Below are 72,089 nucleotides of genomic sequence, written 5' to 3'. Positions count from 1 at the left end.
GCATGAACTGCGGCGATTGCGTCGGTGAGAGGGTTAGGTTGGGGAAATCCCCGGCAAGAGCTTGTTCTAACGAAACGAGTTTGCGGTGCAGGACATCGCACATATTATGATCAATTTGCCACAGAAGCAAGCGCGTACAAGTTGTCAAGCATGCCCAGCAGGGGAACTGCACCATGCGCCCAATAGGCGGTTATAGTTGAAGCGAGTAATATACTTGAAGTCAATTTAAACTCTTGCTCAGAGAATTCGTGAAAAGTGAAAAACTGGGCAGTGCCGCGCATGCGCACATCTTCTGAGATAGATATCAAACTTGATACTTAGTAATCCTTAGGTCGGCCATAATGTGGTAAAATCGATTGTTTCACGGCTGACGCACCAACCAAGTAGCTGGGAATGACCAGAAACCATATTACTACTGCTAGTATGACGATTTCGTTGAGCATTGAAAGCTTCGAAGCGTACGTAACAGTCGTAGATGAAAGGAAGCAGGGCACACACACCATGTACGTACTTTTCGTCCACTTTAATTAAGAACGTTTAATAAGCTTACAACGCATCGCTCCCAAGTAACATTTGGTGTCCTGACAAAGTACCGTCTAAAGTGGGGCTTTCCACTGACCAGTGCGTCAGTATAAGGAAATAACTTGCCCCACCGAGTATCTCCATCTTTAATGCAATTTCTATAGCATCTTTGGTTGCTGTAGCGAGTTTAATGTTAAGAATTGCAAATCGGTGAGAAAAACAGAAAAGGCCAATCGGTCCAATGTGTACAATTAGCTCTTTATTAGTTCAACACTAAGCTAGGTTAACACATCATATGGGCAGATTGATGAAAAGACAGTGTGATTAAATATTCCTCTCCTGCCTGATATTAAGACGTTCATTCGTGACGGGGTGGTCCGCCAGCTGTTCCTGCTTACCCAAAAATCCGCACAACTTTTGTCCTAGACCATGCAGCAGTCATTCGTCAGAAGCTTGGCGAGCTACCAGCATACTCAGGTTGCCACACCAATGACGCAGGCACAAGTCAGGCGGCTACCTAGGCTGATGACTCCCCTCAGCAGAATTCCACGGCTCAAGGTGGTCATCAGTGATTCCAAAAATGCGATAAAAAATTACGAATCAGGACGGATTACGGCAGCCGCCGCCCAAGTAATAAATGGAGCCAGGGGGCCCACGGAGCGACTACTGCTCGTGTGGGCGCCCGCGCTCCAGGGTCTCAGGGGAAACGAAGAAGCCCACAAGGTCGCCCAAGGTCTCACATTCCGGTTGGCTCCTGGTGCGTTTAACCCGCTGAGGACGTAGACAGAAATGAGGAACTGAGAACCTATCAGGAAACAACTACGCCTTACAGACGGAGTAGACAGGCTTTTCCGGCGGTGGACCGAAGGCTCAGTAAGAAAGAAGAAGTAGCACGGCGGAAGCTGCAGACAGGGGTCTTCCCAAACGCCGCGCTATACAATAAATTCTATCCAGAAATCTTCAAACGACAGTGCAGATTCTGCAATGAAGTAGCCAATAAGGTACATATGGTATGGACGAGCGAAGCAATATATGATAGCTTAAATACGATAGAATCCTGGGAGGCCTTACTAGGCAATCCTAACAGCAAGACTCAACGCGAAATCATCAGCCAGGCTCTAGCTGCCGCTGAGTCCTTCGGGATCCCGGCCGACGGATAGAGGCGCTGCGGAGGAAGACCATCTTCTGCGGTGTTAATTGACTGGTGGAATTAAATGTTATTTCTCTCTCTCTCTCCCCGGCCCAGCTCTACTCCCTGTATTTTAGACGCCCACCACAACGGTATTTCGGGCCACAATGTCCCTGGCGCAAGCAGCGGGCCCGGGTTCAATCCCAGCGGGAAACCGGTACTTTATTTTCGCAGTCCCAGCGTTAGCGGTTACGGATACCGGAGATCGCCGGTGGAGGCGGCGGCGGACCCCATCGTGAACCGAAACGGCTATTGGAATGAGCCCGTAACAGCTTACGCGGTAAAAGAAGTCACACCCTCACCAGAACAGGAATTGGCCTCCCTGGCGCAGTATTCGGCCGCTACCTCCCTCGTGACTTCTAAGCGCAGTCGAGGACGACAGAAAAGTAGGTGCAGTGATGAACTTAGAAAATTTGCAGGCGCTAGTTGGCATCAACTAGCGCATGACAGGGGTAATTGGAGATCGCAGAAAGAGGCCATCTTCGTGCAGTGGATATAAATATAGGCTGATGATGATGTGCATCCTTTACCACGTGATGACGATACGTTCGATTGCTTGCTGGGCGCTGAATATTTCCCGCCAATGGAATCCTGGTCGGGCTATCGACCGGCCCCCTTGCCGCATGTGATCGCCCTAAGACTGCATTCGTCAGACGAGTCGGGGTACGGTGGCTAAATGGGTAGGTGTGCTGACCGGCGCGTCTGGAGTGTAGTTCACCGCTTCTCCGCGTCATGACGCAAAATTGGCGCTGCGGTCAGTGGAACGGTTCCGCAGCGCGCGTCGTCTGCTACAGGGGGCTGGCGGCGAGCAATAAAAGTTGTCGCAGTTTCACCTGAAAGGCGAAGCATCAATTGCGATAGCAAATTTGAAGAGAGCTATACGGAGTAATGATAGCAGCTTTATCAGCTGTATAAACTTGGACATGCAGCAGCACCGGCAACACGCAGAACTGTTGTCGACGCCGCCGGCGTTTTGCCCGCGTTAACTCAAAATGCGTGCGGCGTTGGTGACTGTTGCCGGAGCCTCTGATATAAATAGGCATTTGGTGCCGCAGCTAAACGTCGCCTCCCTTCCCTGCCCCCCCCCTCCCCCACAGCCTTTCGCGCGTCGGAAGAAGGTACGTTTACTCTACATATATGGTGATTGTAGAGGAGGAAACAGACGCCTACTTCTGCAGCCCTTAAGGTGGTGGTGAAAACTTTATTGAGTCGTTTGAGCCTTATGCGGTTACACCATAGGAATGGGTTGGCTCTTGGCTGCGTGCAGTGGCTGGGAGCTGGTGCTTCTCAGCGACGACTAAAGCCCAGTCCGTTAGCTGTTTTTGCACAGCCGGATCAGAGCTGGACACCGCAGCCTCCCATCGCTCGAGGTCAGTTAGTTGCCAATCGGCAGGTGGTTGGAGCTCAGAGCATAAATATAGAATTTGGTGGAAATCCGCTTTAGGCGCAGCGTAGAGTGTGCACTCAGGCGAGAAAAGTCCCGGGTGTATTAGTGCTAGATGGGCGGGGGAGAGGAAAATGCGGGATTGTAGCTGGCGCCACGTCACCTGCTGCAGTTTGGTGAGAAATTTGTGTGGTGGTGGGTACAGGAGTCTTTCCTCTCTGTAATGAAGGGAACTTTCATATGAGACCATGCGCTCGCAAGCGTCTCCCCAGTTGGTGGCCTGCCCTGCTCGGCTGACGAATCCTCGAGCTAGAGAATGGGCGGCCTTGTTTCCGGGGTGACCCGCGTGAGCAGGGACCCATAAAATTTGGATCGGCCTCATAAGGGGGGGGGGGGGGGATCCGAGCTAGAAGTCGTGAAGCCGCGCCCGATATGCGTCCGCGGGTGAAGTTGCGGACCGCGGTCTTGGAATCACTAAAGATGTGAGTGGCAGAGGTGGCGGAGATAGCCAGGGCAATGGCTGCCTCCTCGGCCTCCATAGAGGAGGTGGCGAAGACCGAGCCAATGACCTGCGGGATCAGGGAGTTGGAGACTACGCTTATGGCGAAGGCTGGGGATGAGGAGTAAGAGGCGGCGTCGACATAGACGGTATCTGTTCGCGTGCCGTAATGCTTGTGAAGAGCCTCCGCATGGGCCGCTCTGCGAGCCGTGTGGTGCTCCGGGTGCATGTTTTTGGCGAGGGGATGTACCGTGAGTAGACGGTGGATGTGGGGTGGAAGAGTGTTCTGCGAGAGGCAGTATCCAGGGGCGTTGAGGCCAATGCGGGTCAAAATGCGTCGGCCAGCAGCGGTGGAAGAGAGCCGCTCGAGTTGGGCCGAGTGGTGAGCTTCATTAAGTTCTGCGAGGGTGTTGTGGACCCTCATGTGGAGGAGCCTTTCGTTTGATGTGCATCGGGGCAGGTTGAGGGCCGCTTTGTAAGCCTGTCGAATAAGGGCGTTGACTTTATCTTCTTCTACCCGGAAGAGGAAAAGGTAGGGCAATGAGTACACTACCCTACTGAGAACGAAGGCTTGTACTAGCCGTCTGAGATCATGTTCGCGCATGCCTCGGTGTCGGTTAGCTATGCGGCGGATGAGTCGTACCGTCTGGTGAATGGTAGCCGTGAGTTTGGAAATAGTGGCAGTGTTCTTGCCATTGTTTTGAAGGAGGATACCAAGGATGCGAACCTTATCAACCTCGGGAATGGGATTGCCGTCAATGGTCACTGTCAATGTGGGTGGAGGTCCGATATCCAGTCGTCCCTTGGGGGGGGGGGCGGAGGACGAGGAGTTCAGATTTGGTGGGGGAACAGGCTAAACCGACTTGGGCTGCACAGGCTGCCACTATGTCAGCTCCTGCCTGCAGTGTATCTTCCATAGCGCCAACACTGCCTGTGGTGGTCCACAGTGTGATGTCGTCCGCGTAGAAAGAGTGCGAGAAAGTGGGAATGGAGGCCAGGGCGCGTGCTATGGGGATTAGGGTGATGTTGAAAAGGAGAGGAGAAAGGACTGATTCTTGGGGGGTGCCTCGGCTGCCTAGGGGTAATGTAGGTGAGGAAAGAGATCCGAAGGTTATCTCAGCTGTGCGGTGGCGAAGAAAGGCCGCAATGTACTGATGAGTGCGTTTGCCGACCTGGAGTGAGGACAGCGCTTCCAGGATGGCCGCATGGTGTACATTGTCAAAGGCTTTGGTTAGGTCAAGAGCTAGGATGGCACGAGTGCGTTTAGCGTGTCGGGGGTGTAGGACATCTTCTGAAAGTTGTAGCATTACGTCTTGGGTGGAGAGGTGCGGGCGAAAGCCGATCATGGTGTCGGAGAAAAGGTTGTTGTCGTCCATATGGCTCTGGAGTCTACCAAGGACGACGTGTTCGAAGAGCTTGCCTAAGCATGAGGTGAGGGAGATAGGTCTGAGGTTCTTGATTTCGAGACGTTTGCCTGGTTTGGGAATGAAAGTGATGCGGGCGTGTGTCCACTGCGCTGGGAGTGTGCCATTACGCCAGCATTGGTTGAAAAGGTCCTTAATTGCTTTGATTGAAAGGTCATCTAGGTTACGGAGCATTTTGTTTGTAATTCGGTCAGCTCCCAGAGCCGATGGTGTTCGAAGACGGTGCATTGCCGCTCGGACCTCGGATGTGGAGATTTCCTCATCCAAGGCCGGGTTAGGAGCACCGGTGTAGGAGGGTAGGGGGATGGGCGTGCTGGTGGTAAGGTATTGGTCTTTGAGAGCCTGAAGGAGGGCGTCGTCCTCCAAAGGTAGCTGGTGTAGTATGCGGGTAACGTTCTTGCGTTGAGTTTCCTTTGTGTGACCTGGATCTAAGAGAAAACGCAGGAAGGACCAGGTGTCTTTGAGACCAAGATTGCCGCTCATGCGGTCACACACCTGCCCCCATTGCTGGTGAGCAAGATTGCTGGCATGGGCCTCAATCTCAGCAACGAGGCGGGCTATGCGCCGTTTCAGGGATCGGTTGTGTTTTTGAGCTAGCCAGCGCTTTTGGAGGCTGGCATGGGCTTCCCACATGTGAAGGAGTCGGCTATCCGCTGCCGCTACTTCTTCCGGCTCGGGAATGGTGGATGTTGCTTGTTCTACATGTTGCGTTAGCGAGGTTGCCCAAGCGTCGAGATCCGCGATTGTGTCCGGGGTCGTCTGCCGGAGTCGGCGAAACTTATCCCAGTCGACCACGCGGACTGCACGTCGCTTGGGCGGTGCGAGAGAGGAGATACTGAACTCGGTGCAGAGGATGTAGTGATCGCTTCCGAGGGAATGCATGGTGTTGGTCCAGCGACCATCTCTGATGTGTTTCGAGAGTGTGAGGTCGGGGCTGGTGTTGTGTTGGACGCTAGATCCAATGCGGGTGGGGAAGGAAATGTCATTGAGGAGTGAGAAGCCTTCATTTTGGACAAAAGTGCAAACGGCTGTGCCTTTACGACAGTTTTTGCGGTAGCCCCAACTGATGTGGCTTGCGTTGAAGTCACCCACAACCAGAAGAGGACTGCCTGAACGGAGGACAAGGGCTTTGCGCATAGCCTCAATGAGGGGGGCTGGAGGGCTTTTAGGTGGGCTGTAGAGGTTGAGAATGTAGAGGCTGGTGGTCTTGCGTGTGCGGGGGAGGAGTTCGAGTAGGATACCGTCAATGTCGGCTACCTCTAGGGGGTGCTCAACGGCGGTAAAATTACGGTGGATTAAGGTTGCTATTCTAGCTTGGGGTTCGTTGGTGGGTTCGTATACGGTGTAATTCCTGAGTTTGACAGAGACCAGAGTTTCCTGTAAGGCGATGATTTTTGGGATTTCTCCGGGGGGAAGGTTTTGAAAGTGGAGTTGCAGGTTGTCCCGTTTAGCACGGAAACCCCTGCAATTCCACTGCCACACTCTAATGCTGTGATGTTTCGCAGCCATGTTGAGCGATTACGGAGGGATCGGAGGGCGTGGGGCGCTGAATGCGACCTCTGGAGAAAATCTCGTTTACCTGGGTTTGTAATTGAGAGTATGAAGCTTCTTGTGCGCATTGGCGCTTTTCAATGGCTTCGAAGCGGGTGGATATATTAGTCATCCAGCTAGCTGTGTCTGAGAGGAGAGAGTGTAGAGCACGTTCGAGCGTCTGTAGTGACGTCGTTATGAGTGCGAGCTGCTCGGCAACCGGCTGAGGCGCCAGTTCATTCTCAGTATTGAATTTCCTTTTGGCAGGAGGACTGCGTGTGGGTGACGTGGCGCGCGAGGGTGAGGCGGATGAGGATCCAGGAACGTCGGGACGTGTCCGGGGCTGCACCACTGGCGGCAAGATTACCGGGGAGTGATCTCGCCTTAAAAGGGCCTGTAATTGCTGTTTTAGTTCGGAAATTTCGCGGCTTTGGTGAGTTTACTGTGCTCTGAGCTCCGCGTTTTCTTTCTCGAGCGAAGAAAGTTGCGGATGCCAGCTCACCAGTTTCTCGATGTTCTGGTCTTTTTGCCCTGGGAGTGGCGGGAACGACACCGAACGGCTTCGATGGCGGCCTTGTCGGGAGCTTGTTCTCGAACGGCTTCTGGACCTTGAAGGGGATCGGTGGTGACTTCTTGAGTTTCTGGAACTCTCGGGTGGAGACACAGGGGGTGGACTCGCTGGTGGTGTTGTCCGGGTGGTGGATTTGGCAGTGTTGTTGCTTGAGTTGCCGGAGCGGTCGAAGCGGACCTTGCAGCGCCTGGTCCCCTTGAAGTGCGCTCCACCGCAAAGTATGCACTTGGGTGTGCAGTCCGGCGTTGGCTTTACTGGATGGGCTATGCCGCAGCGTGGACCAAGACCGGTGCGCTCTTTTGGGCAGACGTCGGCACGATGTCCTGGCTTACGACAGTTGAAGCAAGCCTCAAATTTAGCCTTGAATGGGTGGCAGGAGTAGACGGCGCCATAGAAGTTCAGCTGCCGTGGGACTTCAGTGGTGTTGATGAAAGTCACCAAGATGGACTTGGTGCGACCAAGCTGGCGTGCGTCGGCCATGGTGAAGGTGCGGCTTGGGTTAAGAGCCACTAGGTCTTCGAATATCTCCTCTTGAGACTGGTTGTACACGGCGTTGTACAGGATTCCCTTGATTGCGTTGTCGGGGGCAGCGACATATCCCTTCATCGGGTACTGTTGGTCGTTGAGTTGTAGGCCTTGGAGCTGAACGTATCGCTTCATTCGGGATTCGGAGGGCGTACTCACAGTGAGAGAGTTGTTGTGTGGGTTAATCCGGAGCTTGTCTTGGCTCCTCACTTGATTGTAGTCAATCTCTGCTCCAGCGCAGAGGATCGGGAGGAGAGCACCTCCGTTGATGGGTCGAAGATCGAGGCCCCCGCGCGGTCGGAAAACAATCTTGAAGTCCGTGGCCGTTAGCCGGGGTAGAGGAGGGTGTTTCTTCAACTTCGGCGAAGCAGACTTGCCTTGCGGCAGGGCGGCAGGCTTGCCTGGACCTGCCGGGGATCCGCATAGCGCTGACGTGTCACTCGCCGGCGCTTGCTTCAGCGCGGGGTAGATCTTGTTGCGGGCCCGAATGGCTCGGGACCAGCGTGGGTCATCCTCAAATTCTTGGGGCGAAAGCTCTTCTCCCTCGACGTGGTACGGCATCTTGCGACGCGTACCCGGAGGTGAGACGGGGCGATGAGCAGCCGGCGGCGTTCGTTATAGGCCCGGCGGCCCGGGCCAGCCCGGCGTCGGAGGAAAATCGACGAAAAATAGGTAAATCTGGACGGAAATGATCCAAACACGGAGCAGACCGGTGCCGGGCACCTTCACAGACCGATTCTGGTAGAATTCAGGCCATTCGCAGTCGATTACCCGCCACGAAGAGTGAAAAATAACGGAGCCTATGTGGAGCGCGTCCGTACCCTCCGGAGGCAAGCGGCGTCTTCCTTGCAGCCCTTAAGGGAGCACAGCACAGAACGCACGTTTGTTCTCCGCCGTGCGTTCACTCCCCGTGAAAGCGCGCGTCCCTCGCGCTCTTTCACTCGCACATACAGCGTTCGGCGGCGTTCGGCGACGATTTCATCTCCATTGACGTCATACGGAACCTCACGGCGATGGCGACGGCGACGGCGACGCCGACGGCAGAAATCTGCTTTTGAGTGTCCATATAATTGCTATCGCCATAAAATAAAATAAAGCCCGTATTGGAATAGTTGTATGTCATCTGTTCGTGTCAGTTTCAAAGTGAAGAGCTCCGCGTCTCTCGTACTGTTTGCAAGTTCCTGAGCGATGTGGAATGTTCCAGGTCGGAAAAATGACCGGCGAGATTAGCGGCGGCGTTGCTCGACCAAAGAAGACCACCAAGGAGACTTACTGCTTCTCTCCGAACTGCAAGTCGCGCTCTAAATTTGTGAGAAAGACAGCGGAAATGTTCGCCTCGGGCTGCTCAGTAGCTTGCTCAGTATCGGCGACGTTAATGAGCAAACGTACACCGAAAAGCGTAAGCCGATGAGCTCCTCGACATTGGAAATTTGCAAGCCGCACATGAGGTGCTCAGCGCCTGCGACATCGAGCACCGCTGCGCTGCTACAGGGAAAAGAAAAGTGAATCTAGGCTTATATTCTACATAGCAGGCTATGTAGCAAGAAAGTTCCTGCAAAGAACCAAGTGCTGCGATTGCACAGGGACATTACTGAATTCAACAGAATGAGTAGGTCAGGGCTGTTGCTCCCTTCTGAAGCACTAAAAAAACTGGTAGCATCGCTCGAAGACGCCTTCAAGCTGTGCTTCAGTTTAAAAGAGTTACGAAGGAACAGTATCGCCGACTTTGCATCCTTTCTGCAGCTGAATCCTCCGAATATGATCGGCTGTGAGCGGCTCAAGAAAGAGCTAACAAAAGATGTTGTGAAGTTCTATTTAATTACGCTCCTTTACTTTCTTGTCAAGGACAAGAACATTGCGCGCGAAAGCAACAGGGAGAAGAGGAGTCACCTGAAGCGGAGGCGTGTGCTGTGAATAATGTTATGATACGGTGGACCAACGTTGCGACCTTGCTGGCGCTAGGCTATTTATGTTGGTGCATCTGGTGACTCAAGTTATGAGAGCGTTTCTCGTATTTTAAATATATTCTTGAATTTTCCCCAAGACGTATTGCTTTATTTTATTGGAACCAAACAGTGAACCATGTGCACTTACCAACACAATTCGTCTCGTAACAACTTAAATACCGTAACTGAGGCAGCAATAAACACAATAGCTAGATTTCTCGAAATTGAAACTTAAGAACTTACTAAATATCACGTAAACACGTTTCCATATACCGTATAAAACCACTGCAGTATTGTTTTATGCATGGAAAAAATGCATCTACGTATTTAATGCAATGGGCTGGAGCGCCGCATTTGTACCAATAAATATGTGACCAAGAGCCAAGCTAGCAGTGGCGTAGCCAAGGGGGGGGTTGGGGGGGGTTCAAACCCCCCCCCGAAATTTTTTGCACCCCCCCCCCCCACTAACCCACCCTTTGCTCTCGTCGCTTCGCGCTGACATATTTCAAGAAACCGGTGCTACTTTCACACTTTCGTTCCTGGGCGCTTCCGTTTGGGTTGGTAATTTACAGCGAATCATGTCTGCATATGGAAAAAAACTGTCACGGTGTTTGTCAAGGCCTTGACACTCTGTGAGGTTTTGGGCGCGAATGTGGCGGCCGCATTCTGAAACAACAAATGCGCAACAAATGAAGCAACAAAACAAATGCGGCAGCCGCATTTTAGATGAAGGCGAAAATGCTCGAGGCCCGTTTACTTAGATTTAGGTGCACGTTAAAGTCTCCAGGTGGTCGAAATTTCCGGTATACATTTCCACCGCTTTCCTTCAGGTGCCGGTTAGGCCGCGTTCGCGTAGGAACTTGGTCTCGAAGCTGGAGGAAGCGGCAAAATCTTGCAAAAATCCGCCCGCCTAGGCGGCAAAACAGGCAGAAAAACAGGCGGCGAGCCAAATTGGTCTCGGACCGATTTTTTCGCCATGGCGAAGCGGAAACGTGGCGGAAAGTCGTTCTGCTCGACCGGAAGCTACACTAGCATGTAAACTTCAGGTCGTAACATTGAACATGGCACCAAAAGTGTAGACTGCAATGCTGATCGACGCGATCAAGAACCACCCCTTGCTCTACGACAAGAGAAGTACTAAAACGTACTGTCAGCAATACTCGCGATAGTATTCAACGTCTCGCGACCGGAGGCGCGGCAACGAAGCCAACGGAGTCGCGTGACCCAACTTCTCGCGCTTTTGCAAAGCCAGGCGAACCCACCACCGCCGTTTCCGAGGTTTTCTTGTCTTCCGTTTATTCATTGTCCATTTCTAGAAAACAAGTAGGTAGAAGTATAAAAGCCATTTCTTCTTCCACTTCCATGACAGACAATAGTTAGGCAGATTCCTCGTTGGCGCTCCATAATTCTCCTCGCACGTGCACGGTATGTTGCAGAAGTCGCGGGGTGCTTTTCTCGTCGCGACGATAGATTGGGAGCGTAGGTCTCACGAAGGACGCGCAGGCTTTGGCGAGCCTCAACACAAAGGGCCAGCCCGGGTTTTAGCTTTGGTGTTCCCGTTGCCACTTTCGTGTCCTGGAGGCGCCGAAAATAATACGAATTGATGAAATGTTATTACAACTTGTAAATAAAAGCTATTAAAGAAATATAATCACGCCTAGGCAGCAACCTGTGACACAGCGCTACCGCGCCCGTGTGAGGAGAATTACAGAACGCCAACGAGGAATTTACCGAAGGTTGCAGATGACACGCGAAATTGCGCAAGATGATCACTTTTGATGACGGGTGGGTCAGTGAATGAACATACCGCTCGAAATAATGCGATAATGAGCGCCATCACGCCGACAAACGTACGCAGACTAGATGGATGTGGACGAAAGCGGCAGCGGCGGCCGCGGTGGTAGCAAAACAAATGTGAACTTGGACATGCGCGGAAAAGATTTTGCGGCCGCTTTGGCCTTTTCGGCCGCTTTGGCCTCTCCACCCGCTTGCCGTTTCCCAACTGTGAACGTAGCCATAGTCTGCAGCGCAGAACGTCTCTCGTTTGCGATTGCGCCCCTACGGAAGGCTGGTAGTTACTGTTGTGTTGCTGAATCCCCAACCAGCAATTGCGAAAGGCTGGTAGTTGCTGTTGTGTTGTGGAATCCCAAACCAGCAATGTGCCCACCAAAGGGTTGATGCCAGCAGTGAAATTCCACCGACTCGCAACAGAATGCACGAAACAGACAGCCGACAAGCATGGATTACATGTGCGCAGTACAGCGTAAGTAAACTCTTGTTGCAGGCGCTGACAGTTCTCGTCGGAGTTCACGCGTCCTGAGAAATTGATTATCTGCTCTATGCACTGAACAAGACCGGAGTTCATTCCTGCATCACTAGTACACCAATCAGTCGAGATTCTGTGAGGTACAAGGCCGCTTCCTGTTTGCACCGGCCTAAGTGAAGCAGAAATGACTCGCACGCACTACTTAAAATGCGTACACATGCCATGACGTAAAGGCAAATGACGGCTGCACGCTCGCACACAGCGGAAGACACAGCAGCCCATGCACTTGCCGCAGGAAATGCAAGGCGACGAAAGCTTCGTAAAAAAAAAGCATTACTCGTTTTTGCGCGTATTTAAGTTTTCTAGCGCAAAGACGCAGCGAACAAGCTATTGCTATGGGAGTAGGTATAGCCTGGTAACACGTGCATTTTCACATGTATAGCCGTCCTTGACCTGTGAAACGCACTTCGCCCCGACGAGGACGACGCCATCCACGCTTAACGGAGATTAACAATTAATGATGTCTTCTCCGATCGGGCGGGTCGTCTCAATGATGCGTTTTCGAAGACTGGTCCATTCAGTGGCGCGATGAGAGACGGTTGCTCCAAACGCCCACTGTACCTGTCGTACTTACTGTATTTTACTGAGCTTACATTACTTTTTACTTAATTTCTTCACAAGCACACACTAGAGCACTGCACGGGCCGATTTTTTCAGCCCGGGCCCGTTATTACGTTGGGTGGCCCGCCCGAGCCCGATCAAAACTTTTATGGCGAGACCCGGGCCCGGCCCGGGCCCGGCCCGGGTCCGGAATAATCTACGTTACCCGCCCGACCCGGCCCGCCACCCCTTTACCTTAGGCCCGAGCCCGGCCCGAGCCCGACTCTAAACTGGCCCGAACCCGGCCCGAGACCGAAAAATAATGTTTTTCAGAGTTGAGTCGCCCGAGAATAACTCACTGCACGTTACATGCACACCACCAGAAAGCCTGAGCCCGGCCCGGGCCCGGGTCAAAAAGCACACGCCGTGTCCGAGCCCAGCCCGAGCCCGTGAAAAAACAGTTCTACCCGGCCCGGCCCGGCCCACGGGCCCGGGCTTTCGGGTAAGCCCGAGCCCGTGCAGTGCTCTAGCACACACACACGCGAGGGGGGAGGGGGGGTCCCATGTCTTTGATATACATACATAGAGGGTGCTTAAACTACCGATATTTATTATCGATCACGTCACGTAGAGGAAAGCGGACGCTTGCCCCCCCCCCCCCCGGTCGGGCCGATGAACCCCCCCCGAAAAAAATTTCTGGCTACGCCCCTGCAAGCTAGACAATTTACTTAAGCATATCGTGTCTTCTGAGTAGACGACTGTAACGAATTCCCCATTCTCGCTTTGCTTACACTGCTCAAAACGGCATTGTATAACACGTACTTCAAAGCTAGAGCAGAGGCAGCGATGGCAGCGATACTATCGGACACGCTGCTCGTCTACACAGCGCAGCCGACGTTGCGCGCAGCTCAGCCGTTATACTGTCCGCAGCGCCACTTCTGCGTCATGATGCGGATAAGTGGGGAACTACTCTCGGTCGGTACACCTACCCATCTAGCCACCGTAGTCGGGGTATAAGAGTTGCTATTGAGACTCTACAATGTGCTCTACATCTACATTGAGACTCTACATCTTGCTATTGAGACTCTACAATGTGCATGTCACTTTTGAGAGAACGATGTAAAAGAGCCATCGCGGTATGAAGTGTAACGACTGTCTGTGCCATTTGGACGAGAATGCCTTCTTTTCTCTTCATTTGAACAGCGGGGCCGTTGTAGGTCGAGGCTGGGCCGTCCGTCAGTCCGCCTGTCTCACGCAGGTCACATGACCAGAAGAGGATGACAACAGCGCCGGGGGAGGGCAGGTCACGTTACCAGCAAAGGAGGAGAGGCGAGCTGGAAGAGGAGGCGACCAATCGGAGGGCGAGCACTGAGGAGAGGGGGGGGGGGGGGGTAGAGGCGATGGAAACAAGTGAAGGTGTTTCTTTGCGGCGAGCCCTTTCGGATAATGCGCAGAGCTGCTGCCGACACCGTCCGCGTTTCCCCGCGTTCGCTCGGAACCCGCACGGTGTTCGTGACTGCAGCCGATTTCTCTGGCGACGGCTCAGCAAGTTTCGACCAGAGAACTGGGCACTCTTCGAGTGGCGTCGGAAGTCGCCATCTCTTCCCACTCGCAACGTTTCACTACAATAGATGTTCGAGTTACATATCTGTGTTTACTTGTGTTTATTTACAAATACTGCCGTCTCGGTGTGAGACATTGGAGGTGTGGGTACAAAAGTAGCCTAAATAGGCAAAATCACACACTATACAGCATACAATCAGTAGAGCATGTTGCATATGTGCATGGTCAGTACAAACAATATTGAGTGTAAAGAAAGGCATGTATTCAAAGCTACAAAAAATAAAGAGTACACCAGCAGGTCTTAGAACTAATGAGAGATGTTTATACAATGTTTATGCGACAGATTTCTTTCGCGAATTGTGCGGGAGGTAATTTTCGAAGTGAGCCGTCAAGGCCATTCCAGAGTTCAACGGTTGATGCGTAAAATGAAAATTTAAAAGTGTTCAAGCGTGATTGAAATGGAACAAGGTTAAGCGGGTGAGTGCTTCGAGTTGCACGCGCAGCACATTACACAAATGAAACCGGTGCCGCAATAACCGACGACCCGTGTATGATTTTATGCAAAGTGATAAGATGCTCACACGTGCGTCTGTGTGCAAGTGTGTCAAACGATAGGCCATGGGCATGTGAAGAAGGTGAAAAATGCCGGTCATATCTGTGATAAATATATCTGATCGCTTTGTTTTGCAGAGGTTCCAATTTGTTAGCGTCACAAGAAGAATAGGGTGACCAGACAACGGACGCATACTCCAAAACTGGCCTGATCAGTGTCTTGTATGCAGTTAGTTTGCAATCCTTAATAGCATCCTTCAATGTACGTTTTAAATATGCTAATTTGCGAAGTGCCTTCGAGTGGTGGCAGTCTATGTGTTTCTGCCATTTCATGTTACGAGCAAGAGTTACCTCGAGATACTTGAATTCATCTACATGTGCAATTTTAGTCCCGCTGAAACCATATTTAAAGTGCAAAGGTGTTTTCTTATTCGTGAAGCTCAACGAGACTGTCTTTGTTAGGTTAGGTGCTAGTTGCCAAGTATCGCTCCAAGCACAGAACTTAGAAAAAAATCATTTAATAGTGACTGGTCATTTGCATTCTAGACTTCTAAATGCGTTTGAGACTTCGAGACTTACGCATTTTCATCACGTGCAACACACGCACATGTAATAATCGGTGTAACAACATAACACGGCTTCGCTGTTCGACCATCTTTCACGGAGTAGAAAGTAGAAAGAAAGAGAAGAAGGTATTTTTTTCGACTATTAGAATCCGTGTACACCAAGTGCTGACCTGCATCAAAATCGCAGGCCTCCAATTCAACATCAGGATGTGTGGTCTTGCTACTAGCAAACTAAATATATTGACTGATGGTATGTCCAGACATGCCGTCCTCCCAGACCCGGCAAAAGTTCTCGCCGTCGCGGACTATCCCAAACTGATAATACAAAAGACGCTGAGGTGTTTAATACCACTCTGCTCTTACTTCCGTCAACTCATGCGGGTTGTTTCGACCATCTTGCGCCTTTGACACAGCTTTTACAGCGAAGCTGTTAGGCTATAGTTGGTCGGGATGTTTCTCGGCATCGTCTTCAGTGAAAAAGAAAAAAAAATCAGCGATTAATGCAAAAATGTATGCAATTTTGGTATCAAGCATACAACAAACAGCACAGCATTCGTTTCATCGAAGAACAAGCATCCAAGCCATATATTTGCTGGTAAAATGCCCCTGCTAACCATTCGAAGAACATAGCGCACCAAGCATGCGTTTGCTTGTGAATATCACTGCTTTGGTATCACGCATACAACAAACAGCACAGCATTCGTTTCATCGAAGAACAAGCGTCCAAGCCACATATTTGCTGGTAAAATGTCCCTGCTAACAATTCAAAGAACATAGCGCACCCAGCATGCGTTTGCTTGCGAATATCACTATTCCACAAGCTACCGTGGCGACGGCACCTTGCAATGTGCGTAGTAACATCACCAGGCTTTCATATCTAAGATAGACCGCCTAGCAAGATAATTCAATGTTGTTGCAGCATCGCTACGTGTAAGCAGCGCTTAGCTAAGGCACGAGGTGCAGCGTGAGTACAAGGAGCTGCAAAAGAAAAAAAAAGTAGGCAGATCCCACGCCCTGTGGAAATCGATGTTATGCGAAGCAGTGTGCGGGGAGCTATACAAATTAACCAAACGACTATGAGAGCGACAAGATGTAGGTGGCTGTTTCATGACCTACATGACACGCATGTCATGACATTCATGTCATGAGTCCTCAGGAGTCCCTTTAGCTATGCTAAGAGACCTTAAGGTGAAAGCCTTAGTCATGCTCATGGCTTTGACTTCGGCCATCAAACTTAAGCCTTTTCTTTCACTTAGTACCACATTCGAACCCCTTCCATTGGTGTTTGAGTGTTAATCTTTTCCCGAGTAGTCATTGTCATTTATGCTGAGTCACGCTCATGACTATGACTTCTATTATCGTCCTTTAGTGTTTCCTTCACTTACTACCTTCGTCCGAGCGCATTCCTGTGGTGTCCAGCGTTAATACTTTTTTGCTGAGTCATTGTCATTTTTGTTGAGTCATGCTCATGACTGAGTTCTACAGTCATCGTTTAGTGTTTTCTTCACTTAGTACCCATGTCAGGGACCATTCCAGTAGTTATTAGAGTGTTCAGCTTTATTCGCGTGGTCATTGTAATGAGCGACTTGAGACGCATGTGATGTGATGACCTATCATTTATGTTCGTCATACACTATTTTCATACTGTGCCACTTTTGGTACGAAACGACCATGAGAGCACAAAACGTAGGCGGATATATAGATAGATTGATAGATAGATAGATAGATACTGTCAAAGCGGCAAATGTTCGCCGAGAAATGCTTCGCATTTAAAAGAAACGACAACACGACCAGCGGTGGCGTGCTGCCAAAATTAGCATTACTACCATTAAACAGGGGCCCGCTGAGAAGAGAACCCTGACTGATCCCGGCAAGGATGGGCGTGGGTGCGGTCATGCTGTCGGCAGCGACGATCGTCGTACGGTTGTCAGTGTACAAGTCAGTGATGAGGTCGACGAATCGGTTGCCTGCCCCGGCCCCTCGAAGTGCATCCAGCAACGCTTGTTGGAGAATGGACCCATAGGCGTTGGTGAAGTCGAGGAACGTGACGCAGTGGTCTCTTCGAGGTAGTATCCAAGCGTCGAGAACTACCTCAGCGGGTCCATGGAGGGCGACTTCACGGCGCCGGCATCGCAACTACGTTCCACCTAGACGGAAGCTCGCAAGGTATCCCGCCGTTTGGATGTCCTGTGGCAACTGGATCCTGGTGGTGTCCGGATAAGCTGCGGTGACAAAACTCCAACCGCAGGAAGGTTATCCGACCGCTTCGCGCCATACAATCGGCTGGCAGGGACACGTTTGTCCGCAGTAATCCCAACCAAGGCAAGGTGCCAGCCAGCGAAGACTCTTGGATACTACCTCGAACAGGCCACTGCGTCGCGTTCCTCGACTTCATCAACGCCTATGGGTCCATGCCCCATCAGGCGTTGCTGGACGCACTTCGACGGGCAGGCGCTTGCAGTTGCATCGTTTGCAGGTGCTTACAAACGATGCCGCACAATCGTTGTGGAACACACCTAGTTTGCCGCACAGACGTCTGCATCGACTGGACCCCTGTCTTAGACTTCAACCTCCACCTGGACTATTCCGACCCGAAACAACGCTACTTTGCTGATTGTGGCTTGGTGTCGCATTTACGAAGTCGTTTGCTTTCCGCATCGGATGGGAGGATAGTGCTGCGTGTGACCACTGCGGCGACGAAGGAACTATCGAACACGGGCTTTGCCATTGTACCAGATACTGCGCACATAGGCCGTCACTCGCGACCGCGCTGGCGCGTCTTGACGACCGGCAGCTTTCGGAGCCGACAGTCCTGGAACGCTGTCCTCTACACAGTCGTCACACAACAAGTCAGTAAGGCACTCTTGAAGTTCTTGCGATCGAGTGGACTTTCTAACTGACTGTAGTTCTCACAGACGTTTCCGGCCTCCTATATTTTTATTCCTTGCATTTTTTTTCGTCACTGCTTTTTCTCTCCCCTATTCTTTCTGCCTTTCATTTCTCCTTCCCCCAGTACAGGGCAGCAAACGAGAATCGTTTCGGGTTAACCTCCGTGCCTTTCCCACCCTATTTCTCTTTCTGTCTCTTTCTCTCTATTACAACCGTTACTCTAAAGCAACACAACATTGAATAACCCCCGCCCCCCTCAGCAGTTTTCGCGGCGCTTTCCAACAGCCTCTCTGGACATCGCAGGGCCGGGATGGCGAGTAATTGTTTAGATGCGGTTATCGACATCTCGGCCTGGTTCCGTGAACACGATGTAGCGTAGCAAGCGCTGAGTCATCTGTTCACTTCTCCGTTACTGCATCCCTACGATCCCCAGGCTTCTACTGGAGATATGTACATGCAGACGCCAGCAATCTTGGCCTTGGTGCAGTGCTGGCGCCGCTCGAACTCGGGTATCAAAATAGGTTGCCGCCTACGCCAGTCGCACTCCAACGAAAGCCGAGACCATCAATTCTGTCGCAGAAAAAGAATGCCTGCTCATTGTGTGGCTCTGGCGAGGTTCCGCCCAACCACTATGGCCGTCCTTTCTGCGTCATCATGGACCATCACGTTCTGTGCTGGTTGTCGTTCCAAAAGAATCCCTCGAGCCGTCTTCACTGCTGGCACTTTGGATACAAGAGTAGGATATCCAAGTTGTGTACAGATCTTGCCGCAAGCACTCTGGCGTGGACGCCCTTCACGGCTCTCCACTACCGTCCGACGTGGCGTTTGTCTCGGCGCATTACACAGATATGTCGGTGCGGATCCTTGATTCTATGCCCTCGGAGCAGAGCGAAAACTATTCGTAGATTGTTTCTGTTCTTGGCCATCTGTCCGCTTTCCTTTCCCTCTTGCCTTTCCAAGTGATCCTTCGTCAATCCACTCAATTCGCTATGCGAGATAACATAATACGGCGCCACAACGATATGTCTGATAGTCAGAAGTGCCTTCTTCTCGTAAACCATCCCGTCTGCGATATTTTTGATGCCGATCCGGAGAGATCGCACGCTGATGTGCTGGAGACATATGCACGTTTTTACCAGCGCTTTTACTGGCGTGGTATGTACAGCTTTGTCCGCAAGTGCGTTATGGCCTGCACCGCGTGTCAGTGGCTCAAGACTCCTCTTCGACTTTAACGCCTAGTTTTCGCACATCATCATCTCAAGCACGCAGATGTCAGCCTTTATGGGCCCTCCCGTTGATCAGCTGTGCGAGCCGATGGATAATTGTCAGTGTTCACATCACCCGCTACGCTGTAAACTCCTCAGCTACGGAGGTCATGTGTTAGTGTATCAAGTGGCTGAAGCGCTACTAACCGAGCGCCACATGATACACCACACATGAAAATCACGCCATAGTGTAGAAAACTGATTAAACACTCATTTTAACCTCCGTCTAGGCAAAATGCTCGCTACACTAGTCGCGTCCGTCCTCACCAACTGGAAAATGATTCTCCCTTTTATTGCATACGCTTGAACACTACCGCACAAGATAATACTAGCATATCGGTATGTGGCTTTTTTGTAAAGAAGAGAATTAACCCTCGTAAACGTTGGGCCCAATATCGATGCAGTCCAATTCTCGGCATTGCAGCGGGCACTTGCACATGATTTGCACTGCTCAAACGCTTCGTGTTGCACCTACGTGACTAGGCTTGCCTCTAAGATGCAATAAGCACAATAGCAACACATATTAAGTTACGTGGTGTTGATATTTCAAGTAACGTATCCTTTAATAACCTAGGACAAATTATTACTAATAATGCAAACAGGATCGCTATCTTATCTCTGCCACTATCTTACCTTTGCTGCAGCGGACCGATGTCCGTAGACAAAAGAACCGTAGGCGGATCACGAATATAGCGCAATACCGGGCCGACCCGCGGCAGAGGTGAAGCAGGATTCAAACACTTTACCAACATGCAAAAATAAGTTTAATATCCTGGGTCCAAATACAACCCGTATCGGATATTAAGCTGATAAGAACATATACTACACTTTGACCAGCGTTGGCCATGTCTAGATTCGTACCATACATGTTTACGCCATCTAGCGTACTAAACCTAGGGCCTACCAATCTGAGTGTCTTCTGTATCCTGTGTCATGCTCTACGTAGGCTCCTTTCTTCAGTTCTGCTCTGACTGTGAAATGGGAATCGGTAGGCAGCGTGTTGTACGGTCTGAAGAAGAACAGCGTGCCTACCAAGAACAACGGCCTGAGCAGAAAAGGGAATGGGCGCGGCGGCGGCGCCGGAAGGAGACCACCGACGACGGGCGGGCCACGGACGCCAAGCGTAAGGGCACGTTCAGACGACCGAAAGCGGAGCGTCTAAGCGGCCGAGCGGATATTCAACGTGCCAAGGCAGCGAGCTTGCGGGCCTGTTCAGACGCGACGGCTTGCCTGGCTACCCAAGCCGCTGAGGGGGCCGAGCATCTAGCGCTTTTGTAGAGGACGTGTCGCCATCTCCTGTCACCTGTCGTCCACCCCCACCGCTCGCGCGCAAATCTTGCATCGAAATACGCCAGCGCCACCAGTTGTATGGCGTTCTGTTTGGCTGCGGCAAAGCGGAAAGCTCTGCCGGGCGGGAAGAAAAATTGGTTCGAGAGCGATCCGCTCCACCGCCTCGCTTTCCGGCCCATTTACCCGCCAGGAGAGGAGGTTTTGCCCGGTTTCTGCCTGACCGCTTGCTCGCTTTGGCCCCTACACCTTTGGTGTGATGTGCCAAAGCGGACCACGGTCAAACACCACATCGTTTGGCCCTACACCTTTGGTGTGATGTGGCCAAAGCGGACCACGGTCAAACACCACATCGTTCTCTGGTCGTCCACCTTAACAGAGTAGAATGACACTGAATTTTTTTTACCAACATTCTTAAAATCCTACTATAACTACTGTAAGAAACTATTGCACGCTCCTAACTTGAATAGGCTTTGTCATTTGCGACTCTAAAGACTCATTTGCTGTAACACTCACAACGGTTCATAAGCAGTCCAGGCACTTCCTTTTTCGCTAATATATTCCCGCCTTCGGAGTGTCTCTTTCATGAAAAATACGTTGAACGTTGCCGATTGTTATATTCAATACCGTATCTCTTACACCACCAAGAGCTTAAAATGTAGCCTTTAGATACTAGCGGTTCATAGGTCCTCATGCGCAGACTTTCCTTTAAAGTTTCGGCAGCATATTTCTGGACTCACCAATGGTTCACTTCCTTTGTGCTAAAAGCGAGGTATGATGGGAGCCACGCACCTGCTGCCATCGTATCAAATGGCGCTACTGATTCCCTCAGGCATGCCCTAATATTTTTGTTCAACAACTGTTTATGTAAACTATCACCATTTATGGTGACTCACTCTTGTCTGTAACGCCTCAATGGCCCAGAAGTTATGAAAATGTAATAAAATAAAATTTATTGGTGATGTCGCAAAGTACGGTTGTGTCGTATCCCATCCCACTGTCGTTTCTTATACAAGTTGTGACGAAAACTTCATAGCAGTGCACTCGTTACAGCGATATATTACACAAAAAGTACGAAAATATATATTATGAATTCCGGACGTGTGATGTGTGTGCTGGTTCTTTATTTGAACTGCCACTGGCTGATACGTGGTTTGGTGCTCGCCTTCTTTTTTTTTTTTTGTAACCTGGTTATACTTTCCTCCAGAACGTTACTTCTAGCACTACTTTCTCTAAACTGTCTAAAATAGTGTTAAAAACATGCTGCATTACTACCAATGATTACAGAATAAAATGAAACACTGCACGGTGCAGTGTGTCTTTAGGTTATACGGCTCATTGGCCTGGCTGATGATTTTTAATATAGGTAATCATCGCAAGGAATGTCCATAGGAAATGGTAAAACATTATTGCTTTCTCCACCCATGTAGAAGCCAATGTTTCTAGTCCTATGCGTGGCTATTGTTAAAGGCGATTATGCAAATTTTCATTTCGTTCCATAGGTTACTCGACATACAATGTTGTTCTTTTCTCTTTGAAGACCTTACTCTTTAAAGAAATCGGCTAAAATCACAAAATTTACGCATCTTAAGTATAATAACAAACACATTAGCGGAACGGAAGTATATTTACCTAAGCGTTAGCCGTAGGCAATGAAACTTACGTGGCTGAACTCGTCGAATCCCTCGAAAGAGCCGCATACGAACCTATAAAAGTCTTTGCATGGGTTAACGCTGTAGTCGATTTTGGACCGCAGCCACTGCGCCGCGTAGCGGCAGAGAAACGTTGAGCACACTTCGCCGTGTGATGTTGGGCGGGCAGGTACAATACGTGCGGGTGCGAGGGATGTGTTCACTGGAGCAGGTGAGAACCATGGTTCATGCTCTTCCGGTAGGCGCTTTGTGTCCGGCGTGGTTTTTGTGCTAACGTGGAACGTGGCCAATGTATCCACCTGGTGGTCAGGGCAGAGAGCAAATTGGTACAATTAACAGTCCTTGCCTAAATTGTTAATCATGTGGTGCACTTTTTTACACAATAGAGCTGATTTGCACTGACGAATAATTGACCAACAATAAATGACCTGTCCTCTAAAAGATATCATAGGAAAAGAAACATGTTATACTTCACGAGCGTTATGTGGTCGAAATGTGTTGAAGTGAGGCCACGCCCAGTTCGAACACAATGAGATTTGTTCACTTCCATCATCAGCACTGTGGGCTTTGTTTTTAATGTTCACGATACTATGTATTGCCTGATTATGAAATATGGCTATGCGATTTTGGTGCGTTTGATATCATTCCCGCAATTCCATTTCCAGCCTACTATAAATATCTTCCGTTGGACCGAACGCAAATATAATATTGAAAGGCATGTTCATTTGTCGAGTTCATAAAGGCCCGTTTTTTTTTCAGCATATCTAAGAAGCGCTTTCTTGAAGATAGAGAAAGCGTAAGGAATACTGAACAATAAATAGTCTGAATTGAACACGTGTACGCGCAGGAAAAATCCAACATATACCGATGGTTTTAACCAAGTTGATAGCGCAACGTAATCTGCTACACGGGTGGGTGCATAGAAACGATTGACGAAAAGGAGCTCAGGAGCGCGCGTGCTACGAAGCATTCAGTTCGTAGACATGGCACGGAAAAGAATCTGAATACGCGCTGGACGGCGCTGCGCTCGCCGACATGAGCGGTCGTGCTCACATCGGCTCCGTCTTTCTCGACCCATTTCGCAGCGTTTTTCACCAAACACCACCGAAATGAACCACATAGTCCGCCAAGTCGCCAGCAACCTATTGGTGCCCCTTTTGAAGTGTGAACCGCTTTTCACCGATTTTACGATAACTTTTCTACCCGCGCCGCGCTACCACCGCGCTAAGCCTAGGCGTGGTCACATGCTACGTGCTCACGCGCTAGGCCGACGCGCGCTCCCACGAGCCACGCAGCTGCGAATCGGAGTCGCCGGAGGCTCACCGGTGGATAATAGGGAAATCCAAGTCAAGGGGGAGGCCATAGCTCTCTCAAATGTGACTGAAGATAACGGCTGGAAGACTGTCAGATCCCGGACGGAGCCCGGCACGTCTACGCCCAATGGCGCGAAGGCAGACGTACACCCGCCATGTGGCGGTGGAACCACGAATACGCGCGGACAACTGGGAACATCAAGCAACGAATCCTGTGAGCCAGAAACATGCTGCATCTAGAAGACGCAAAATCGTCGTCGTCCCACCCAGTGGCAGCCTCAGCATAGCCAAAGTAGGGGGCCCAGCGATCACGGCAGCCATTTTCCATGCCCCATGTATAGCCAGGGAGGAACCAGCACTAGAAACCATGTGCCCTGACAACGAGAAAAATATATGATCGTCATCAGCACTCCTAACGAGGATAACATCGACAAGTACGTACAGATGAGGCAACTACGCATCAACGACAAACTTCAAGAAATCAGCGTCTACGAAACGGCCCCAAACCTCCGACCTAGGGAGTCATCAGAGGCATCCCCCTCGATGACGATCCCAAAACGATAGACGAAAAGAGCGCGAACTCCAGAAATCCCACGGCCTTGGCCGCAAAGCGACTCAGCAAATTGACCACTTTTATCATCGCCTTCGAAGGTCTCAAGCTTCCCACCCTGGTGCACTACAGAAAAACCCTCCTCAGATGCGCCCGATACTGGAAACAAATTGGCATATGCCACCAATGCGGCAGATTTGGCCACCGAATGGACGTCTACCTAACAACCAAGACAAGGTATGCCGAAGCTGCGGTGCCCGAAATCCAAACCAAGAACATCGGTGCACACCCTGCTGCGAGCTATGCGGGGGAGCGCACCCCATGACAAACAAGACCCGCAAAGCAAGATTCAAGACGCCCTACATCGTGAAAAGAAGTAGATGGGAACGACGGATGGAAGCCCAAGAGCAGGCAGCCATGGAGGCCGTAAGCATCGAGCCCACCACGACTCCGCGGAGCCGCTTCCGATCCCGACGCCGATCCAGTTACCGGGGCCGCTCCAGATCCAGGCGGCAGTCCAGGCCCACATCCGCACCCCCGGAAAGCGAAGGGAGAACTGTAGGTCCAGACAGGTCAGTGCTACAGAAAAGGTGAACTGGACGGACGCGGTTAAGGGCTAACCAACGCGGGGGTCTCGGGACACTCTACACTGAAACATAACACATATAATAGCAACACTAGCTACAACAGCACTATCGAATCAAAAGACGCAGCCATCGCAGAAATGTAGACGCGAAAATACTATACTCAGACACCTCGTCCAGCAGCTAACTTAGGATGTCCAAGACCTGAAAAAAAGAGCAAAGACAACGAATAGAGATGTCGGTAAGCGCGCCGGTCTCCGAACTACCCGAAGTCGACCAAGAACCGGCCTCGAAGAAACGGGCAGTACAACGACAGCAGGGAAGCAGCAAGGTCGAACACGCTCGCCCGGAAATCAAAGACATGTTCATCGACATACGGAAGGCCGTCAGCAGTATCCTGACGGCCGTCGCCGGCCTCACCAGAGTAATTCGCATCAAAGAAGAAGTAAGGCTCACACTGCCACAGCAGGGACACCCGGGCCCATACTCGAATCCAGACATATTATGGACGAGTTTACCCTAACTAACAAAGCCAGATTGGCCAAGGCCAAATCCCTGACACAACTTGGATCCAGACAGTAAAGAATTCATAGTGATGCAGCTTAACTACCGAGGGCTCGTAAATATAGGCCGTCTTCCAACAATACGTCAGAACCACACAACCCAAGCTGGACGTAATCCTACTGCAAGAAATGGCGGGGTCACAGGCTTCGCTCCAGGATACCGCGACATCCCAGCCACGGCACCGGCGGTGGACAGGGGGTAACCACTGATAAGATAAGGCCTCGTCACCGTTCAGTACGGTATATGGGGAGTCAACCTGGATCAACTGCTGATAGAAAACCGCCCACAAAAGCATCGCAAAGACAGCATATTCATCTTCAACTTATATAGCTACCCGCCCAAAGCTAGACAGTGATTCCTGCTACTGTTCAAGAAAGCCACCAACCTCGCGTGTCCACACCCGCTCCTGATAGGCAGGGACTTCAACGCACCGAACCCGGCTTGGCGCCACGGCCACGCCACGGCAAAGAGCAAGCACCTTTGGCAACAATCACGACACCTAGGCCTCACGATCATCGCAGAACCGAGCGCTCCCACAAGGATGGGCATTTCGGTATCCCGAGACACCACACCGGACGTTACCTGGGTCAAAAACATCGAGACCGCAGAGTGGCGAAATACGACTGCCGACCTGGGCAGTGACCACATGATTATCAACATCAAAATGCCGGCCCTCGCTGGAATTCCCCACCTACCAGAATCTTCGTACTCACGGACTGGGACAAGTTGTGCAGACAGAGAAACGTGGCACAAAAGGACAAGCCAATCCCCGACATCGACACATGCACCGCAGAACTCATCAACGACGTCGAAGGAGTCACACAAACCATCACCACCGAGACCTAAACGGAGAAGATGGACAGCCACCTAGCCCACCTTATTGAGGCGAAACCTTCCTTCCTAAACCGGTGGAAAGGCCAGCGACTCAACTGCAAGCTAAGGAAAAAAGTCGCCCACCCCAACAGAGAGATTGAAGATCACCTGTCAAAGGCTGAGCAGGCAACAGAGGGACGAGGTCTGCAACGCCGTCGACGGCCAACTTCACAACGGCCAGATGTGGAAGCCCCTCAAACACCTCCTAGACGAATGAAACTAATAGTTAATCGAACCAACGAGACAATTAACCTGTACAGGCTGCTCCACATCGAGAAAAACGCAACAAAGCGAAACAGCGTCAGCGAGAACTGAGAACCGAATACCTACCTCAAAACTCGACAGTCCAGCAACGGGACTATCGGGGCGAGGCGAATCCCGCCCTAGGCAAACCCTTCAGCACGGCCGAAATCATAACGGCGCTGCATAGACTCAACGAAAATCCGCACCGGGGCCAGACAGAATAACAAACAAATACCAAAGAAACCTAGACAACAAGGCGATCGACAAGCTAACCGAGTTCATCAGCGGTTGCTGGAGAGAGGGCAAAATCCCACTCCGATGGAGGACATCCAAAGTCATCCTCATTCCCAAACCCGCAAAGCCCCCGAGCCTCGAAAACCTAAGACCAATTTCGCTGACGCAGGAGCAGGACGCCTTGCTTCAACGCAAGGAACAGATCCTAGTCGACCTAAGCCGGGGCACCAAGGCGATCCTCAGCCTCCATCTCGAAAAATGTTCGACAACACGGCACACTCCGCCATGAACGTGAACCTGGGCTTCCGAGCATATAACTACGTTAGCGACTCCCTCACTGACCGAAAAACCACGCTCATGCGGAGACATGGACACAGAAAAACTGAACATGTGCAGTGAGGGAACGCCGCTGGGCTTGGTCATATCGCCCCTGCTCTTCAACATCGTGATGCTCGGCCTCCCGCAGAAACTAAAAAAAGTGGACGGCATCCACCCTCACAGACGTCGACGCGGACGACATCATGATCTGGAGCAGTAACGGAAGCGACAGCCACATAGAGACCAATCTCCAAGAATAGGTCTGTAAGGTAGGGAAGTTCCTTGCGGGGACGGGCCTACGTTGCTCCCCAGGCAAGTCGGAAACTCCTGCTGTACCATCCCACCCCCAAGGGAAGACCGCCCCAGGGATGCGGCGGACCGACACAACACGAATAAATCAATATCCACACATAGGAAGGGAGCGAAATCCGAAACGCACGCAAGATTAAGGTCCCTGGCATGATCACCGAGACGAGGTGATTTAATGTTGACACCATCAACAAACTAACGACCAAGGTCAGCAACGCCATAGGCCTGATCGGGCGGATCACAAGCAGAAGGAAAAGGCATGAGAGAGGAAAGCGTCATCAGATTGAGCCACTCTTTCGCCATCAACCATATCGCCTACGTGGCGACCTTCCACAACTGGTCAACTAGCGCAAGAAACAAGATTGACGTCCTCATCCGAAGGACGTTCAAGATTGCCATCGGCCTCCCGGACTCCGACAGTACGTAGCTCACCTCAAGCTGATTTCACAACACGCTCGAGGCGATCGCCTAAGCACAACGGCTCGAAAGACTCGTAAAGACTGACACGGGCCGCCACATTCTCGACTGACTGGGCATCACGTATCACAACCCACACGAACGCAAAGTGTAAATACACAAGGAAATTGGAGAAATCGTAGACGTTGCAGCCATGCCGCCGAACGTACACCCGGACTTCACCAAAGGTCGCAGACTATAGCAAGAGCCAAAACCCTCCTCCGATCGTATGGCAAGGGAGCCGATGCGCGCTTCGACGGCACCGCGGAATAGCCGATGGCCGACGCTTAACTGCAGAAGTAATAGACGCCAGCTCCAAAACAGACAACGCGCGTTGTATCGAAGTGCAACATCCAGAGGAAGCCGAAAAGGTAGCCGTCGCCCTGGTCCTCTCGAATCCAAACTTCCACACCGTCCTGAGGGACTACCAGGCGGCGGTGAGAAACTTTGCCAAAGGCCACATTTCGCCCAAAGATAACAACATCCTTAAGAGAAGACGCACCCCGAAGGACCACCCGGCTCACATCGTATGATTCCCCGCTCACGTTAACACGGGCGACCAGGCAACCCCCCAACTTTAACGAGGTAGCCTACCGCAGAGCGCGAGAGCTGACGGGCCATGCCCGGCTGGCCTCTCGGGAAGACCCCCGAACCGAACGAGACAGACTGTCTATGCTAATAGTACACAGTCTGTCAGATAGTACACTTGCCGTAGTACACAAAGAAGACCACATGGAAAATAGGAAAACAGGAACCAGCTACACTCAAACACCTGCTATGGGAATGTAACGCCCAGCGCAAAAACGAAATTAAACTCCGAGACCCAATCGCTGAAGTGGCCCGCCACTCTGCGCAGCTCCGACCTCGGCGACCAACTCTGGGCCGTCCAGCAGGCCCGCGAGGCGGCGCTGAGACAAGATTTTGACGTCCCGTCGTGGGAGACCTGAGTCCGGGTCGCCAAAGACTGCAGGACCAGTCAATAAAGTTATTACCAAACAACCAAACACTGACTGCCGCATTGTGTCTCAGTCACAAGGATTGTCCGTCCCCTTTGACGAAGACTGCCCTTTCTTCCGAAAAGGCCCTCGCCTTTACCGGATCATCATAAATTATCCCAGTTGGAGAGTAAAACACAGAAAGTGTCTTCAGCCTGTTCAGGTAAATGATTCGACAGAATGGTTTTAGTATGTTGGGATCGGCTTCAGAGACTGCCTTTAAAGGCCTACTAGGCTCGGAGGAAGGGACGGTCAACGAAGCCGCTACGTTGTAGTGGCCTATAGGATAAAGTTGAGCAAGTTGAGCAGGCTATTACCTTGAGGTAGGATTTGCTTGGTTGAGCCAAAGTGAATGATTGGCATGCAGATTTTGTTGTCCATATTACTAGCCCCCGGTGACTAGGGCGCGACGGAAGACGGCGCGCTTCTTATTCACTATTCTGCCTGGCGTGTGCTCGAGGTGGCACTATATTGGTTTATAGCTATTGCATTACCGACGACATTTATCATCAGGTCAATTTTGCTGCAATTTTTCAGATCAGGTATTCGACGCGCACGCCGGAGCTAATAAGCTAACTGTTTGAACTGGGGTCAGGCTTTCCGTTGGACTTTTATAAGATGCAAGCGCTCACGTAGAATAATTATCGCGTATTCCTATTGGGATATTTTGGTAACGTAGTCTTTGTCGCATTGATGCGATAGTATTTCTGTACTTGGTCAGGTATTTTTCTATTTTATTCTATCAATATTAAATGCCAAGGTGTTGCGCTCTCTCGTACGCGTCACAGGAGGATTTTCTGTTGTTTCTTAAAATATCACCGGTAGTAAAGCGTTTGCTGGTGTGGTGTATTATTCCTAATGCTGTGTTGCGTTAGCATTCTTTTATTTAAACTCCTTAGTGTTTTTTTTTTCACCACCTCTCGTCTCATGCCTCATGGTCTGCGTCTGTTCAGGAATGGACTTTTCAACAGTCAGCTGTCGAACTTTCTTTGAGACACACGTGTGGTGGGTTGGCTTGTCGCCCCAGTCTCTGATTTCCAAAGCGTGTCGATACTTAACCAGGATCTTTTGACATCGTCTACGTCAAGCAGCCGTAGCTATAATGAGCAGGTATTGATGAGATACCGAACCGTGTTTAAAGGATGCATGATTCCTTCCCAGGAAATGCCGCATTGATTGTCAGTTGTTGGAAACAATATTACCTAACGTTCCGGGCCTACCAGTACTCACCGCGATGATTGCTTCGTCTGTAGACTGTTCGGAATGCAAAGATGTAATCAGGATTATGCTGCATGAGACTCCTAGGGCTACAACGAAGAAGCATATGAAGGGCAGGATGATCCAAACGTGGTCGCGCCTCTCGTTAGTGTCGTCCTTGAGGAAGTTTCCGCTTGATTCCTGGGTTAACAGCGTTAAAACCAAACAGCATGTTATGAAACTTGAAACCATATTAGGCTTCTATTTCTAGGTGTGCGTCGTAATTAAAGCACACGAAGAACTTCAAATGAATGAAGGTTGAGCGAGTTGGACAGATTTATGTCATGAAAAGGTAGGTGTTGAAACACAACCAGAGGGAAGAACAAATTCCCGTTTGTGTCGTTCTTTTCCTTCCTTGTGTTCGTGTTTATACACCTAACTTTCAGTATCACTAGTAACGTCTCAATTGTATTTCAATGGAGAAGTCCAGCAAATGTCAGATATTACACAAGCATGATATGTAGGCAAACTCACTCCTGCGTCGAGTAGTGCTGTCTGGGCCAGGGATCCACCAAGGCCATTAATGCCTGTGTCCAGTAGTATTAATGAAGGAAAAGGGGTTTAATTTACATTATTTACACTGCCCCCTGGTAGGGAAGCTCACTCCATGAGGAGCTTAATAAATGTGTAAGTTCATATCAGGACATGCCAGAACTACCTCACTGCAAAACAGGTCTCCGCTTTGAATACCGTCGTCTTCCCTAGGACATTGGACTAGGGAATATGATAACAGTATCTCGGCCAATCAGAATCGTCGAATGGGTCGAAATATCCCTGCGATGTTGACGCACCGTTCCGCCGGACCCGCCTCCATTGCCGCACCCTCGCCCCCGCATTCTTGAAACTGCGTGGCCATCTGGGAAACAGAGTTCGACACGGATGCCACGGCGTGGGTTGACGTGGGCCCCTTTCATCAATCAGTGGGGTGTGCGTTACGGTTAGCTTGCACGATCAGGATTAGATAGAGTGATCTTCACGGTAATTACCGTATCCACGGATTGCGGTGGTTTTCGTTGCCAAGACGTGACCCCGTTTGTTAACGCGTGACATTCTATGACAAGCGCGGTCGCTGTCGGTGCGCACGCTGATCAATGGACCGACTCGTGCCAAATGTCCATAGAACGCGTTTTTCCAGGTTAGGACGTAACATCACTCAAACCGATCCGTGAGCCTTATTCTGAGTGAGCCCGTTTCGGTACATTTTTGTCGAGTCGGATTTATAGTTTGCTTGGCAGAGGATTATTCTGGTTAAAGTGAAATAAAATGAGCCCTAAGCAAAACGTATATTTTGGATTTGAGTCTCAGTGTGTATTGTTTATTTTGCAAACATTTACCAGCAACATTGCAGAATAAGGAAAATAGCACTGCGCCCAGCCGGTTTTATGAAACAGATTTCTTATTGTCGGGGTTTTACGTGCCAAAACCAGTTGTGTTATGAGGCACGCCATAGTGGAATGCTCCGAAATTATTTTTAGCAACTGGGGTTCTTTAACGTGCACTACAACGTAAGCATGCTCGCGTCTTTGCATTTCGTTTCCATCGAAATGCGGCTGCCACAGCTTTTATGAAATAAACTGAACTAGAACGAAAGTAAACGAGTACGTTGAATAAAAACTAAACACATACATTTATGGGTACGGCTAAATGACACAACTATTCGTGAAATGAAAAAAAGAAACGTCGCCATTGAGAAACAATAATATCTAGCTAAGCATCACGTATTTGGTTACGTGTGAGCAGCTTCGTGTGTGTGGACGAGGCAGGGGATGGCAGATGCTAGATCGATATATAATCAGGATCTTTTGACAGCGTCTCCATCGAGCATCCGTCAGAGACAGCGAGCACTTTCGTCAGATTTTTATTTCCAGCTTTTTTTAGCCAATATACGTCAGCGCAAAGTATGCATTGGTGGTACGGCGTGAGTGGAGCGTGCTGTAAAACTGCGATCGGAAGGACCTCCTGACTGTATGCGTAGAGAACATGCGTAACCCCATAAGGGTCGCAATCACACAACGTTCTTTTGTTGATAGGGGTTTTCATCATTTGCAGGCCGCTATCGCTAATATTTTGTATAACATCGCGGTCGACCAAAATAGGCTCTTGCGAACAGTTCTTGTCTGATAACTGTCTTTGTGAATTCAGACTGAGTTAAATAGCTCGAGTAGCCTTCGCAAAAGTTGGCTACGCAAGTGACCACCTGGAAGTTGACGGCTTCAAACATTAATTTAAAACGTAATAAGTCATTCTTCTATGTCGTTACTCAAGCTTACGAACGAACGGACACTACACGAGACTGAATTGAAAGCTTTTAGTTAATAAGGGCTCTCTGCCGCCGGCCAGCCGCCATCGCTAATATTATGTATATCATCGGAATTGGCTGGAGTATTTTCTCACGAAGAATTAAAGCGTAGGGAATTTTTTTTGTGAATACCATCCTTGTTTCGCTTGGGATCTCCTAGATTCGGCTTCACATTTTGTCTCTGAAATTTATATAATTTCATGTGTGCTACAAACTTGCTAATCAGCCTACAAGATATTCAAAACCACCATGTCACTTTGCCTTTCTAGTCGAGTATTCAAAAAAGCTGCACTCCGATAATGCCACTAGGTTCGCATCGATTAGTAATTACCCAGACTCAGGCAGGACGAAATGGACCTGAAGTCCTGGTGCATGTGGCCTAAGTAGGTGTCAGTGCTAAGAAGTGCATTTGCCCGTCGGTCAGTGTGAGTGCACCATTGTGTGAACATGAGTGAGTGCCCTTCAGGATTAATTGCATTGAGTTTGATTAGTGCACGCCTCTCTGAGATCATGATTTTGTTACCATGAGTGCTATATATATATACAGTAGTCAAGCATAGAAAATTATTTATGAAATCATATATCATGCTTGAAAAGCTTGCGGCCCTTTATACGCAATGCCTCACAACTTCAAGTGTACCAGAGAGCTGGAAGAACGCCAACATTATACTTATCCATAAGAAGGGAGACGTTAAAGAATTGAAGAATTACAGACACATTAGCTTGCTTTCAGTATTGTATAAAATATTCACCAAGATAATTTCCAATAGAATCAGGACAACACTTGACTTCAGTCAACCAAGAGAACAGGCTGGCTTCAGGAAGGGATATTCTACGATGGACCATATCCATGCCATCAATCAGGTAATCGAGAAATCTGCGGAGTACAATCAACCTCTCTATATGGCTTTCATAGATTATGAAAAGGCATTCGATTCAGTAGAGATACCAGCAGTCATAGAGGCATTGCGTAATCAAGGAGTAGAGGAGGCATACGTGAATATCTTAGCAAATATCTACAAGGATTCCACAGCTACCTTGGTTCTGCAGAAGAAAAGTAGAAAGATACATATCAAGAAAGGGGGCAGGCAAGGAGACACAATCTCTCCAATGCTATTCACTGCATGCTTAGAAGAAGTATTCAAGCTCTTAGACTGGGAAGGATTAGGAGTGAGGATCGACGGCGAATATCTCAGCAACCTTCGGTTTGCAGATGACATTGTCCTATTGAGCAACAATGGAGAGGAATTACAACAAATGATTGAGGACCTTCATCGAGAAAGTGCAAAAATTGGGTTGAAGATGAATATGCAGAAGACAAAGATAATGTTCAATAGCCTGGCAAGGGAACAAGAATTCAGGATCGCCAGTTAGCCTCTAGAGTCTGTAAAGGAATATGTTTATCTAGGTCAATTACTCACTGGGGACCCTGATCATGAGAAAGAAATTTACAGAAGAATAAAATTGGGTTGGAGTGCATACGGCAGGCATTGCCAAATCCTGACTCGGAGCTTACCACTGTCGTTGAAAAGAAAAGTGTACAATCATTGCATTCTACCGGTGCTAACATATGGGGCAGAAACTTGGAGGTTAACAAAGAAGCTCGAGAACAAGTTAAGGACCGCACAAAGAGCGATGGAACGAAAAATCTTAGGAGTAACGTTAAGAGACAGGAAGAGAGCGGTGTGGATCAGAGAACAAACGGGGGTAGACGTTATTCTAGTTGACATTAAGCGGAAGAAATGGAGCTGGGCAGGCCATGTAATGCGTAGGATGGATAACCGGTGGACCATTAGGGTTACAGAATGGATACCAAGAGAAGGGAAGCGCAGTCGAGGACGGCAGAAAGTCAGGTGGGATGATGAGGTTAGGAAATTCGCAGGCGCAAGTTGGAATACGCTAGCCCAAGACAGGGGTAATTGGAGATCGCAGGTAGAGGCCTTCGTCCTGCAGTGGACATAAATATAGGCTGATGATGATTATGATGATGATGATGATATTTCACACCAGTACTAGCAGTAGCATACATATTGCAATCATGAGCATGACGTCTTCATTTTTATTAAGGAAAGAAATTGCATTGTTTGTACATAACGTTCGGTTCAGTACCCCTACTTGATTTTCTTGGGCAAAACGTCAACTTTGCGTTACGTCACGAAACAAAATCGGGGCCATCAATGCCATTTTGTACGTGTTGCGCCCATGTCGCCCCTCGATCAAATGGCGGAATACCCAGACCAGGGCCTACACTTTAACTTACGTCAGAGTTCACATGACTCCAGTTGGAAGCGTTGAGCGTCCGTCTACAGGCCACAACATTCTAGCACTGTGCCAACGACAATGGCACGAGAACAGCGGCTTAATAACGATAGGATAACGCAGAAGGGTTGACGTCTATGGAACTACGAGTGCGTTATCACAATGGGATAACGTTACTGAAGTCATCAGCATGATGCAACTACAGCTTGACGACGACGGCTCTATGACGATGACTGTGCCACGACGATGGCGTCACGATGACCGCATGGCGATAGTCAGATGACGAAGTTGTCAACTGTGAAGGCATCAGAACGACGGTATAAAAACGAATGCGTGATGACGAATCAATGACGACGATGACCTGACGACGACGTGAGGACAATGGGATGAGCACGACTGTATAACGACAATCGCATCACGACGACTGCATCACGAAGTCTTAATGATGACAATGGCATGACGAAAGTCTGATGACGATGCTAGAGCGAACACGATGAAACATCTGCTATGACAGTTTGACAACGCATGCGTTGCCACTGTATCATAACGGTTGCGTAACAATGGCATCATAAAAGTCGAATGCAAACGTTCGAAGCACGCCGATTCGACCATCACTATGGCATCACACCCATGAGTACATATCTAGTGGCTTAAGCTATTACGCAACTTTGGACACTAGGTCGGCGTAGATGGCGTGATGACGACGACATGAAATGAATCAGATCACGACGCTGGAATGACGACGATGGATTACCCGAAGGCATAAAGGCCGCGAGTATATACAGGTGGTGGACAATGTGGGTCTCTGGGTCGGCGTAAGATGATAAGTAGGTAGGTAGATAGATAGATAGATAGATAGGCTCAAAATGCCTGAAGTAACAAAATAATGGCAATCACATCAAAACGTTTTTTTTATTTGGTGCCTCTATACGTGATATTACGAGAATGTGTTCTTAGCACAACACAAGTAGGCAAATGATGCAATTACAGCCAACTGCCCATCCGCTAAAGTGATTGGGGCTAATACGCTTTTCAGCATTTCGTTATAACGAAGATTTGAAAGTCAAAATTCTGACCCACAGGTTAACAGAATCAAGAACTAACCAAAGATGAGAAGCGGAACTATTCTGCCAACACTCAGATCCCCTGACTACTCCTCAAGTTGCCTTGTGTTTTGATTTGCGAACAGGTGTAGCGACACTTGTGGTACTACTTGCTCTGTCTCTCAAAGCAGCACTTACTTGATGCTTCTTCGCGAGTGTGCTTTAATCATACCGCTATACTGGCCACCAATATTGAATTAGAAAATTGATAGTGCACGTTACGACGTCATTTGAGACGTCGTATATAGTTGTGAATACATTTAAACCATTTTATGCCATTGCCAGGTTATACACACTAGTGCTTTGTAGCTGTTTTGTTTACTTGTCAATGCTATCTAAGCATTGTGTTCTCTTCAAACGTGATGAATCATATTCGTGTATTTTCAACAGCTCACTTCGACGCTAATTAGTGCCAACGTGGCTGAGGGTTCCTTTGTTTAATATGTGGAGATGTCGTTGCTCAAGCCTAACCCTACGAGCCACTATAGAAAATCGCATGACGCTCTTCCACTCTGCAACGCACAAAGGCACTACGGCAGGGTTCCACCACTCCCCGACAAAGCGGAGAGAAGGCTCTAGGGTCAAGATAGCCAACACAGGTTTAATAACTCAACATGCAGCACAGAACGACACTGACTGAACTTACGAACAAAGGCTCCCCGCAAGACCGTTCGAGTACACGTGCCCGCAGCACTACGGCTAATAGGGTAGCATTCCACCAAACACAACGAGGAGGCGCGGGAGCAGAGGTCTCACGTAATGAACTCCTTGCGGTCCTTTGAGCATCTCCCGCGGCCATGAAGCGCGCAGTGGAACACAGCTTGGGTGGAGACGAGGGTACCCACAGGCCGCCACTCCGGAGGCCAATGACAGCGCATTCCAGTAACGCTTGCGTGCGCGGCGACTCCCCGGAAGGGATGAACACGGTTTCCACGGGAAATTAGCTCCGGCGCGCCAGACGTGCCTGCCATGTTGTTGTTACGGCGGCAGTTCCCGGAGATATAGCTAAGCACAACGCGCGAGCTGGAGGACGAGACGCCAGGATGTACCTCGACCCCCACATTTCCCATTCGTAAAGACCGCAGCGAGCCTGAGAACCCACGACACCTGTCTCACCAACTATCCTCTTTATTTACCACACTTATTTGAGAGAGCTCAAGTCCATGATATACAGGCGAGTTCACTAGACGCTCGTGCCGAGAGTCTAACTCATTCGGTGTCGGGGTTAACTCAGTTATCGCCGTAGCAATGGCCGCCATGAAGCACGGGTGAGCCACGAAGGCTGCAGAAACCGAGTGCAGTGATTCTGGGGCAAAGGCGGGCTGCGCAACCGGACTAGAGTTTCGCCGCTGGACCTTAATTTCCTCGTTTTCCGCCTTGGCCTTGTGCAACAGCGACCGCTCATGCGTCGCCGGGTTCATGACGAGCACAGCAAACGATTCGCAGAAGATTGCCGGTGGGTGCGCAGGCACCGCCAGCCGCCTGGGATTGGTCCAGGCAGAACCTCCTCTATTTTCCAATGCCAGCCAGATGCGGCCGATCCAACCGTTCACCACCCCTTCTTATCGTCCTTTCCTACTCTCCCACGTCGGCTTGCGTTGGCGCCTGCTTTACGATCGTGGGGGAGAGTAACATCTGTGCAGAACCTCACGACAAAAGTCAGAGGAAGTAATCCTGAAAGGCCCGTGAATCAGGAGAGGGACGGATTGTCTAACGCATCTCCGGAACGGCAGCGGCGCGCGCTCTGACGCACGCGTGACGCAAGCAGTCGTGCCATCTGGGTAGCGTCACATCGCGGCAACTCACTGAACTAAGGCGGACCAACGGCTCCCATTGGGGAGGATAGGATTGCATTGACATTGAAAAATGGAGGAGGCGCTCGTCCGGGGGGAGGCAACACTCCAATTGCTAGTAGATACAGCGTTCGACCGCTGGCGCCACGCTGCGCCGCTCGCGCGTACCGCGTTTCTAGGTGGTTTCTTTCGCCGATGGCGCTCGAACGCAATCATATGGTTCGTATGAATGCAACCCTTGGAAGCGTGGCTGTATGGCTGAGTGGTTACGGCGCTCGCTTCGGGATCATGCGTACGCGAGTTCGAATGATCTTGGCTAGAATTTTTTTTCCTTAATATCACGCTTTTCCTTTTTTTCTCTCTGTTTGCCAGCGCGGTCGTTTGAACCCGGGTGCCACAGCGGCAGCCGTGGTGCCGGGCGCCGACGCGAAGCGGCGGTCGTTGGGGTGTTGCGGAGCGCAGCGTAGCAACACCCCAAATATAAAAATGCTGCTCCAGTCAGGTAGACTGCTCCCTCCCTGATAGTGAGATTATATTTGGATCATCAAAACAGTGATGCATTTATAATACCACCGATCCCAACAGCAGGCTAGTCACCACCAGCCCAGCGTTTTCTCCGTCAACGCTCCTCCGTTCGAACGGCGGCGGCTAGAAACATGGTACGCGCGAGCGGCGCAGCGTGGCGCCAGCGGTCGAGCGCTGTATCTACTAGCAATTGGAAGTACTCGTCCGGGAGGCGTGTTTCTATTTGCGCCCAAGCCCAGTGCTTGACCGCTGGCGCCTCCATGCGCCGCTCGCGCGTACCACGTTTCTAGCCGCCACCGTTGGAACGGAGGAGGCGTTGACGGAGAACACGCTGGGCTGGTGGTGCCTAGGCACGACTGTGGCTGCTGTTAGGGGATCATTGGTATTCCTGAATAAACGCATCACTGTTTTGATGATCCAAATATAATCTCCCTATCAGGGAGGGAGCAGTCTACCTGACTGGAACAGTATTTCTTTATTTGGGGTATTGCTACGCTGCGCTCCTCAACACCCCAACGACCGCCGCTTCGCGTCGACGCCCGGCACCGGGGTTCAACCGATCGCGCTGGCGGGATTCAAACACGCGCACGCCTGGTCCCAAAGCGAGCGTCGTACCCACTAAGCCATATAGCCACTCTTCCAAAGCATGCATTCATGCAAACCATATGATTGCGTTCGAGCGCCTTCGGCGACAGAAACCACCTAGAAACATGGTACGCGCGAGCGGCGCATGACGGCGCCAGTGATCGAACACTGGGCTTGGGCGCAAATAGAAACACGCGTCCGGGAGTGTGCGGCCCCAGAACGGGCGGGGGTAGCCCCGTGCCGCCATTCCGATTTCACTTTTTGCCGTTGATACCAACCCCGCGTTGAGACATAAGACAACACGAGCCGCCTGACCTTGCTGGAAGGTCCGCGCCACCCCATCTCGATAGGACGACCGCTTCTTAGTGAAAGTGAAAAGTGTAGTGCCACACAAGACTTGCGACGACCGGTACACGATTGCGCCAGCGGATGCGCGGTAGCGGCGGCGCCGGCGGAGCAGGAGAAATAAAACAGAACCAGAAAGCTCGCTTTCTTCCGCGGCAGTCGCGGCGACGGCCGAGCGGGGGAACGCAGTCAAAAACAGAAATCTCGCCTTCTCGAATAGCGTTCACCGCAAGCGTTTCCCGTTAAAGCTGCAGTTGCCGGGACGCGGCAACTGTGTGGCCGGTCCATATAGTATAGCGTCGCGGTTCTGCCAGTCAGGAGGGCGGTGATCGGTGCGATGCCTCGATATATCGGGAAAGGGAGGTGCCCATAGACCTGCTCATAAAGCACGCATAGAGCTGGGCTCAAATTTCGCGATAGGGAGTATCGTAATCATCGGTGAATTATTTTTCTCGGTTTACCAGGGCGGCAGGGAATCAATGTTCATCTACTTGCTGTTAGGAGAAAATTCCTTAGTTCTGTCACTACGAGGTTGAGTCGGCACTTAACGGCATATTAGGCCAAAAGGAGCCTCTCGGCGCTTAACTGTCTACCCTCACACCGTAGCTGCATTGCTCCGTTCACCGGCACTGTAGGGAAAACAGTCCGGCTACTTGCTAGTGGGAGAAAGCCTACCTAGACGTTTTTCCGCAGGTTGTACCGGAGGCGTGGCCTGGAGCCATCCCTGTCACGGTTTGCCCACGGTTCATTGACCACCTCACCCTCGTCCTCGCAATGAAATGTTTGAGGTTCGAGACCTGAATTGGACCGCCTGTTCGTCTCCCGTATGATTCAGTCGGCCTGTATACCACAGGGGACATTTTGGTCCCCACTCAGTACCGCCAAACCATTTGGCTGACAGATAAGCAGAGATGCATTTCGCAGCGTCACTGAAGACATACGCAACCATGGCATTCAGAGACGTTCCCATTACGCCACCGCAGGAGCTTGGGGATTGGTTGTTTTCAATGCAATGTTAACTGTTCGGGCTTCTGCCACACGATTTCTGTTGGCCGGTTTCAAGACTGATTTTCGTGATCATAACGCGCAATCCGCTCTCAAATTTTCTGTAAGAATGTTTAACACCTACAGGCCACTTCACAACGGCTACTTCGCTAGCAGAGTCAGCCCTTCTCCTTGCTTACACTGATTGCCGTAGAAGTGTGCTACGGCTCATACATTCTCCAGCTTGTTCGAGCAGGGTTCCACCTAGTATATTGGATAACGAGAATGTATGCATCCACGATAAGCAGCTCTTTGCGTATTCTAACCACTGCACTCTGAAAATAGAACCAACGTTCGCGGAATGCAGTTGTGGAAGAGATTTCTCCTTGTGGATCCACCGTACCTTTACGACGACAAACAGGAATGCGTACGCGTACGTCCCCTGTAGCTTTAGACACATCGTTTAAATTATCCCCGGGGGAGATCTACCACCATTGCCTAATTTTCTACCATCGATTGTACGTTGCACTTCGTAGTATCTGTGAATGTGCAGAAATCTCAGCTATGTTTAGCGATTTTATAGGTAACGTTGTGTTACTAAAAGAGGTAGTCAAAATACGCTAAAGGGACACTCTTCGTGCATGAGGCCCTCAAAAAATGCTCGAATCAGCGACGCGGGCATAGAACCGTGAGGTGCCTTTATTATTGAATATAAGTAATTTTTCGAAATTTATAACTCAAGGACAAACTTAAAAACATGAAACAAAATTGAAGACCCTCATTACCGAATATTAATATCTAATGCTACAGAGAGAAGTGACCAAAAGAAATGAAACCAAATACCAAGAAATCAAAGGATCAGTAACACGTTATCTTCATATATTCTCTATACCCATCGCATAAATCGTATGGAGAGGCCTTCGTCATGTAATCGACATAGATAAAGGCTGATGATGATGCCCGTAGCATGCTATACCCGAAAAAGGAGGTTTAATAAATGAGGCCGACGTTGCGAATGCGCTGTGAAATCTCACAACTGCACATGCAAGCGAGACACAATAAGAAGGTTTTCTGCATTGCCACAGACTCTGACTGCGTAACACCTCCCGCACTCCCTCCATCTGCACCTGAATGCGTCGTCCCCATGAGTCGTGTGCAAAGCACGTACATACTTCAGCCCTGAACGAGCGGAGATCACTATAACCCACTAATGACGAAATTACGAAAGCCCAGAGCTGTAGTTTCAAGAAGCTGTTCTACATTGTTTAAGTTGTAATTTCCTACAGCAAACATAAGTTTATATAACGCCTGAATATCACACTGGTGGCATGTCTGTCACGTTGGTAGGCGTATCGTTAACCACCATTATAGTATGTAGGCGAGCAAATACCCAGAGTTTGACCAACCTTAAGATTAGAATATTAAAATATCAGAGCTTGAGCAGTGTGCTTGCAGCTGTCATTTGAGAACTACCTCGAGTTCAGATACTCTGTAGAAGCGCTAAACTATCAGTATTAATCTGTACGGAATCTTTCGTAGTAGCTGTATTCTTCAGGGAAGTTAGTTTCCTTAAATGAGTCAATAACAAAAGGCAACATCACCATTGTTCTGCGAGTGGGCCGGAAGGTTTCCAAACGGAGGCGATGAGCTTGTGTGCCGGGAAGCCGAGTGGTCCCTTGGTCCGAAATTAAGCAGCCTCACCAGGTACGGAGGATATGCCAACAATAGAACGTTCGTTGTTCCCCACGAGCGATAATAATCGTGATGATATTAATGATAATGATTTAGAATCTGTGCCTCATACCCTCTGTATGGAATAGGCTATCATTCGGGTGGCGTTTGAAAAATTGAAATACATGTTTAAAATATGTTAATATGAAATATGTGAAGCTTATCGGCTGTGCGAGCGAGATTATTTGGCTAGTAGTGCGATTGCTTTGAGAAGAACACGGAGACGGGAAACGGAATGGAGTAAATGTATGAACAAAATACCCGGCCAAACAAATGATATGAATATAATGCATGCACGTATGTATATGTATGTATTAATAAATGAATGTATGTGTAATGGTCGGTCTACCAGCCACAACTGTTGCACAAGTAAACCGAAGAAGGTCGCGAAGTTGCGCTTCTCATCTTTCTAACTACGCTTGTGCGATCACTCATACATATATCAATGTATGTATATCTATAATTATCAGCCTATTCATGCCCACTGCGGGACGAAGGCCACTCCTTTTGATCTCCACTTACCCATGTCTTGGGCTAGACGATTCCAACTAGCGCCTGCAAATTTCCTAACTTCATCACGCCAACCAGTTTTCTGCCATCCTCGACTGCACTTCCCTTCTCTTGGTATCCATTCTGTAACGCTAATGATATAGCAGTTATCCATCCTACGCATTACATGGCCTGCCCTTCCCCATTTCTTTCGCTTAATGTCAACTAGAATATCGGCTATCCCCGTTTGTTCTCTGATCCACACCGCTCTCTTCCTGTCTCTTAACGATAGGCCTAACATTTTCCGTTCCATCGCTCTTTCTGCGGTCCTTAACTTGTTCTCGAGCTTCTTTGTTAACCTCCAAGTTCCTGCCCCATATGTTAGCACCAGTAGAATGCAATGATTGTGCACTTTTCTTTTCAACGACAGTGGTAAGCTCCCATTCAGGATTTGGCCATGCCTGCCGTATGCACTGCAACCCAATTTTAATCTTCTGTAAATTTCCTTCTCACTATCAGGGTCCGCTGTGAGTAATTGACGCAGATAAACGTACTTTTTTACAGACTCTAGAGGCCAACTGCAATCCTGAATTCTCGTTCCCCTGCCAGGCTATTGAACATTATTTTTTTCTTCTGTATATTAATCTGCAACCCCACTCGTACACTTTCTCGGTTAAGGTCCTCAATCATTTGCTGTAATTCGTCCCCGTTATTGCTGAATAGGAGAATGTCATCTGCAAATCGGAGGTTGCTGAGGTAGCCGCCGTTTTTCCTCACTCCTAAGCCTTCCCAGTCTTAGAGCTTGAATACTTCTTCTAAGCATGCAGTGAATAGCATTGGAGAGATTGTGTCTCCTTGCCTGACCCCTTTCTTGATAGGTCCCTTTCTACTTTTCTTGTGGAGAGCCAAGATAGCTGAGGAGTCCTTGTAGATGTTTGCTGAGATATTCACGTATGGCACCTGTACTCCTTGATTACGCAATGCCTCTATAACTGCTGGTATCTCTAATGAATCAAATGCTTTTTTCATAATCTATAAAAGCCATATAGAGAGGTTGATGGTACTCCGCAGATTTCTCTATTACCTGATTTATGACATGGATATGATCCATCGTAGAATGTCCCTTCCAGAAGCCAGGCCTGTTCTCTTGGTTGGCTGAAGTCAAGTGCTGCCCTGATTCTATTGGAGATTATCTTGGTGAATATTTTATACAATGCGGAAAGCAAGCTAATGGGTCTATAATTCTTCAATTCTTTAACGTCTCCCTTCTTATATATTAGTATAATGTTGGCGTTCTTCCAGCTCTCTGGTACACTTGAAGTTGTAAGGCATTGCGTATAAAAGGCCGCAAGCTTTTCAAGCATGATATCTCCTCCATATTTGATTATATCTACTGTTATTCCATCTTCTGCAGCGTCTTTTCCAATGGTCATGTCTTTCAAGGCCCTTCAAACTTCATCGCTACTTATAGAAGGAGCCTCTGTATCCGGTTCAGCACTATTTCGAATGAAAGTAGCTTGGCTGTTTTGGGAACTGTACAGGTCAGTATAGAATTCTGCCGCTGGTTTTACTATGTCATCGAAATTGCTGATGATATTACCATGCTTATCTTTCAGTGCATACATCTTGCCTTGTCCTATGCCAAGCTTTCTTCTTACTGATTTAATGCTGCGTCCATATTTTACGGTTTCCTCAATCACTCCCACGTTATAATTTCGATCATCCCTTACTTTCTTCTTGTTGATCAGTTTTGACAGTTGAGTGAATTCCATCTGATCTCTTGAGTTGGACATTTTCATGTTTTGTCGTTTCTTTATTAGGTCCTTTGTTTCTTGGGATAGCTTACCTACTGGTTGCCTTGGTGCCTTACCTCCCACTTCAATTGCTGCTTCAGAGATCAACCTAGTTACGGTTTCATTCATTTCCTCTATGTTGTCTTTATCTTCCTTTTCTAAGTGAAGCTATTCATTATTCGAAGCCCATTCCTTTCCGCTAATTCTACCAACATCTCGCCTCTAGTGTCCATAGAACCGATGCCGTAGTTGTCAATTGCTTGCTCACCAGCCTGCTTTTCCCCCACTTTGACATTGAAGTCTCCCATCACTACAGTATACTGAGGTTGCACCTTTCTTATTGCTAATGCAGCATCTTATTTCATAAAACTATTTTATTTATTCGTTGTCGTGACTGGAGGTTGGGGCGTAGGCTTGTACTACCTTCATTCTATACGTGCTCTACCCCGCTCTCTCTACCCCGCATTCTCTCTTACCTGGAAGACCTAGCAGAACACGTGGCCATTAGTCAGCACTGTATAAGATTCACTAGTTCTTCTAACCTCACTAAGGCCTATGATAGCCCAGGCAATGCATGATAGTTTCTCAAGCAGCCCTGTTAAGCTAGCCTTACCCGGAAGCGTTCGCGTGTTGAACATTGCAAAGTTCAGTTTCCAGTGGCGGCCTGTTATTCTTAGCATCCAGATATTCTTAGCACTCCCTGCCGCGTCGCACGTCTGACCGCTGCATTGATCAGGTGCTCTGCAGCCGTGAGCTCAGGATCATGGGCTAAATAAACTCTGCGCCGTTCCTGGGACTCGGCTATGACGCTCTGGAGGGCATGTATATGAAATTTACTGCGCAGGCTGTAATTGACCTACACACTTCGTACTTCGCCTGCAGATTACCCACAAGAGTCCCCTCACTTCCACACACATATACATGCCATCTCATTAATTTGATCCGAAAGCTTCTGTGAAACCGACTGAGAAACTCCTATAACGAATCAAAATAGGGAGAAAATAAGGTATCAGTAATTATTTCCGAAGGTCATATTTAACCAAGAAATAGTAAAATTTCGCCCTATTTGGCTTTTGGGAAGGGGAACAGCAGGTAAGACGAGGACTAAGAAATATCGACTACGCATGCGCTGACTAACAACGTTGTCTTTATTGCAGAAATGCAGGCAATACATAGAACATGGATAGCCCCCCTCAAGCGCCGAACATGCGGGGGGCTGTTATAAATACGCGAAAGCGGGTGTGCGCCCACAATTGCCGCAATATAGCGCCAAGGTATTCCCTTGTTCGGTTTCGGTGTATACCGACAAGTTTACGCGCGTTTGATAGCCGAAGCACACGCGATTCTCATGGAAGCAACGCATGTGTGAGCACGGGTTCGATAGCTCTAAGCAGAAGGGAAAGTTTCATTCATAGAAAGTTCACCTTGACCGTTTTTTATGGAAACCCATTTTATTAAGTGGATACTTCGCGGTTCTTCTGCATAAAACATTTGTTGTACAATTTTATATCGTTGACAGTATGCTGGACGCGTGCGAGGTGCTGTCCTTGTCCTATATATTGCCTTGTTCCAATAAAGACAACGTGTTCGTCAGCGCATGTATTGTCAATCTTTAGGCCTCCTCCTATGCGCTGTTCCCCCTTGCAAATGAAATTCCAAATAGCCCAACGTGGATCCCTTATGTTACAGTTAACATTTAACATATATTTTAGCCAAATGTAAACTAGGTGTGACGTAGAGATCTCTCGGGACAATGAGAGACGTAGCTGATAATGGCCATATAACGCTTTTGAGCATTTGGTAGAGGAATTCTTCGCGAAGACAATAATTATTTAACACTTTCAAAATTTGCCTTGGCATCATGCATATGATGCCCTCTATACCCTCAGAATATCAGGTTTGTGTGCAGGTTGAGTTCCATCGGGACACTGGAAAATTCCTCCGCGGTTCCTTAAGTACGCTTTTGGTACAAGTTACACGGCCCCCATTTTCTGCAAATGTAGATTTGCTACCATCTTTGGCGCTTCATGTGCCGCGGGGGTTGTTTGTGAGCTTTTAATTAACGCCTTTAAGCGGCTAATAAACGAAGGCGTAGCATTTCTCATTCAGCCCGCTAATTAACTGACACACTAAAATTTTTTCAGCGCATTACCCTAACATTGTGTCTAATTATAACCTAGTAGTAAGCAGTTATATTTAAAAAAATGACATGCACATTAACACTTGACTGCTTCGTATCTGTCCGCATTTTTTCCTATATCTCTGTTTTTCCAAACTGCTGCTTATAACTAAGTAATCAATTACGAAATAGACAATCACTATTTCTTAGGCTCTCGATGTAAACTCTGTGAATTATTTAGTTCCCTCAGGAAACCTTGAAAAAACGCATATAAAAATTTCGGATGCTTACTTCTACTCGCACAGACAGCTTCACTGTAATAACTTGCAATCAATGCTGGAAGCAATAAGAAAATTTAGCAACGTATTTAGAAATTCACTAGCTAGGAACTATCCGTGCCTTCCGAATTCAAGGATCAAATTCCCTTTTGATGCGCTTTGTCCCCTATTATCAACTTTTGCCGAAATTACAGAGTTCATGAAAAGCTGAGCACGGATGCGGACCAAGAATACTACTTAATTTCATTTGAAAAGCTTAAGAAGTGAAAAGAGAACTTAAAGGGACACTAAAGGCAATTACTTAGTCAAGCTAAAGTGATGTATTAGGGCTCGATTGGTGACGGTGCTCAGGGGCGCCCAGTACCCCTCCCCACCCCCCCCCCCCTTGACGGCGTCGATGACGTGTTGCATAGGAATAATTATACGCATGACCGTCGCATATGATATATTTACCTACTTCACTGGAGCTTCTCTTCTCATTTTTGCTGGCATGTGGGTGGGATCTGCATATTTTTTTACCATTCCATACCGCTTAATATGACCTTTGGTCCATTTGCATTTCTATGCCTTTGTTGTCTTTAAGCAATCTTTCATTGTGTGCATGAGTATGTGCCATAATTAGAAGAATTGAAGTCAACACCGAGATAATAGTTTGCGCACTCAGGTATTATGAGAAGCGAGGAGGAAGAAGTGCCGCTGTCATGGCCGATGCTTTGAGGCAACAACAACATAACCGTAAAGCTCCCGATCCGTCGTTAGCGCCTCGTCCTGGCCGGCGCATTGCACAGGATGCTGTACAAGCGGGAGGCACACCGCAGCCAGTTAGAGCTGCTGCTCGTTTGCCCCGGCAACTGGGAGCCGAGTCTGCGGCAAGACCGACGGCCGAGCCAGTACAGCTGGTCCTGCCGGATCCATCGGAAGACTTGCCGGAAGAATACAAGGACATCAAGGCAGCAATGATGGAAACGACCTGTGGTGCGTCCCCAGTAGACACCAAGAAGCCCGTCAAATCGGCGTCAGTGAAGAAGAGCCCTCCCACAAAACCTTCCGCCAGATCAACCTCTGCCAAGTCTCCAAAGTCCAAGACGCCTAAATCCAAGACACCAGTAACCAGGACACCAGCCTGGGGATCACCAGCCAACGGTGTAACGACTCGTCGCATGCTGCCTCCGGTCAGCCCCACTGTCGCTTCCTCAACTTGTAAGCCACGAGGGCTCGCTGGCGGTAGTCCAGCGGTGCAAGGCCAGCAGCGCGGGCAGCGCCCGATTCCGCAACCAGTTGGGTTACACGACGTCACAGCACCGACGCCTGCTGGCGCGGCCGTGACGTCGCAGCAGCGTCCTGTCCTCGAGGGCCGGCCGCGGCACGATGGCGGATACAACGCTCCCGTTAAGGTTCTGCCACAGGCGAACCCGTTCCAGAATGTACGCTTTTACAGGCCGCCGCTACTTCCTCGTGGTTCCTTGTGGAGCCCAGACGTCGAGGTGCCTGCACCCCTTGGTCTCGACGACGGGCCCGTCGTTGTGAAGGACTACGTGCACGGCCCACAGGATCCTCTGCCACCAGACGAGCTAATCACGGCCCGGCAGGCTGCTGTGGCCCTCCTGCTCTTTCTCGTCTTCCTCGCGTTAGTCGTGGCTTGGGGGAGGTTCGCGATCCACAATTCCCACGGCGGGCATACTCTAGAACACGGGTACGGTTCCGACAGCGTGCCTACTAAAAATAAAAACGGGGACGACCCTGCAATGTTTATCCGAAGCTCCATTGCGATACCTGAGGATTCTGCGAACTCTTGGGATGATCCAAGTGCACTAAACTCTACCACTGCAGACTAAGTGCCAAGGGTTAGGCTTTATTTCGGGCATAAGCTGTATTGGTTTATTGTTAAGACGAGTAAAGAATGTTTCTAGTGCTTGTTCAAAACTTCGGACGTGTCTTGCGTTCACCGCAATGTCAAGGTGTCTCCGCTCCCTGCAGTGCTGTTGTTTGCGCGTTGTGGTCTGCGCGCAGAACATTAAAATTGGGCCTCAAAATTAGGGCCACGTAGCATCCACCTTCGAAAAGCGTAAATATTTTTTAAAGGGATTACCACAGTGCATGGGATCGGCGTAATTTTTTCCAGGATAAGTGCCTGTCTCTAAGAGGGGAAGGGGGGTGTTGGTCCGGAATAACATTTAGGGGAGTGTCGGGATCCTGCTGGTTGGGGGGGGGGGGGGGGGGTTGTTGAAATCCCTGGACAGGGCTATGTGCAATTGAGCTTGGACCCTTTCAGCACTATCACCAGGATCGGCCTACTATTTAGCGTGACACCACCAATACCGCCGCCGGCACTAGTGAGCCTATTAAGCGTCGCTTAAAATAGACTTAAGCTTCCTAATAGTAAAATGCGATAGCATTCAAATATTCCTGACTGCTTGTCACGCTTCCCGACAACTGCACCTTATGTAGCCGCAATGTTTACTGGTAAACGCTCGCGACAAACGTTATGCACAAATGCGAGCGTGTTGGTTCTTTTTCTTTTCTCTTTTATTGCGATACCAATTATATGGAGACCCGAGCACATTCCAGTCGTCGTCGTCGCCGTGAGGTGCCGTATAAAGTCCAACGGCGATAAACTCGTCGCCACGTGCTGTATGCCGCATGTGCGAGGGATAAGCGCGCGCGGGATGCGCGCTTTCACGCAGAGCGAACGCTCGGCGGAGAGCAAACACGACGTCTCCGGTCGTGCGAAAGGCCGTGGGGGGATGGGAGGGAGGGAGGGGAGGCGACGTTTAGCTGCGACACTAAATGCCTATCTGGCGACCGGGAGCAAGGGGAACTGGCGACTCAATCTCCCACGAGAAAGCGGGAATGGAGGGAGGGTGCACGGCTTCTAGTCTGCCAGGAAGTGCGGATTTTGCGCGGCTGAGGGCTGTCGCCCGCACCGTATCTTGAAAGCGATCTCCACACAGTTCTGACCTTTGTATGCGCTGTGCTTTCGCCGCTCAGTTTCCATTGAAGCGACAGACCAAACGAACCTTCGTCACTGCTCAAGCCGCGCATGCACACGCCAGCGTTTTGACTGTGCTTGTCTGCGGTCATCGAGTGTGACCGATTCATGTTGGCTTGAGCGCGCTGACAACATGCTTGTTATTTCAGTCAGTAAGCGAATGGGTCCAAGTTTATGCAGCCCATAAAACTACTATCCTTACTCCGTACACTCTACGAGTAAATTTGCTATCGCAATTAATGGTTCGCCTTTTGGGCGAAACTGCGACTTTTCTTTCTCCACCCGGCCGCATGGCACCGCGGATGCCGCGACGCCGCGCTATGATTGGCAAAAAGCAAGGGGCGCGCGCCGCGCTTGGATTGCGAGCGAGTTTTTGCTCGCGTCGTTGGCGCAGTGCTCACTGCGTAACGGGTCCCTTAAAGTCATCGCTTTAAAACATTATTTAAACACGGATATGGCACGAAAAAAATCCGCCTCCATTCCATTCTGTAAAAGTACATGTACAGCGAAGCTGGAGCGAATGTTAGACACGTATCACCACCGCAAGTGACGTTAGACGACCTTACACAAGCACCACTACAACAAGGGCCGCACACAACGTACGCAGACACGTGTGCGGGAATGCAGCATACATCCTCATTTTTCTAGGCCGTCCGCCAAGCGCAAGTGCCTTATTGAGCTAAATTTATGCTTAAAAGTAAACTGCGTCAGAAAATGCGTAAAGTACGGCTTACACCATATATAATCAACTGCGCTTCCGATGTGAGATGTGCGCTGCGTATGCTGGATACCTCTTCCAGCGGCCGTGCCTCTTTGGTACACGTTATGGCGTCTCCTCGCAAGGTACGAACCGCTGCTAAAGAAGCGAATCGTAGAGTTACGTGCGCGGCTACAACCAGGCTTCATCGGGCTCAGCAGACTGCTGTGCAGAGAGCATTAAAGACGCAGCTCGCCATCGACGCCGGGCGCACAGTTCAGATCGTTCTCGTCAAAACGAGGCGAAGAGGCTTTGTCGCGATGACCGTGGTGTGCGTGGTGCCGAAATTAGAGCTACTCTTGAGCCGCTCCACCAGCTTACTCTGGGACTGTGCCGCGTGTGCCGCGCAGGCCTGTGACTTTTTTTCAGAGATATTTCACAATTTGTGAGCACTTGCAGGATGTTTACATGCAATAAAATGTGCCGGCACCGTCAATGAAATTTTTACTCGACAATGCCAACTTTTTGCGGTACTGTATCATTTATAATTACGAGCACTCAACACAAGCTAAACGTTAATATTCTTCTGGTTACTTTAATAGGTCCATAGCAAAACATTAGCCAGAACCCATCGCAGGCTGACTGTCGACGGTAATGCGTTTGCATTGAATCATGATAGCGACACGACGTATTGCCACCGTCGAAACCAGTTATGAATGTAGCGGGTACTGCAGTGGGACTCCTTTGTCACGCATCGCAAGAACACTCGAGGCCATGTATCGGCGCCGCTGCGAAGCCTGCGCGTGGCCTCTGAAGTGCATAGTTCGTCAGTGCATGCGAAACGCTCAGAAACGCGCCACACAGCAGCTGGGCTGTTCTATCGCGCTTGATGATGACATATTGGCCTCCCATTTCTGGATGCAGTGCGCCAACTATTGGCACTGCCGAGAAGTGCTCGCGTGAATCATTCCCTCGGTTATCGGGTGTGCCGCATGCGAGGGAACAAGGTATTAGACCGGAAACGCTCAGGACTAAGGATCAACGGCGAAATTATTAACAACTACCAGTTTGTAGATGACATTCTCCTGTTCAGCAACACTGGGGATAAATTGCAACAAATTATTGAGGATCGCAACTGAGAAAATGTTAGAGTGCGGTTAAAGATTTATATGCAGAAGACAAAGGTCATGTTGAATTGGCGCCTGAAGAATTCTCTACTTGATCTGGCAAAACTGTCCAAATAAACAAGGATTGCTACGACATCCAGGTTCACGTTGGCTCTTTCTCTTGGTGCTGTGGTCACGTTTCTGTTTTGTGGCGCCTAATCGAAGTGCTTCGTGAAGGCCGAAAGGGGCCATACTGCACATCACCTTATTTCGATCGGTCTCAAGGATTCGAGCGACGAAATCGTAAAAATAGTGGCGATGTGCGTGAAAACGTCCCGCCTGCCCAGCGAGCTGCATCAGATATCTTCAAAGACAGATCCTTTCAAGCGACGTAGATTTAAAAAAAAGTCGCAGTTTCGGCCTAAAGGCGAAGCATCGATTGCAATAGCGATTTAGTGGACAGCTGTACGAAGTAAGGAAGTAGTTTTATCGGCCGTATAAACTTGTAAATATAGGCATGCTAACTAAATTAACAAGCATGGTGTCACGCGCGCACAAGCAAACAGGAACGCATCTCACTCGATGACCGCGGAAACTCGCTGTCAAAACGCCGAAGTGAGTAAGCGCGGCCGCAGCAGCGAGCAAATTGACTTTCATGCCACCGCTCGCATCAACGCGAACTGAGCCGCGAAAAGAGCTCAGGAAAGACCCTGCCCCGACGCAGATGGCTTTCAAGATACAACCGCCCGGGCGGACGCGTGCGGAGTAGAAAGCCCCCTTCCCCGCCGTAGACGTCGGCGATGGCAGAAATGCACCTGGACTGTCCGTATAATTTCTGTCGCAATAAAAATAAGGAAGTGTTTGTGCGTGGCGGGCCACCGAAAGGTGCATGCACTTGTTTGTGGGGTTGCTCCACCGCTGCAGGTACGACACTTGACTGTTTTCGACCTTCACAGGCAACTCGACACTGCGACTCGTGTTACATTATATCGCATATAGCATCTCACAGTACATTCAGTAACGTCTATCGTGCTTTCATAAGCTATATGCGAGTATTCTGCACTGATAGAACGACGCTCAAACTGTAAAGTTACTGGGTCAGTGTGTCAAGGCGTAAAAACAAATGAATATTTTGTGAGTGGGGTTGCACCTTCTTTTTATAGTTAGCTGATATGTGTGATAAGGTCGTCTGCGTTGTTATTGGGCTGGGGCAGCAACATAATGAAAAAAATATTTATCCAACGGCCTCAGCGAGGCATAGTTGCGGTGCTAGAGTTCAGAAAAGGTAATGTGGGAACTGTGCGTGCGCAGAAAGGAGTAAAATAAAGTTATACGCACTAGGAGAGAACGAAAACAGTTTTCTTGCGTGGGTAAGCGGGCAAAAGGGTGATGCACGCAAGAATTCAGAGTAACGAAAGAAAAAAGTAAATTACTCGCGCAGTCAACTGCAGTACTTAGGTGCAGTGACACCTTCGCACACCACTACGAGCTTACCAGTCGTGGTTGCGAGTGGTTTACAGCCATATCCACATGTCTTCTTTCGTCAATTTGTTAGCCTCGACTAGTACTTTATTATGCAAAGAGCTCAGAAAGATAAATGTTTTCTTCAGTAAAGGAAACGAGAGAGAGAGTAGAGACGGCCATAGCGCCGTAATAATGTTAGCTTATTTCGCTTTAGAAATAGCGTGCAGCAACAACCTTCGCCGTATTAGCTTGTATTGAATGCATACATTAGAATGAAAACCAGTGCCAGGTAAACAAACTTTATTCCATAAGTTTTTACACAAGGGGTTTGCCACAAAAAGAGGCTTTACAGATATCCAGATCAAATTAAATTAAAACCATAAATACCAGCAGTTTTTGCTCCATAAATAAAATAACGGGCGAAGGAAAATACGGCAAGCAATATAAAAACGTAAAGGTGCTATTTCAATCAAGATGCTACTTAAATCACTTTAGAGAATTGTTCAGGAAGAAAATCCTGTGCTATGTAAATAATAAATACAACCAACAAATACACAGATCTCATATGTACCGTGCCTGAAAAAAATATAACATGAGACAACAAATATACAATATAAACAATAATGTGCTCTTCTTCATGGATAGGGAACAGCCGAAGCCAAGTACCAATACAACCGTTGCAGAATAAATGCTCTTCTAGCAAGCATGAGCGCAAATTCGAACGAAAACAATTACCTCAAAAGGTACCGGCAGAGCAAGCTTACAATTTTTGTAAGCTTAGCTAACCTGGATTAAAAGAAGGGCTCTTTTCAGAAATGCTCTAGCTTAAGTGCGCTTTGCCTCCGTTGCTTTCTCTTCATAGCCACAGAAAGTTGTCCGAGAGTATAACGAAGTGCATGCACATCTTCAGCATAACAGCGTCCGCATCGTTGGCCAACAGCTGTTGCCGCATTCCATTTTGACAAATCATTTTATGTTTTGATTTATAGATACGGCCAAGGACGGCGGCGGCTTCTGCGTGATATCAATTCTGACATTTAACTAACGCAAACCATTTGGCCGATTAATTTTGCAATAGGCATAGGTCAGGATAAGATGTTGCCGCATCTGAGAGCGCGTGTCAAGCTGCAATCTGGCGCCCTGTGACGAAACAAGCGCTTGGCCTGGAGACACGACCTTGTGCACGCACGTCCTTTCGTGCTCGTGTGCCTGGAGGCTTCGCTGCAGTGTTCTGCGAATTCTAGTCGTGGAGTTCGCAAGGCAGATGCACTTCGAACGAATTCTCAGGAGGACAGCAACTACGAGATAATCATTCGAGAACTTTACGGAGAAATGCATTGGCGTTCTAGTTAATTTTGTGTTTTAATGCATAAAGAGACGTTTTGTTAAGAAAGTAAATGAAATGCCCATGCATTCCTCTGCGAAATTCCGGGAATTAGTATACCGAAAGTGCTGTCCCCCTGAGAATTCGTTCCAAGTGGATCCCTCTTGCGAAAAGCACGGCTAGAATTTGTAAATTACAATATTGGCAAATTGTAATTAGTTTAAAACTTGTTTATGAATTTTTGTTAATTACTCCATTATGCATTTCATTCTTTTGGCAAGTAATGTCCGCCTCTTCGAGTAGACCGGCTCATGAACTAGAATTGTGCTACCTGCCACAGGAAACCTTAAAAACTTTTGGAAGTGTTCGAGGAAACAGCGGGTAAATTAAAGCATATATAATAAATAAAGCATATATAAAGGGTATCAATTACATGAACATAACAAGTGATGACTCCAACTGCATTGCTCAAGCTAAATGTTCATAGTTCGATGTGATGAATTTATGGAGCTACTGTCGTTTACAGGCTATGGCCGGTGCTAGAAATATGTCATCGTAACGAACTGGTCATCACTTGTTATTCAATAAATGCACATTTATTTCGCCTGCCACACGAACCCCACTGGGTAATGCTACCCTTGTCTCGGTCGTCTGGCGACGGCGGGTCAATTGTGGAGCCAGAGAATCAGTTGGCATCAGAACGTTTTCTTACGGACTTGTAAGGAGGCCGTTCTCTCGATATATGTGTATATACCTATATACACATATATGTTTTATGAATTCACTCCGTTCCTTTTCTGTCCCTGTCATCTTTCTCAGGACATTCTAACTGCTCCCAAAATATTAAGTTTTAGCTGTCGTTTTCTAAATGTTTCACATATTGAAGTTACAAATGCTTCAAATAAATTTCCTCACTCCGCTCGATTCATGGCCTATCCCACATAGTGGGTATGCGCCAGAAGTTTCTAAGGTCATCATCATTAAGATTGCTCGCGCTGCACTAGGGCCGTTCGATTCTACGTCGCGTAGTTTTTTATCTAAGAAACCTCTTCGATTTGTGCCGCACGCGGTTCTCGCCTGTGTCCTCAAAACCTCAACGTACTCTCAGCTGAACCATGGTAAAGTGTCTCTTCTTCATTGACTGATTAGCTGAGCTTCATGTTCTGCAGCACACAGTGAGACGCAGAAAAATGACGTTATTGAACGCTTCGGAATAGTATTAATGATTCAGCATATATAAAGGGTATCAATTACATGAACATAACAAGTGATGACTCCAACTGCATTGCTCAAGCTAAATGTTCATCGTTCGATGTGATGAATTTATGGAGCTACTGTCGTTTACAGGCTATGGCCGGTGCTAGCAATATGTCATCGTAACGAACTGGTCATCACTTGTTATTCAAGTGTTATAGAAGCAATTGTGGGTGATATGACGAGTTTCAAGAGAAATAATGTGGAACAGTTTTTTTTTCGGGGGGGGGGGGGGGGGAAATAGATCCTTGAACTCTTGGGCTTTTCTCACGAGGGACGTTATAAGTTCATGAACTCTTCTAGATTTGAAGGTAGCCGAATTTGGAAATGACTCGCGGCCACGACGCGCTGATTTACAGATGCGGGCAGTGCAGGGGATGGAGTGTTACGCAGTGACCGTGATTGCCAACGTATAAAACTGCTTACCGTTTCTCGTGGGCGGATAGTGAAAAATAAAGCGGAAGCGTCAGATCTCTCGTGCGATAATATAAATATTTACACAAGCATCAAGCCAGGTATGATGAATGCTTAAGCAAGCCAATTATTTTAACATGGTCGCTCTGTGTACATATTCAACACAGAGGGGATATGAGTGTAAATATGCTATTGCAAGGTTTTTTTCGTATGACCACGTTATTTCGGGGTTTCGAGCATAAAAGAGGGTGACTAACATTTGGTTGGCATAAAAAAAAAGCTCGGTAACTTTATATGACCGTGACAGAGTCGCGAATTTCACATTGTACCTTTTCTGAAGTGGATGGTTAACGCGACGGTACTCATGTTACTATAAACTTCAGCTAATGTTTGGAGAATTTAGTCTGTTCATATGATGGCACAAAGCTGATGACAAGCATAGGTTGTTTCAGGAACAGTTTAAAAACATTTTGAAGACTCGTTGTGCCAGATAGCACAATTATAGTTCATGAACTGGTCTACTCAAAGAGGCGGACATTATTTACACAAAAATTGAAATGCGTAATCTACTCATTAGCAAAAGTAACTAATTACATTATGGCCCATATTGCAATTTACAAATTCTAACCGTGGAGTTCGCAAGGCGAATTCACTTGGAATGAATTATCAGGATAACACCAGTTTCTACATAATCATTAGCGAACTTTGCGGAGAAATGCATTGGCATAATCATGTAATGTAATCAGTGGTTTAATAGCTGTCATAGCAAAACTCTTCTTGCTTCAGATTCATTGTTTGCTGTTGTATTTCTGTATTTTGGAGAATTACTTCACGTTGATGCATATAGATTGCGGCTGATATAAAGCAGCCAGCTGGTGTTAACGTTGTTAAAGTGGCAAGGAATATTTTCTTTCAGTACGCCGAGCTGTCTGCTCGGATGAATGTTAAGCTCACTATTTGCATTTATGACGGCTGCAGTCAATTTATTTATTGGTTATGTATCTTCAGATACATTACCAGCACGTAGAGGCATTGCGTAATGGGGGGTGTAGTTTGCAGGAAGTGTGAAGGGGGTACTATTGTAAAAATAGTGGTAGTAGCAATGCCCAAATAACAATATAATATAGTTCTTGTTATTGTGTTGAATGTATGATGTCAGAGGCACCAATTAAAAGTCGGGGGGGGGGGGGGGCAGGAGTGCTCCAGCCCAGTACTTCCTGAACTTTTTACGGGGGTCAATATTAGCAGCTACACGGAGATTTAATCTTGAAAACTACAATTACAATGCAACGAGGTTTCTTTTGACGAATGACATGAGCCACGCGTACTAACTTCCCATTTTTGAACGCCACCAATGACTGATTTTTTTGTATATTTCTCCCAATGCACATTTATTTCGGCTGCCACACGAACCCCACTGGGTAATGCTACCCTCGTCTCGGTCGTCTGGCGACGGCGGGTCAATTGTGGAGCCAGAGAAGCAGTTGGCATCAGATCGTTTTCTTACGGACTTGTAAGGAGGCGTTCTCTCGATCCCTCTCGTCGACTCAAATTTTTCTCGATCCCTCTTGTCAATTTGCCAGTTGCCAGTCTTGATATACATCGACAAAATATATTTGAGAGTGCAGAGCCTGTCCTACGCGTCCTCTATTTGTGGGGAAGGGTTCTATACGTACTTCTTGGCGATGTTGTTCAGGCGCTGATAGTCAAACAAAGCGCACAGTTACAATCATTTTCTTCTAAAAGGCCACATTTGACGCCCACTGACTGTTCGGTGGGTAGATAATTCCGTCGCGCAGCATTTTATCGACTTGTTGCCTTACGGCTTCTCGTTCTGGCGTCGGAACGTAGTAGGGGCTTTGACGGAGTGGTAGAGCGGGTGTTTATCGCATGATGACGAAGAAAAGCCGTTGTATTGCAGGAGAAGAGATTTGAGCTGTGGCTGCTTACGCATTAGAAGGCTTGAATAGATATCGAATTTTGGTTCGGGAACTATGGCTATCGAGACGCCTAGATAACAGAGGCATTGCTGGCTTCCACAATTTCCACGGTGTATGCGATGTTCGTGCCCTTGTTCAGGTGTCTGTACTCCTGGCTGATGCTTGTCCACATCACTTTCACTTTCCCTCCGTGCAGTCGAGCAATTTCTTTTGTGAAACAAATTTCATGGTAGAGCAGTCGATGTTTGTTGCCCTCTACGACGCGTTCTACGTCTGCAAGTGTTTCGGTACCGACGTGACGAATCATGACGCTAGATCAAGGTCGAATGCTGACTTAATTTTCGAGCACTTTCAAGGCACGGCAAGGTGAGACTCGTACCTGGTGGTAAAGCTTGGTTCGTGGAGAGTGTTATCGAATTCGGATCTTAAGTGGACGACTGCACCGTGTTGGCTTAGGAAGTCCAAGCCGCAGATTACGTCCCGTGAGCATTGTTTCATTATAAGAAATGGCGCAGGGTAAGTCTGGTTATGAAGTGTAAACCTTGCCGTGCAGATTCCAGTCGGTGTTCTTAGGTACCGTTTGGCTGTTTGGATTTCAGGGTCGTCCCATGCAGTCTTAATGTTCTTGGACTTGGAAGCTAAGGATCCACTGATGATGGAGTAGCCGACTCCTTTGTCTACTAGAGCGCGGTGACATTGTGGCCGTCGAGAAGCACGTCAAGGTCGGTGGTCCTTCGTCTTGGATTTTAACTACATCGTAGCGTCTAATCACGACTGCGTCGCTTTGTCCCGCTGCTGTTACGTTGAGTCATCAGATACTCTTCAGGCAGCGTTACCTTTGCATTTAGGCTTTGTCTAGGATGCCGCGTGTCGTTGCGGCGTTGTCGAGATGGTTCGTTCAGGGCCGCCGTCAACGGCAGAGGATCTACGGAATTTGGACAAGCAGCTGCTGTTGGTTTTCCGAATTAGGCTGACAGATCGGCCGCGGGTGGGGTCGGTGAACTCTCAACACTGCGGCAAAATGTAGTAGCCTGTAGACGGTCAACGCAACAGTCGTCGATATCTCTACTGCGTTGCTGCATTGTAGTCAGCGATCTCACGTGACAGGTTCCTTGGCAGCGGACGCGGCGCTTCGGCGGTGAACTATCGTAATCGAATCTTGTTGTATGGGCAACGGCGGTAAACATGGCCTGCTTCCCCGCAGTGATAGCAGAGCGGGCGATCGTACAGAAAGCGCCCACTGGCGGGCTTGCTGGTGGCCTCGGCTGCGGCGGCGGACGCTCGAATTGTGGCGGGACGGTGCCCTGGCGTGGGCGTGGAGGGGGAACCTGACAACGGGCGACGGCGGTATAAATCATAGCTTCCGGTAGGACCTGCTGCGATTCAGGCTGCACTTGCGAAACTCCGAGTGACCATTGAAGTTCTTCCTTGCAGATGTCAGTGATAGAGGCTACCGGAATCTGTCTGCCACGACGGAGCAGCTTGCGCAGTTCTTTGCGCACAATGACCCCGATGATCTCTCGGATGCCGTCGGAGCCTATTGTATGGATTTTGTACTTCGTCCTGAGTACTTGGCGGTTGTATTGCCTAGCGCGCATTTCCAGCGCCTTCTCAAGCGTCGTCGCCTCTGTCAGAAGTTCTGCTATGGTTTGTGGTGGGTTTCAGCTCTTGCCTTAACGCCTCGCATCAGGAAACTTACTTTTTTTTCTTTTTGGATATTTCCGGGTCGGCATGCCGGATAAGGTGGGTCATCCCTTCAATGAAGATGGCCATACTTTCGGTCGTTAACTGCACTCGGGGTTCCAGGAGAACTTCGGCACGTTCTCTTTGGACGACGCTCGTCAACGTCTTCAAGCTGCGGGGAATCTAGCGAATCTCGAACCAAGTCCTCGCGGCGTCATCCAGGAGTAGCGAACATGGTGCATCTTAATTTCAGAGTTCCAGTTTTTCAATGTTCGGAATCCTTCGAAAGTCTCAAGCCAGATTTCTACGTCTTCCATGGATGCTCCACTTTAGGTATGTGGCTTTCCGGATTGCTTCTGTAGGATGGCTGCTGGCGAATCTGGATCCGTCATCGGGGCTGGTCACTTGGCCTTGATCTTTTTGGTGTTCTGCGGTAGAAATACATGCTAACGGGGCAAGTTTATTTAGCCGGAGGCTAGCCTAATGATCCAGGCCGCCGTCGGCGTTACGTTCGCGTTTGGGTTTAGCTCATGGCTTGATGGCGGTGACCGGTACATGAATGCAAAAGCACGTCCACCAAGTGTCAGGTTTTCGTGGCGATCAGTCAGACCATGGCACAGCTAAGAGTCATGAAACTAACTATTTATTGGTTGTGCTCGTGCCCAGAAGAGCAAGTTACACATGGGGAGAATGATAGTGACGAGCACATGCGCTGATTATCGGAATTTAATCCGCCTGTAAGAAGAGGCGGTTATTTTACATGGCTGATTGAAGATTGCTGGTGCTTGCGTACCTTCCAGAATGTACTACGCTATTCACGATGCACATGCAGTTTGATTGGACAGGGCTCGGAGACAACATAGACAACAGGTAGAACCGGCGACAACAATTGAGAAAGGTTGTATAAATTCAGGTGCACATTGACTACACGTTTGTGTAGGCAGGGAAGGAAAGGGATAACCCTTTACTGCCCTGCCTTTAAGAGTATTCAGCAGGTGAAATGGCGGCCACCACTAAAAGGATAAATAATGTACACATGTAAATTTAGCAGACTATTATAGGTCGCTAAATTAAACCGAACTCACTCGCATTCATTAACAAAAAGTATTTCTTGCTTTGGACTTACCTGGAATCATTTTCACCAAAATTCCACTCGCGTAAAGTCACTTGAAGTCAAGCTCACTAAATCAGACTCGGGCAGGCAAACTGAGACGCACCCATCCACACTCGCTCGTGCCCAGATTCAAGGAAGTGGGAAAGCACTTATAAAAATAAAATCGTGGGCTCTCATGCCATTTAAACTCACGGAATTGTTGGCTTACTTAAAAACAAGCCACCCAGACAGTGATGGCCGTAGGTGCTGTTCTTTGTGCGCGTCCATGTACTTGTTGCGCCACATCAAAGAACTTTCATCTGAATGACGAGCACATTAAAAGGCTCAGTGATTCATTGCGAGATCAAAATACTCTTGATTGTAATGTTCCCATTTATGTCTACTCGCAGGTATTGTCTGTTTCGCCTAGGATGTACTCATTCACGCTCATAATCATGCTGATATATACTGAATGGCACTCACTCACCTTTATGCTTAACCTTATTCACACATGTTGGCTGCACTGACTCACGCTCATACTTTGGTCACTCAGGCTCACCCACAAGTGTGCGTACTCCCACGCACTTTGAAACTCCCTGGTTAGTTTGAGTCTAAATGAACACCATTTCTGCAACTTGTTTATATGAATGTGAGTCTGAGTGAGTATGGGTAAGCGCAAGTGCATGCGAACTTAGTGACGCCATGTGAATCCCACACATGTTAATTGCGGGTTGTGAATACATAAGACACACACACACACAGTGCCTCCATCAGGAAGTCTTATTGTGCTTCACCTTTGACGTGCTTTTTTTTCTTTCCTGTGAACCGCTGTGTCTTATACAGAGTGTCTAGCTATAAATGTACGTCTTTGGTTCTTGTTCAACGTCCTCCAACTTCGTTTCCGTCTGTTCGCAAAACAGGCTCGGCGCTATACTGTTTGTCCTCAGCGTCACACGCTGCCGGTAAAGTTTGTCAAAATAAGCAAAACACACCCTGACTCAGTCACATAATATATTGTTTACTTAGACTTCATGCGGATTCCGACCCAACAGAATGTTACTCTTCTAGGCTCACTGGGTCTCAGGCTCACCTAAATTTTGCTGATACGGGCTCTCGAGATTGATGGTTCAGTACGGGCCGGTAAGAGTCTGAGTAAGCGTGAGTGAGTAAACTCATGAGTAAGTTTGCCTGCGATTTCTGACATTCGTGTGAATTTCTTTCTTATTTGTCAATGTGACGTTCTGTGCGATGCATAAAGACAGGCGTACGAACAAAGACGCAAGAAACGAAAGGGCAACACACGCGCCAACACACGCGTCCTTGCTTATGACGTTAAAGCGTGAAATGACCCACTGAGGTAAAAAGCCGGCGTCTTTAGCAGCGGAATGGCACCTGAAGTTCCATTAGCTGCGACGCCATGTCACGAGTGTGCCTCGATAGAACAGAGCGGACGAAAGGGAACAGCTGCTGCCGTCTTAGCGCGCCATGTGTGGCGTAAAGGGAGAGGGCAACGCCGCGACGCACGTCACCCCTCCTCCTCCCTCTCGGAAGCCAGCGCGGAGTGCCCGAGCCAGGACCGCATGCTCCTGCTACTGCTCACCGGCTCGGGCAACAATTACCGCTATCGCCTGTCGGCCTCCGTGGCCGCTGCTGCTTCCTCGGTCTCTCATCGCGCAGAACGCCGGTGGCATGCCACGTCGGCACCACAACTCGCCGTAGTTGCTCAGTGACTATGGTGTTGGGCTGCTGAGCACGAGGTCGCGGGATCGAATCCCGGCCACGGCGGCCGTATTTAGATAGGGGCGAAATGCGAAAACACCCGTGTACTTAGATTTAAGTGCACGTTAAAGAACCCCAGCTGGTCTAAACTTCTGGAGTCCCCCACTACGGCGTGCCTCATAATCAGATCGTGGTTTTGGCACGTAAAACCCCATAATTTAAATTTTTTTGGCACCACAGGCTGCTGATGCTTGCTGTGTCGGGCAGCACGTACCGCTTTGGTACATTACTCGCAGCGGAAAACTCTGACCGGTCAGTGGCGTTAAATTGGACAATAATCTTTTCGCATTCACAGCTCATATCAAGTGCTTAGGTGTCCCCAGATTTTTTTACAACTCGCTCGACATAAAGTTGGTCAAAGCTCTTTGAAGTTCATTTACGATGCACTAGTCCCAGGGGCACCATATTACGGTTCAGTTTCGCAATCACCAATTCTTTCTTGAACGCTGACGACTCAGGAGCCAGGGGGACACACACGACACCGGCTCCGACTCCGACTCCTTGAAGACGTCACTGAGAAGCGGCGCGATCATGGTTGGGTCGTTTTGTCCCTCATCTGCTTGCTCGCTGTGATGCTAGGAGTGTTGGGCACCACATTCCTCGCCACACTTCTGCTCTCCAAACCGTCAACCCACGACGACGCCATCACGGTGAGGGCCAAGCAGACGCGGGACGTTGCGTAATATTGCTTAGCACAAAGTCCGAAAAATATGGTATTTTCAGGGTACAATTTTCACATTTTTTTACATGTGGTTCTGTAGGTCATTGGTTCGGGTGCGTAAATAATCTGGCTTCTTGACGAACGCCTGACAAAGTCAACTGAATGCGCCGTAAGAAAGTCTAATCCAAGGATTAGGTCATGGAGACAATTGGTCAGCACTGTAAAATATTATTGTCGCAGTTTCACCCGAAAGGCTAAGCACCAATTGCGATAGCAAATTAGTAGAGAGCTATAAGGTGTAAGGATAGTAGTTTTATCAGCTGTATAAAATTGGACATGCAGCAGCACCAGCAACGCGCGGAACTGTTGTCGACGCCGTCGGCGTTTTGTCCGCGTTCGCACGGAACGCGCGCGGCGTTTTTATATAAATAAGTATTTGGTGCCGCAGCTAAACGTCACCTCCCCTACCTCCCTCCCATCCTCCCACAGCCTTTCGCGCGACGAAAAAAGTTGCGTTTGCTGTCTATTTATGGAAAGGAGGAAAGAGACTCTTAATTCTGCAGCCCTTCAGGGAGCACGGCGCAGAACGCGTGTTTGCTCTCCGACGTGCGTTCGCTCCCCGTGAAAGCGCGCGTCCCTCGCGGCCTTTCACAAGCACATACAGCGTCCGGAGCGCGGCGACGATTTCATCACCGTTGACGTCATACGGAACCTCACGGCGACGGCGACGCCGATGGTAGAAATCTGCTTTGGAGTGTCAATATAATTGCTATCGCAATAAAAGAACTGGAACGCGGCGATCGGCGATAGTTCTATGGGAAGTACACACTCCAGTGACGGCAACAGTATTGCCATCGGCGACGCGTACGGCTCTTATAGTAGCAGGCGTGAGATTCTTCTTCGGTCAACGACGGAGGTAAGAACTCGCTATGGACACTTGGGCTCCAGTATCTATTAACACCGTCATAGGGACAGCGTCGACGTGAAACTTCAAGGAAGTTCTGGTTCGTTGCGTCAAAGGATGATTGGGACACAATGAAGATAATGCAGTACTACACCCAGGAGCTGCATGGTCTAGTTTCCCGTCTACGTCTGACGGATGCGTCAGACGTAGCAGGCATACGGCAAGGCGAGTAGCGGTGATGGTCGGCATATGGGCGAGGAGACGGGGAAAAGTCGTTCGAATACGGGGACGTCCAGGTCGTGCGGCAGTGGCGAGCGACGTGGCCAATTCGGAGGCAACGGAAGCAGATTGGCTTGTCGTCCGGAGATCTCCACTCTGTAGGGTTGCGGTATCTGGGAGGGCAATACATACCGCTACGAGGCGCAGCTGTCGGCACCGGTCTGGCGTCAGGTCGGGAGACAGAGCAGGCAGCAGGAAAACCGAGGTTGGCAAATTCTTGCCACACAACTGCCTGAATGAGGGAGATCGTTGGGGCCGGTTGGTCAGTGGTGGTGTCAAGTGGGCGTGGATGGAACTGGGCAGGACTTGCGGCCTCGAGCTCGCGGCGAACAATACGTGTGACGTTCGCATTTAAGGGGGGTGAAGCAGTAAGGTCGACGCACGACGACGTCGTAGCCATGTTAGGGAGACGGTAGAACTGTGGAATGACGCGGCGGCTTTTGGCGAGCTCAATAAGCGGCGGCATTCTTTGACAATGATGTCGATGGTGGACACATTGTTGAAGATCACCAAGTTGAATGCGTCGTCCGAGATCCCATTGAGAACGTGGCCTACTTTGTCAACCTCGACCATGTTCTCGTCGACTTTCCGGCAAAGAGCGAGCACGTCTGGTATGTACGAGACATACGATTCAGAGTAAAACTGTACTCGGGTAGCAAGCTCCTTTCTTGCAACCAGCTACCGACCAGTCGGATTTCCAAAGAGGTCGCGGAGCTTCTCCTTCAGAGCATCCCAGCTAGATACCTCGTTCTCGTGTGTCCGGAACAAGAGACACGAGGTGTTCCGCGCAAATAGACGACGACATTCGCTAGAACTATGGCAGGGTCCCAGCGGTTATTTCGGCTGACACGCTCATACGAGCTGCACCAGCCATCAACGTCGACATTTTCTTGCGCCAATAATATGCCAGGATCGCGGAGAATGGCAACAGTGAGGTACGTTGTTGTTGGAGTAGCAGGAGTAGAAGCAGACGAGGTGTCGTCACCGGGAGCCATGGTGGAAAGCTCGACGGTGCGGCTGCTGCGGAGGTCCGTGGCGAGGATGGGGAACGGCACTCTCCACGAAAATGTTACGCGAACGAAGGACCATGCACTGGAGACTAATTACAATGTATATTTACAAAAGGCAAATGCAGCGCTGGCCAGCTCAGCCCGCAGTTTGTGAGCAAGGAGCAATTCGCCTTCGTCGTCGGGGCGCCCGCGCGCATCGCACACGAGAAACACGCAATATACATGTAGCAATATATATATATATATATATATATATATATATATATATATATTCAATTAGGACTTTACGCTGAACCCGGTGAAAATATTATTAAAGCAATTCTCACAAGTTTAAAAACAACAAAAATACTATTATTTTACTGACGTTTCGGCCGCTGGTCCGGCCTTCATCGGAGTGAATGAGAATACGCAAGACGTTCGTTCCCAAGGTGTCGGGAAGTCACGTAGAAAGCACATGTGGCTCCAAACAAAGTGTAAGGGGAAAAAATAAAAATAAACAAAAATACACGTTTTTTTTTTAAACGAGGCACTAACAGATGGAGAACCACACGTGGATGGCTGCCATGAGTCGCGGAGGTGGACGCGTTGTCCTCGCCGTCGAAGAAACGGGGAAACAAAAATTTAAAAAAATTAAGGTGGCGGAAGGGGGGAAAAGGGAGGAAAGCACATCTAAGGCAGCGCATTCCCAGTCCCGAGGGACCACCATCGTTAAGCATAAGGACATGACACTCTACCGCAGACACGCCGTGCGAAGGGGGCATGCGACATAATAGCGTCTCCAGAGTGAAAGAGAGAGAGGATATGCGGACGTGTCAGCACGTTGTTAAACGTGTGAGCATTTCTTGCATTATATATATATGTTTCTACTTTATTGTATTATGACGCTGTTTTCTTGCCTGCTGCTGATTGATTTTTATATGGTTAATACTGCTCATAACTGCTAAATACCTGCATCGTTTGTTAAAGTCACCATTTTTATTGTTCCAAAGACGGTATTGCTCCCTCTATCTGCATAACAAAAACTACTTACGCTACAATTTTTCGCAAGAAATAATTTTAGCCAATCCGGATGCCAGACATATCATTAGCGAAGGCGACGAGCCACTGGCAAGGCGAACTTGCGAAAGAAAGGCTTTGTGAATCTGGCCCCAGATTTTTATGGAATTGTCAAGGGCGACTACCTTTCAATACGCAGGTGTCTTCGCTATACCAACAAAATCGTTATTTCTTGTAGGCTGAAACATGAACTGTGCAGAGCATATGACGACGTACAAAAATCACATATCAATATTAAAGAGATAGGCAGTTATTAAAGGAGAGAGATAGTCTCGTCAATGCTAAGAACAAAGCATACAGTGCTGAAGATGGAAATCAGCACCACTGACTTTGTGTAAACTGCGTATTGCCTCACTCCCACAAAACACTTCGACTAAACCGAGTTCGCCGCACATTTTGCACACTGACCTCGAGTACAAAATGTTCATTTTCCCGGCAGGTAACCAGAAGATTGGCTGTTCAGTTTTGTTCAATTGTCTTCTTGTTTAGTGCGTATCTGCTCCTCCGTGTAAAAGGTGCCCACATGTTTAGCAAGTTAGGCGACAATGGTTAATTGTACTACTGTTTTTTCCCTAACCCCCAGGTGGATACATTGGCCGCGCTCTTTGTTCCGAAAAAGTCCGCGCCCAACATAACGCGCTCATCGGGAAACCCTCAACCAACCACAACAGCCGTACATATTGCACCGGCCCGTCCAGCAGCACACTCCAGTGCACACGGCGGCGTGTGCACGGCGCGTCTCTGTCGCATCGTGGGGCAGTGGATCCGGTCAAAGCTGGACTACACCGTAAACCCGTGCGAAGACTTCTTTAAGTTCGTCTGCCACACTTACAGGGGACGGGGCGAGTTCTCTGAGGTACGTGGCGCTTGGTTGTGTATACTTCAGTTTCGTTAACTTGCTTGATATTATTTTCAGGAAACGAGGAATGCGGAAATTGTGTAATGAAACATTTTTTTTTTCTCTAAGGTCGAACAGATAGGCGAACAGTGACTTTGCAGGTCGAGCCGGCAGTTAACGGAGAAAACAGTAACATTCATATTGGCTGCTAAAAAGAGCCGCATATAGTAGTACAAACAGTGACGTCGAGATGTGTAGAGAAAGTGATAATTTTGTTATGTTTCCTTTAGTGTCTCTTTGCGGCGATTATATCTACATTAAAAATCATAAAATAGGCCACAGTGAGCAGTACTGTGAACGCCACACCGCACAGTGTAGTAATTAATTGTCTTTATTATAAACGATGACTGATTTTTCATACTCACTCAATTTCCTACTCGGGTTGACATTGTCGAGACGCTTGAAAACAGCAAGAAGTAACGCCAGGTGCGGGAATTCCCTATACCTCCCTTGGGACGCTTGGTAGCATGCCGATGCAAAAGTCCCTTGCTAATTTGAAACTACCGCCACTCTTTGAACTCTGCCGCCGCCGCGCGACCTACTCGCCTCCTCCTCGCCCCTTGCGCCTCCCCTACGCGAAAACCGGTTTTCCACTTGTTTTTTTCTGCACTGTGATCAGTCTCTCTGCCGTTGCCCTTGGAAACGCGTGGATCTTGCGTTTTGCCGGTGTTTTGTAGCGTTAGCTACACTGGCCTAGCCAAGCCCGTTTCGCGCGGCACATCGAGCCGTGCTGCGCATGCGCAAGGATCAGTGATGTCACACGGCTTGCGCACCGGAGCCACCGGAGCCGGGACCTCTCGCGCACTCCGCCGCCGCCGCGCGCGACTCACCGCCACCGGTCTGCGCATTCCAGAGGAGTGACGTCGTAGCCGTGGTAGACGCACTGGCGCCGGCGCCCGCACGCTGTGGAGTCGCCGTCTGACACTGCGCTGGAGCCGCTGCGCTTCTGACTGGCGTTTGCCAGTGTGGTATAGCCACGGAGAAGGAGAGCGCAAATGCTGCTCAACAGCGCAGAAGAACGGAGAAGCTTGACTCATAAGAATAATCTTAAGAATAATCTTAAGAATAAGCTAAGAATAATCAGCTGAACCTTTGCTAACGCTACGTATAACCTGGCATAGCCGAGCTAAGCCACTGCAACTTTTTCTTTTCGTTGCCGCCATTTTTCCCCTTAGTTCGGCTGGCTCGGCGCAGCGAACATTGCACGCTGTGTTTCTGCGGTGTTGTGCTAGCGTTATACCGTGCTGTAGCGCATATAACTGAAGCAAGTAGCCTAAAGACGGTTATACAGTTTTCATGATACCACAGGGAAAGTGTGACGGCTTGCGAAACAAGCAGTGGCTCCAGAACACTGGCCGAAAGAACTTTGGTCCTACAAAAAACAGTGGTGTTTGCGAGAAGATGCATTTTTTATTACTTGTATTAAAGCATCCCCTAGTGCTGCATTTTTATAATTCTTAGGGCCTAGGGCCATCACCGTTTTTGCTACGATAATTTGTATGTTGCATAACAGATGGGGTTTTTCTCGGTTTGCTGAATATTCTGCTGGGACTCCGTCACCTCGCCCGTCGTCAACTGTTATTCAGTCACAAATGCAGCACTATAGGTTCTGCTTTCTGCTGCCAACATGCGGAGATACAGCCTCTGCATCGCATTTTTCGTGATTGTTAGGATCCGTTACCTGTTTTAGCTAAAAACAAAATTGCGGCTTGTAGAGGAGATTTCCTTCCAGCTTACTTCGACATGGGCGTCACTCACTTAGATACAATGAATGCAGACCCTGAAAAATTAATGGCAAGTATACACATGGTATTGCGAGTGATGAGCGTTAGCTAGTCCACATTGTGTTTTTTTTTCAGTTATTTAAATTCATTTTAAATAGGCTGCCGCGAGCGTATGGGTGGGTGACTATTATTATTTGGTTTTATTATTATTCGATCACGGATACAGACAGTGTGCAGGGGAGGTTCACATGATCGCGCACGATTGCTGTTGATATCGACTTCTAGGTGGAGGCTGGGAATCTTAAAAACCACCGAATGCTTAAAAACACCTTTCTGCGTTTTTGTTTTGTGGGGAAACTTTTTCCATCGTTGGAACAAGAGCTGATTAAGAATTTCGGTGTGAACTATCAAAATACGCTATCCAGAGCCATTTCGCTTGCCTAAAAATATATACTCCCTTCTTTGCTCATAAGTATGCCGAGTATTTATTTTAAGGCTTACTTGACACCGACGCCTCAAGAACATTCAGTATATCCTTTTCCTCATCTTCTATTATTGGGGTCTTTGAGTAGTTGCCAGCACCGCTTGATCCCACTGAAATTGCGAAAACGTCCAATTCAGTTTAGAGATCACAGTGCAAAAGCTACTTTCACATAGACAAACACATAGAGGGACGATGCACTCCCGACTAATTCATTATTGACCCTTTTCGCGGCAATCCCGTGGGCGCTGCCATGTTTGATCACGTGGTGACGCGTCCATTGCTTGCCTCAACTGCCTCCGTCGCCTCCTTGTTTACAATGGAAGTGTATGACGCCGGCGCGGCTTAGAAAACCTCTGTTTTCGGAGATATCGTAGACGGTGACTAGGTGGACGACAGGAAGCTTTGATCACAGCTTCAGAGAACATGCAAAAGCGCTTTCGGAGCTGATTAAGCTATGTCCAAATGGCGCAAGCAGCGTATATGGTGCTTGTTCTAAAAGCGGGGCTAAATATGTATTCCAAGCTATTCAAGCTTTCCGATTGTGAATTCAGTCAGGATTAGTGTGTTTTGCTCTTTGTCTTTATTCGGCAAATATTTTGAAGCAGTGGCTTGTCAGTTTGACTCAGTGAAGTTCCTCGGTGCGGCCACTTTATCATTATTTTCTGCCTAAGCGCTCGCGGGTGTGCTCAGTTCCGATAGATTTGTTCTTGCTGCGCACAAGGCTTGAAACGTAGCTATTTTGTACATTGTAATACCTTGTAGCAAATATATATTACAGCTAGTAACTTGCTTACTCTTGTGGACCGTCACGAAACATTCAGCTTCGACCAATCGTGCGCCATAGGTGTAGTTTGTCATTTATTGTGCGTATACAGTGCGCATATATTCAAGTGTGCGCCCATTCACTTATTCTTGATACGTCGGCGGTAGAGTGGGCGCAAGTTTTCCTGCCATTTGGGATAGATGTCATAGATAACGTGCGCGAAACTTACTATGACAGGACGCGGCGCTACTCCCTTTGTCATTGTTTAACGAGTGGTACTTACTCTTGCCGACGTTCTGGGGATGACGCCCTTTCTTTTGAAGGTTAGCGATACAAGGCTGGCGGATGAGCAAATTTCTGTATCCTCGAGGAAAGCCGTACATCACGAAGTGCTGGTAACACGTTCGGACAGTTTCAGCAGTGGTCAGCGAACTTGGCCACACAGATTCATTCTATTCTTTAACATGCCAGTCACTATTTTTGCAGCCAACTAATGCACACGTCTTCAATCCACATGATTCAATCTAGCATGATTGGAGCACAGTGTGTTAGCGAAAACTCAGTCACATTTCCGACAGCTGATCGCACAGAAGCAAGGTAGAAGCGGTAATGGTTTTGTATTCGTGCGCGGTCGCTGAGGAGAGGTATGGCGCGCCGCCGTGAGCGCCATCTCGTTTCTCTAAAACAAACTGCTCCGCGAAAAGGGTCAATAAGAAGGCAAGCTGGACATATCTGCGCTGCACATGCGCGCACAGACAAGTGGGAAAAAAACCATAGACAGAGGTATGTGCCACAAGCAATACTAGATCTGATGCACAAACTAAAGCATCTTATGAGGCAGAAAAAATTTCTGGAGTATAGAACTCGCCCAAAATCTCCTTTTAGATCAGCATGCCCCATTTATACGGCTTTAAGAAGAAACTAACCTGCTCATAAACGTTACCTTCAGCATTCTCGACGCTGGTATCACCATTTTCATAATTTTATGCACCTCTGGGGCGCGCAACTGGCCCAAAACCACGGGCATCCATCGAAAGCTGCGGCCTGTCAACGGGAGACAAGAATAATAAGCGTGCCGTGCGCAGCGCGCATAGGCGGCGCGCGAGGAGAATCGAGGCGGCAATCATAGAATTAGTAAACTAACTCTAGAGGAAAAGCTGGGCAAAGAAAATTGGAACCGCAAAGGCGCCGCCATGTTGCTACGACTTATTTCTGTAATGCTAAAAATATTCAAATTATTATGCAAAAACAAGCATTTACACTTGGACCATACGTGTGGACAACGAGTAAAGTCCGTTCCATATGTTTTTCAGAAAGATCGGATGGTTATATATCAAATATTGATGTAAAATTTACTGTGCGTGAAATTATGCATTTGTCGGCGCCGGAGCTAGATAGCGCTACCATACAGAGGAAGGCTTGGAATCTCGCTGATTGGGCGTCTCATCTGAATCAGATCTCGTCGTCTACGCCTGCATGCCGGCACACAGTTCGATGCATTGACGCTACGGGGAGCTTTGCCTCTAGAGTTTGTTATATTAACTCTAGGCAGGAAAGCGCCGTGGGGAGGCAAGCTGTCGCTACTTTCAAATTATAAATTGGCTTTAACCGATACGCGGCAGCAGTGCCGCTTTTAGCACTGGCAGCTGCCGGGTATCCTGCTCGAAAAAATTCACATGTAAAACAATGCTTCATGACGCCACTGAGGCGGTGAGATGTAGAGGGAGAGGGAGCGAAGCCGGGAGGAGGAGGTTTGCCGCGGGAGCCCTCCTCTCCCACTTCGCGTGCAAGCGGGATTTGTTCGTGCTCTCTCGCGCGGCGAAAATAGCACAAATCGCGGAGCCGAACCCACAGAAGGGAGCCGTGTTTACGAAGCGGTTCTTAGTTCTCATTTTCACAGCGGAGCTGTTTAAGCCGGCCGCAATGGGTCTGATTAGTCCAAAAATGTGGGCCGATCCTTGCGGCATGCCCAAAGAAACAATATGATAACAATAACAGGTCAGAAACACAACAACCAACTTTAATAACAGACAATTTTAGTATAGCGTACGCAACTAATAGCGTATGCTAAACAGCGCACGTTTATTACAGTTTTAGTTAGCCTGCGGGATCTTCTGATCTCAGAGGCCATATGCCATTGTCGCGCCTATCTCTCGACTTCACCGACAGGTGGCGCCGACATATCTCGAAGGTTTCCCTCGTTAGGCTTCGTGTCCTTCGAAACGAGAACTGATCTCGAAAACTCCACAAAGTTATCCATAATACACTGTTGCCGAATCGGCCTGAAACCACGGTGGAAGAAGATAGGTGATCCGACGGCGGCGCGAGGCGTGGCCAC

General features: G+C 48.8%; 1 protein-coding gene and 1 pseudogene across 1 annotated transcript; one reads left to right on the top strand and one right to left on the bottom strand.

Annotated features, from left to right (window-relative positions):
• Positions 1 to 19,958: 19,958 nt before the first annotated feature.
• LOC119446889 (U2 spliceosomal RNA) lies at positions 19,959 to 20,132 on the bottom strand (annotated as a pseudogene).
• A 26,798-nt stretch (positions 20,133 to 46,930) lies between these two features.
• Positions 46,931 to 48,064, top strand: LOC125944347 (translation initiation factor IF-2-like). Its single transcript, XM_049664743.1, has one exon. The coding sequence runs from the start codon at positions 46,931 to 46,933 to the stop codon at positions 48,062 to 48,064; it is 1,134 nt and encodes a 377-aa protein (XP_049520700.1).
• The last annotated feature ends 24,025 nt before the right edge of the window (positions 48,065 to 72,089 follow it).

Source organism: Dermacentor silvarum, chromosome 3, assembly GCF_013339745.2.
Source record: "Dermacentor silvarum isolate Dsil-2018 chromosome 3, BIME_Dsil_1.4, whole genome shotgun sequence".
Classification (NCBI taxonomy): domain Eukaryota; kingdom Metazoa; phylum Arthropoda; class Arachnida; order Ixodida; family Ixodidae; genus Dermacentor; species Dermacentor silvarum.
The sequence above is the reverse complement of the archived record's forward strand: the minus strand, read 5'-3'. Positions and strand labels throughout refer to the sequence as shown.

Bases quoted from the DNA above. Each gene is read 5' to 3' on its own strand.
- LOC125944347 (XM_049664743.1), top strand. From the start codon at position 46,931: ATGGCCGATGCTTTGAGGCAACAACAACATAACCGTAAAGCTCCCGAT.